Source organism: Equus caballus, chromosome X (assembly GCF_041296265.1).
Source record: "Equus caballus isolate H_3958 breed thoroughbred chromosome X, TB-T2T, whole genome shotgun sequence".
Classification (NCBI taxonomy): domain Eukaryota; kingdom Metazoa; phylum Chordata; class Mammalia; order Perissodactyla; family Equidae; genus Equus; species Equus caballus.
In genome coordinates this window covers 69942807-70014895 of record NC_091715.1, presented here as the reverse complement: position 1 = coordinate 70014895, position 72089 = coordinate 69942807, and the positions used below count along the sequence as shown (strand labels likewise).

Here is a 72089-nt window from a genome sequence, read left to right as displayed (position 1 = left end):
AAAGCACAAGCAATAAAAGCAAAAAAATAGCTAACTTTAGACCTCAAGTTTAAAAAATTTGTACACCAAAGGACACTATCAAGAAAGTGTAAAAAACATCTACAGAATGGGGAAAAAATCTGCAAATCATATATAGCAGTCTACTATCCAGACTATATAAAGAATTCTCTCAACTCAAGAACAAAAAGACAAACACTCAAATTTAAAAAATGGGAAAAGGACTTGAATAGACATTTCTGCAAAGAAAATATACAAATGGCCAACAAGTACATAAAAAGATGCCCCAAATCAATAGTCATTAGGGAAATGCAAATCTAAACCACAATAACATACCACTTCAAACACATTAGGATGGTTGTAGTTTCTTAAAAAACCAAAACCAGGAAATAACAAGCATTGACAAGGAAGTATGGTAATTCTATCTTTAACTTATGGAGAAATTGCCCAAGTACTGTTTATATCCCAACAGCAATGTATGAGGGTTCCAATTTCTCTACTTCCTTGCCAATACTTATTTCCTGGTTTTGGTTTTTTTAAAAATTAAATTCTCCCCTCAATTTAGAAGTTGTTTTAAATGGCCACTGCTGCTGTAATCCAGATAACACACACTTAAAAATTCACCGTTTTTAATTGACTTTTCTTTTTAAAATTACTCTTCAAGATTTATAAAAAAAATAACCCATGCCAGAAGAAGTTCATATGTCACAAAAGTTTAAGAAATGCCTGCAGGGGCTGGCCCGGTGGCACAGCAGTTAAGTGTACACGTTTCACTTTGGCGGCCCGGGGTTTGCCAGTTCCGATCCGGGGTGGGGACATGGCACTGCTTGGCAAGCCATGCTATGGTAGGCGTCCCACATATAAAGTAGAGGAAGATGGGCACGGATGTTAGCTCAGGGCCAGTCTTCCTCAGCAAAAAGAGTAGGATTGGCAGCAGATGTTACCTCAGGGCTAATCTTCCTCAGGAAAGAAAAAAAAAAAGAAATGCCTGCAAAAAATAACCACTGTTTAAAATAATAGTTACCTCTGGGGATGAGGGAAGAGAGAGATGCAATCAGGGATGGGTACACAAGAACTTCAACTGTAACAGTAATGTTTTACTTTTTTTGATTGGCTGGTGAGAACAGAGGTTCATTGTATTATTCTTTATATGTTTGTATATGTCTTAAGTATTTCATAACATATATAGAAAGCCCCACAAAAAACACAAAGAAAGTTAATCTTATATTCTTTCATCAACCCATCACCACCAAAAAATAGAAACCTACTACAGTATTCTGCAACTTACTTTTCTGATATAACAATCCATTATAGCATTCTCTAGATCAAAAAGAGGTAAATGTTTTCACAGGTGCAAAATATTTCATAATATGAATGTCCCACAATTTATTCACACATTCTCCTATTGATGGATATACAGGTTGTTTCCAGTTACCTGTCCCAAAAACAAAACTGGAAAAGCATCTTTGTACATGTATCCTTACATACTGATACTTTTTATTTCTGTAGGATGGATTCTAAAAAGTCATACTATTAGGTTCCAGTATTTAGTCAAGTGATATCTGTATTTTCTATTTCCCTAAATCTTGCCAGATTACTTTTTCAAAAGGTTGTAGCAATTCACACTCTCCAGCAACTTATGAGTGAAATATGGGCACTTCTTAACTGAAATTTCTTTTAACCACAGAAGCATTTAACAATAAATTAGATGTAATTTTTTAACTGTCTTCTCCATATAATAAACATGTTATGCTTAACATAAATTTGTTTTCACGAAGAGATTTAAACATGGGAAATCTAGCTCTTTCCTTACTAAATAAGTAATCAAGCTGAGAATTCACAAAATAAAGTAGCAATTAGCCCAACGATCACCTGTATACACACATAAAAAACACACACCTCTACCTCTGAGATGCTTCCAGAACAAATGTTAAGCATTATATGCCCAAAAGTCCTCATCTGGGGTATAAAGGGCACAGAAAAAAATTTTAATCTAGCCCATAATAAATATGCTACAAACTGATTAGACTGTCAAAACTACAAAGTTTGCAAGCGAAAGGCAGCAGGAAGGAAATAAGGAAGAGCAGCCCCAACAGGTTAGGCTGGTCCTGAAAGTGCTCTGGGGAGATGGGCTCCTTTCGTTTTGGAACGACACGGTGTCAATAAAAACCCATTTAAACAAGGAAAACGACCCAGAATCCCTCCTAGGAGCCAGTTTCCGCCAACCACCTAGCCTCATCGCTGGTAAGGTGATTAAGGACAGAGAAATTATTCTCCGATATTTTGCAGAGAGGCGAGAGAGAAAAATGAAATACAGGCCGGCCCCTCCCCCCACGCAGGCTGGCCACGCGATCCCGAAGCGCGTAGCCTGCTAACGGCCACTTTTCTAGCCGATGTGAGGCGCAGCACTCACCACAACACAAAAATGGGCCAGTCTCTGGACTTCCCTTCGTAGATTTGTGCTTTGGCCGCGTTTCCACCCCTGGTTCGCCTGGAGTACTTGCCTCCGGCGCAAACGCCGCCATCTTAGGCCTTAGATGCGCCCTAGGGGATAGGGCGATGAAAGCCTGGTGGGCGTCACAGCTAAATCGGCCCAGCGCCCAGCCTCCGTGCAGAACTCAAATGGCTCCGCCGGCAACGTGACCCAGCTGCCTGCCGCCCCTCCCCCAGTTTGCCTGACTGGTTGCATTTCCCCTCACAGCCTTTGTTATCTCTGTTGAAATTCCCTCGTTTTTCCTCCTTTTCTTTCCCTTGATTTGTTTTTTCTTTTTCCATCCCAAATTTGTTTTACCTTTGCTCCGATTCCTTTTTTCTTTCCGTATTTCTAGATAGCTGTCGTTCTCCTCAACTTTCATTTACCTCACAAGTGTGCCGCATTTTATAATAGACAAACCTATCTTTATGTGATTTTACCAAATTCTGACATTATAAGGTAAGCTGAGGACTGACTTTCCCTGTTTTATAGATAAGGAAACTAAGACCCAGAGACATGAACCAATGTCCCAAAAGCTACAACAGCTAGTAAGTGTTAGAGTGGACAAGAACTTAAATATTTTCACCTCGGTGACCACCCCCTCCCCCACTCCTCCCCCACCCCGCCCCCACCCCCTCCCCTATAGAACACGATCTACTTAAACCAATTAATTGAAAAGATGGGAAAATTGAAGACAAAGATGGGAAGGGTTTGGGCCTAAATTCATACAGTGAATCAATGACAAAACTGCATTTCAAAACAGGCTGCCTCCTTGTTTAATTCTGTAACAGAAAGCATCTTCATAAAGGGGTTAGGATGGTATTCTCCAGCCTAAAAGTCTTTCTCTTCTTTTAGACTCAGCTCAAGTCCTGACTCCTATAGGAAGCCTCTATGTTTATCAAAACGTATGTCTTTTTTAGTCCTTCTCCATGCGGGAAAATACACTAGCTGGATGCCAGCCCCCAAAACGTTTTTTAAAAAAAATGAAGCTGAAAGTTGTTTGTGAATCGTGTGGAAGGTTAGTGGGGGAAGGTTTCTGCTCCAAAGTAAGGAAAAGACAATTCAGAGGTCCTAATCCGTTTCCAAAGGTATAGTTTCTCTCGACAGTCTAATTTTGTCTCTAGCTTTCTACAAGAACTCAACATAGAACACCTCTTACTGTATTCATTTGCATCATTACTTTTTCTTTCTTTGATAGTCACCCTCAAATAGAGGGTGATGGTAGAGAATTGTGTAAACATCTGGGCCTTGATGAATGGCCGTTCCTGGGTAAAGCACTGCATGCAGCCAATCTGTGTTGTCAGTAATGAGTGCTGTGAGGTGAAGAGGCCTTAGTTGAAGCTTAAGGTGTGTCATTTCCTGGGGTTTAGGCATGTTTGAGCACATCTTGGAAAGTGATAGGGCAGACACCAGAAGTCAATTGCAAAAGGAACTGCTGAACTCTTGAGAAAAGACCCATCCTAGGGGAGGAAGGAGTCAGACAGACAACCTAGAGTAAATGAGAAATCACTTCTGACTATTTCAGGGGATCTGTGACTTCAATCATCTTTTCCCATCCCAACTCTTGGTTGTACTACAAAATGTATTTATTTTGAACTAGGTACACAACATCTCTCTGCAGTGACTTAATCGTAAGTAGAAAGGTGGAGAAAAGTGAGTGAAACCTATTGCAGTTTTGATCTGATGATTCTAAAGACTTTTTCTGTCAGGAACAAATGACTATTTGCATTTTAAAGAAATACATCTAAATAAAATTAGCAAGAAGCATTAGTAAAACAATAGGCTTGTGAAGCAGCTAATCAATTTTAGGGGGAAAAAAAGCCTTGAGGCACTGGTTTTATTTAGTGGTGTTTCAAATTGAAAGTTGCTGGACCCAGAGACCTAGGGGCAGAAAAGCTCCATTAATTCACAGCCAAGGTGAAAACTTTATACCTCTGCCTTCACCCACTTACGTTTCCCTTGGTGTATCTGCCTTAATTCCAACCACCCCTCCCCCAAAAATGCTTCCAGAAAACACCAGAAACAGAGTCTGATGGCCAGGCTACAATATTTGCTCTTCAAGGCTGATCCTCTTGGCTTCCTGGACTACTGTTCCAGTCAGTACCTATTCCATTTTCTATGAGAGCCCAGTTTTCCTCTTTCATAAGTAGTTGTTCCAAAAGTAAGAAAACTATCTTTTGCAAGGATATAAAATCCAAATAGGCAAAAGAAGAGTTGGGATTTCACCATCATCTAGCATATTTAGCAGGCTCTTGCTTACAAAGGGCTCTCAGCTGCAGAATTTACAAAGATAATTGCACAGGCGATGACCCTTGGGACAATAGTTTCTGTTACTTGTGAATTCATAATCTAAGACAAATAAATGAGTAATGGGCCTATAAATGACAGTCAAAATAATAGATGTATAAAGAGGTAAACTAGAACACGTTCATTTGAAACATGAGTTGGGAGAAAGTACAATTTCATGTGGCAAGTGGGAGAGCAGACGTAACATGGAAGTTATTCATTAAGAACTTACACGTAAAGAATAGGGCTACAGAAGCAGGTGATAGAGGTACAAATATGAGTGCAATGCAGTATTGGTCCTGAAGGAGATTAGATTCAAGTTGGGGAAGGGAAAATAAGAGGAATTCTAGAAGAATTATAGGCAGTATCTTTGTATCAGGCACTGTAATAGGTACAAGGTGGGACTAAAAGTGAGGTTTGGGTGTAGGAGAATATGGAGATGAATCTACCATGATTCTTAGCCTCAGGGAATTTACACACTAGTGGGCAAAAATAAAACAGGAAGGTTGGGTAATATTTTTTATTACGGGACTCAAGGAAATGAAGAATGTATTTAAATATACATTTCAACACCTAAAATGATTTATAAACTCATACATTTTGCAAGGCACTATACTAAGTGATGTAGGGAATGGGACGAACAACAACAACAAAAAGATATCTATGGATGTACTGCCAACCAGTGATGGCAATGTATTAGAATGAAGGATATATCATAAAAAATGTAAAATCAAACTGCTTACACTATGGATAAAGTTGACCTGTCCTCTCCTTTTTGATTATGGTATAATTCATATACCATAATATTCAGCATTTCAAAGAGTATGATTCAGTGGTTGTTGGTATATTCACAGATTTGCGTAATCCTCATCACTATCTAATTTCAGAATATTTTCATCACTCTGAAAAGAAACTCCATACCCATTGTCACTCATTTCCTCCTCCCCCAAATAAGTCTCTGGCAAATACCAATTTATTTCGTCTGTATAGATTTACCCCTTTTGAATCTTCCATATAAATTAAGTCACACAATAGGTGGCCTTTTGTGACTGGCTTCTTTTACTTAGCATACTATTTTCAAGGTTCACATGTGTTATAGCATGTACCAATACTTCATTCCTTTTTATGATTAAATAATATTCCATTGTATTGATATACAATGTATTGTTTATCCAATATGCATGTTTGAGCTGTTTCCACTTTTTGGCTATTATGAATAATGCTGCTATGAACATTCATGTAGAAGTTTTTGTGTGGACATATACTTTCATTTCTCTTGGTAGTATACCCAGGAGTGGAACTACTGGGTAATATGGTTATCCTATGTTGAACTCTTTGAAGAATTGCCAAACTGTTTTCTAAGGTACTGCACCATTGTACATTCCCACCAGTAGTGTATCAGGGTTCCAGTTGCTCCACATCCTTGCCAACATTTGTCATTTTAATTATAGCCAGCCTAGTAGGTGTGAAGAAGCATCACATTGTGATTTTCATTTACATTTCTCTGATGGCTAATAATGTAGAGCATCTTTTTCTGTGCTTATTAGCCATTTGTATATCTGCTTTGGAGAAATATCTATTCAAATCCTTTGCCCATTTTTCGATCAGGTTATTGGTATTTTATTGTTGAGTTGTAAGAATTTTATATATGTTCTGGATACATGTCCATTATCAGATATATAGTTTACAAATATTTTCTCCTATTCTATGAATTTTTTTCAATTTCTTCCTGTGTCCTTTAAAGCACATAAGTTTTTAATTTTGATTAAGTATAATTTATCTGTTTTTTTTCTTTTGTTCCTTGGGCTTTTGATATCATATCTAAGAAACCATTGTCTAAGCTAAGGGCATGAAGATTTCACCTAAGTTTTCCTCTAAGAGTTTTATAGTTTTAGCACCTACACTTAGATCTTTGATCTAGTTTGAGTTGATTTTTGTATATTGTGGGAAAAAAGGATCTAACTTCTTTCTTTTGCATGTGAATATTCAGTTGTCTTAGCATCATATGTTTAAGACTAGTCTTTCTTTGTCGAAGGTTAGTTGACCATAAATGTGAGAGTTTATTTCTGAACTCTCAATTCTGTTCCATTGATTTATATGTCTAATCTTATGCCAGTACCACAAGTCTTAATTACTGTAACTTTGAAGTAAGTTTTGGAATTAAGAAGTGTGAGTGCTGTTTTATTCCTTTTCTCTGGATTGTTTTAGCTATTCTGGTCCCTTGTAGTTCCATGTGAACTTTAGGATCAGCTTGACAATTTTTGAAATAATCAAGCTGGGATTTTGATAGGAATTGTGTTAAATGTTCAGAAAATTTGGGAGCGTATTGACATCTCAATATTAAGTCTTCCAATCCATGAACACGGAATGGGTGTTTCCCCATATACTTAGTTCTTAAAGTTTTTTCAATGATGTTTTGTACTTTTCTATGTACAAGTTTTTTACTTTTTTGTTAAATTTATTCCTGAGTGTTTTTGATGCTATTTTACATGGAATTATTTTCTTAATTTCATTTTCAGATTTTTCATTGCAAGTGTATAAAAATACAACTGGTTCTTGTATATTGGTTTTGTATTGTACAACCTTATTAAAATTGTTTATTAGTTGTAGTTCCAGTAATTTTTTATGGATTCCTTAGGATTTTCTGTATACAGGATTATGTCATTTGAAAGTAAATGTAGTTTTACTTCTTTCTTCATCTGGGTGCCTCATTTCTTTTTCTTGCCTAATTGCCCTGAACAGAACCTCCACTACAAGGCTGAATAGAAGTGGCGAAAGCAAACATCCTTGGCTTGTTCTTGATCTCAGGATGAAAGTATTTTCAGAGGTGCTTCATTAGCTTCCTATCGCCACTATAAAAAATTACTGCAGGGGGCCAGCCAGGTGGTGCAGCGGTTAAGTTCGCACCTTCCGCTTCTCAGCGGCCCCGGGTTCGCCGGTTCAGATCCCAGGTGCAGACATGGCACCGCTTGGCAAAAGCCATGCTGTGGTAGGCATCCCACGTATAAAAAAAACTAGAGGAAGATGGGCACGGATGTTAGCTCAGGGCCTGTCTTCCTCTGCAAAAAGAGGAGGATTGGCAGTAGTTAGCTCAGGGCTAATCTTCCTCAAAAAAAAAAAAAAAACAAAATTACTGCAAAGTTAGTGACTGAGAATGACACAAATTTATTCTCTTAACACTTCTGGAGGTCATATATCTGAAAACAGTTTCACTTAGTTAAAATCAAGGTGTCAACGGGCCTGTGCTCCTTCTGGAGGCTCTAGGGGAGAATCTGTTTCCTTGCATTTTCTTGCTTCTAGAGGCTGCATGCATCCCTTGGCTTATGAGCCCCTTCCTCCATCTTCAGATCCAGCAGTGTAACATCATCTCTAACCTCTCACTTCTGCTTCCTGCCTCTCATCTTCTCTTTGACTCTCATCCCCTGCCTCCTCCGTATAAGGAACCTTGTGATTACATTGGGCCCAACTGAATAATCCAGCATAATCTACCCCATCTCAAGATCTTAATCATATCTGCAAAGTCTCTTTTGCCATGTGAGGTAACATGTTCACAGGTTGTGAAGATTAGGACAGGTGCCATTATTCAGCCTACCAAAGATGCCTTTTGTCAGTTTGAGTAAGTTCCCTTCTATTCCTAGTTTGTTGAGCTTTTTTTTTTTTTTTCATGAAAGGGTTTGGATTTTGTTAAACGTTTTTTTTCCTACATCTATTGAGATGATCATGTGGTTTTTGTGCTTTATGCCATTATTAGGGTGATTGATTTTCATATGTTCAACCAACCTAGCATTCCTGCAATAAATCCCACGTGGTCATGACATACAATCCTTTTCATATGTTTCCAGGTTTAGTTTGGTAGTATTTTGTTGAGGATTTTTGTGTCTATATTCATAAGAGCTATTGCTCTATAGTTTTCATTTCTCACAATGTCTTTGTCTGGTTTTGGTATCAGGGTAATTCTGGTCTCAGAGAATGAGTTGGAAATTGTTCCCTCCTCTTCTATTTTTTGGAAGAGTTTATGAAGGACTGTTACTTCTTCTTCAAACATTTGGTAGAACTGACTAGTGAAGCCATCCAGGGCTGGGCTTCTCTTTATGGATTTTTCCTTGATTACTAGTTCTATCTCATCACTTTTAAAGGTCTGTTCAGATTTTCTAATTTTTTTTTGAGTCAGTTGTTGATAGTTTGTGTTGTTTTAATTTTGCATGATACTTAAAACTATTTCAGATGAAATTTCTACAGGATTTAAGTCATCAGAATATTTATGAGCCAGGTCATTAGCTGCTTTTTGTAAATCAGAGTTATTCATAGAAAATAACTTTTCTCTGGCTAAAAATGAAATTGTGAGAGCACTTCATTTAATTTTTCATATCTCTACTTCAAATGTGAAATTAAGACATCTATAATTTTCTTAATTTCTATCTGATATGCATTTTCTCCATAATAATTGATGCTCTCATCTGGTGATTTGTATACTTCCAATTTATTTACTTTTCTTTTTCATTTATTTTCAAATCTGGGAAGAATATTCATATCTCATGATAAAGTTTTACATTCATAAAACATACTTTCAGGGGCGGGCCCCATGGCGCAATGGTTAAGTGTGCACGTTCCACTTCAGCGGCCCGGGGTTCGCCTGTTTGGATCCTGGGTGTGGACATGGCCCCGCTTGGCAAGCCATGCTGTGGTAGGCGTCCCACATATAAAGTAGAGGAAGATGGGCATGGATGTTATCTCAGGGCCAGTCTTCCTCAGCACAAAGAGTAGGATTGGCAGCAGATGTTAGCTCAGGGTTAATCTTCCTCAGAAAAAACAAAAAAACAAAACAACATACTTTCATAGTTGGTTTCTTTCATTACCATTAAAAATACATAGAGGGGCCGGCCCAGTGGTTAAGTTCGTGAGCTCTGCTTTGGTGGCCCAGGGTTTCACCAGTTTGGATCCTCGGCATGGACATGGCACTACTCATCAACGCACATTGAGGCGGCATCCCACATGCCACAACTAGAAGGACCCACAACTACAAATACACAACTATGTACCGGGCAGCTTTGGGGAGAAAAAAGAAAAATAAAATCTTAAAAAAAAATGTACTTAAAAAATTACATAGAAACATGCATATGGAAACGTTTCATTTTGCATCAGACTTTAATATGGCTCAGCACAGCACTGCTGGGTTCCGTCTTTATTTAAAATTTCAATATTTTGTTCATCATGTATTTTTTGCATTAATTTTAATTTAATAATTTATATTGCATTTACCACTTCATGCCTACTAGAATAGCTGTAATCCAAAAGACAAACAAGCGTTGGCAAGAATGTGGAGAAATTGGAACCCTCATATATTACTGGTGGGAATGTAAAATGAGAGATAATTTGATAGTTCCTCAAAAAGTTAAACCTAGAGTTACCATATGACCCAACAGTTCTACTTCTAAGTCTATGCCCAAGAGAATTGAAAATGTGTGTCCACACAAAAACTTGTTCCTAACAGCATTATTGACAATATCTCAGAAGTGAAACAACTCAAATGTTCATCAACTGATGAATGGATAAACAAAATGTAGTATATCCATACAACGGATGAACCTTTAAAACGTTATGCTAAATTAAAGAAGCCAATCACAAAAGAGCACATATTATATAATTTAAAGTACATGAAATGTCTGGAATAGACAAATCTATAGAGACAGAAAATAGATTTGTGGTTGCCTGGAACTAGGAGGAGAGGGATTAGGGGTTGAGGGGAATAGGGACTGGCTCCCAATGGGTACAAGGTTTCTTTTTGGGGTGATGAAAATGTTCTAAAAGTAGATTATGGTGATGGTTTCACAACTTTGTAAACATACTAAAAACCATTGTATCATGCACTTTAAATGAGTGAGCTTTGTGGTATGTAAATTATATCTCAATAAAGCTATAAAAAAGTTAGAAAATCATTACATTAAAATATTATTTATCTTAATTATTGAGTTTTTTGATGCTCTCATAAATTTTGCATCCAAGGCAAGTGCCATACCTCACCCTAATCCTGACTCTGAAAAGGTTTCTTACATAAAATCATGCATTCCCCACAAGCTACTGATCCCTAAAATTCCAACTATTAGAGATTATCCCTTTAGCCTAAGGTTTTCACTCCTATTCCCCAAGAGGAAGAGGGGCAGAGAATATCTCAGTAAGTATTGTCTACCATTGACATCTTATAATTGAAATTATTGGTTCTTTTCCCCAGAGCATTTTTAATGGGAAACTATAAGATACTAGGGCTCTGAAACAGAGGGCACCAGAAATCAGAGAAGTGAAGAGAAAAAAGATTGAAGGCCACAGAAGCAAACTCTGCCTTTTTAATATGAATTTCTTATGATCAATTTACCTAATATTTATTGAATATCTACTCTATGTCAAGCTCTGTACTAGGTGCAGGGGTAATGCCATGAAAAGGACAGACATGTCCCATGCCTTCAATGACTTCACAGTCTGGTAGATAAGATAGACCGGTAACAACCTGATTTTGTATAGTGCCAAGTACTATAATAAAGGCATGAGATAGTGCACAGAGGAGGGAAAGTATTGGGGTTTGCACAGTGCTTTATAGTTTACAAAGCACCTTCTCACACATGATCTCACTGGATCTTCACAACAACCCTTTGAGTTTTGCAGAGTAGAGTTTGGTGTTCTCATTTTACACATGAGAAAACTGAGGTTAAACTAAGCAGTAGTCAGGACTAGAATCCAGGTTTCATGATCTTTTCACTACATCCTGCAACCTCTCACACACAGAGGCCTGTCTATTCTCCTTGGCTCATGGTGCTGGAGCTATAAGAGGTGTGACTGGATGAGTTTCATTTTCTTTCCTGCCTCACACCCCTCAAAATCTACCCTCCTGTATATCTCCAAAAATGCAGCCAACACTTGAAAAGGATGAGGGAGGCAGGAGTGAGGAAGTCCTTAGCCAAATGACATATACACATCGTACTGGGATATACTAGAGTTCCTCTTCATGAGTTCTTTGCCAGCCTCTTGCTTTTTGCCAAGTACAATAATAAATGGCATTATTGATTACCTCTAAACAAAAACCTCCGTCTATTCGAACGTGAACTAAAGCTGTCTGTTATATTCCATGTAATTTCAGATTTATATTCTGATTTATTTTCATTTATCTCATAAAAATGTTTAGAAAGAGCTTTGTGCCACCCCGATGCCTCTTGTGGCTTCTTTAGTAAGCTTTTTAAGTTATCTTTTACAGTTCTTAAAACTAGGCCCTTCTGTGTAAAGGTGGCTATTTTATTTTAGTAAAACTATTTTTTATTCATAAATGACATGATTGTGTACATAAAATATCCAAGGCATCTACAAACTGCTGAAAGTAACAAGTGAATTTAGCAAGGCCGTGTGATATGAAGTCAATCTAAAAATATCAATTGTATTTCTTTTCTTTTTAAATTTAATCTAATTTAATTTTTTTATTGTGGTAACATTCGTTTATAACATTTTGTAAATTTCAAGTGTACATAATTATATTTTGATTTTTGTGTAAAGAACATCGTGTTCACCACCCAAAGACTAATTACCATGTGTCACCATACACATGTGCCCTTTCACTCCTTTCACCCTCCTCCCTCCTCCCTTCCCCTTTGGCGCACCAATCCAATCTCTATATTTGTGTGTTTGTTTGTTGTTGTTGTTATAAACTATTTGTTTTTGATATGCCAGAGTGCTACACTTTGGCTCAAATAGACTATGCAAATTGAATTAGGTTGGAAAGCTTTGACTAAAGAGTGAAAATCAAAATTCTAAATTCAGTCATAATAACCTCACTTGGATCTCAGGCTTCATGGTCAGACCACCTTCACACTTTGAACTTAGATCCCATGCATACCCTCAAGACTGAGGTCTTAAAACTCATTTTCAGGTTCACTCTCTTCACCTTTACACTCTTCTACTTAAAACAAACACAAAACAAACAAGAATTGCTCTTCTTTGGTGACCAGACAAAAAGATATTGGGCTTCTGTTGAGGTAGATAGGATTTGGTCTAGATAAAAAGCACTCCCAACTTGGCCTTAGACTAGGGAATCTCCAGGTGGAATGGCTTAAGGATGGCCCTAATATTCTAAGACTGTAAATGCCTGAATGATCAAATAACTAAAGCTTTAGAGATTAACTGATTTAGATTAACTGGTAGGGCTGAGGAAACTGAGAGGCAAAAGAAACTATAAAAAAAAGTTTCTGCGAGTTTATAACAGAAATAACTAATACTTATGTAGTGTGCCAGGTATTAGTGTAAGGGCTTTACATATATCTGCTCTTTTATTTGTGCAGCAACCCTATGAGACTGGTATTATTATCTCATTTTGTAGATGGAAAACAGGAAGCACTGAGAGGTTAAGCAGCTTGTCCAAAGTCCACAACTGGCGAGTGTCAGAGCTAGGATTTAAACACAGGCAACTAGGATCTAGATCCATGATATGCTATGCTATATACAGCCTTGCTACAAAACTGATTCCTCCTCTCCTTTTCATCCTCCCAAATACCAGCTCTCAGGTGCCTGTATATCTGCAGATATAGATAGATAGATAGATAGATAGATAGATAGATAGATAGATAGATATACATATAGATAGATATCTTCGGGTTAAAGCTTTATATTCTATTAAAATGATTGCAGTCTGTTTTTAGAACACATGGGTGTTGTTCCAAAAACTTGCTTTTAAGTTCTTGGGAACTCAGAATGAATTTTCCCAGGGAAACAACATTATACGTGGTAGTTAAGTTCTCAGGCCAGACTGTAGAAATCCATTTAACTTTTGTAAAACTGAACTATAGAAATAACAGGACTGATCTGAGCCTTGAGTTTTAGAAAGAAGAAGGTCCTGTTGTTCATAGCATGGAGCAGAGGAGGAAAGAAAGTTACCTTCCCTTTCTTGAGCAGAGAGCCAGCTCATCAGCAAAATATTCAAATAGGTAACTTTGTTTTTTGTAGCCCCTTGCTTTATAGAGCCCCTCTATAAAGACTCTTGAGTGCCCGAGACTCTTGAGTGCCCAAACCCTCAGGCTCATCCTAGGAGATCACATTTGTACTAGTTTCTATTGCTGCATAACAAAATACAAACCTAGTGGCTTAAAATGACAGCCATTTATTAGCTCACGGTTCCCTGAGTTAGGAGTTTGGTACAGCTTAGCTGGCTCCTCTGCTCAGGTTTAACAAGATTAAAATGAAGGTATTGCCCGGGGCTACAGTTTTCCTCTGGGCCTTGGAGTCTTCTTCCAAACTCACTCAGGTTATTCACAAAATTCATTGCCTTGCAAATGCAGGACTGAGGTTCCCATTTTCTTGCAAGCTGTCAACCAGGGGCTACTCCCAGCTCCAAGAGTTTGCTGACATTCCTTTCCACCTATCTTTCTCCGTTTTCAAACCAACAACAAAAAACTTCTTATATATCAAATCCTACTAGGACTTAAAGTCTCTGACTTCCTGTTCTGCCACTAGTTGGAGAAAACTTTCTACCTTTAAAAAACTTGTAGATTAGATGAGGCCCACCCAGATCATCTCTCTATTTTATGGTCAAGTGATTTAGGACTTCAATTTCATCTGCAAAATCCATTCATGGCAGTACCTAGATTAGCGTTTGATTGAATTCGTGGGAGAAGGTTATATACCAGGGACCCAGGAATCTTAGGAGGTCATCTTAGAATCCTGCCTACCATACCACAGAAGTCTGCTAGGCCTTACAGAGTGACCTACCCTCTCTACCAGAACCCAAACTCCCAGCCCAGAGATTCTAATAATATTCACGTGCCAGGGGGAAAAGTTAGCTAATTATTAGCCTGTAGGCAATGGGCCTTCATTTGGCACAGCAAAAGTAAATAAAGGTCTGATAGCTGCCTTAACCCTCCCAGAGGTGTTTGTATACAGAGAAAGAAGGTGCTTATTAATCAAAATGTGTTTCCATATCGTTTATTTTCAGACAGTATAACACATTTATGAGAATAATTCAGGCCTTTTGGTGAAAGATATTTTGGGGCAGAGGGCCACCATATAGTCAGGCAAGACCTATTTGGGAGCTTACTCCTGAACCCTCTTCATGTCCTCTAAATTGTTCTTATTTGTCACAGCTTTGTCCGTTTCTCCTACAGGTTTTCTGCAAATTCATTTTAATTTCTTCTCAATGCCTCAAGTGCCAGTGGCATCAGGGGCCTTGGAGGAGAGGGATGCAGATAAGGGAAAGGAAGGGCAGAGATGGCAGTAGGTGCTTGCATGGAAGTGTCACTTGTAAATCAAGTGTTTGTAAGTTAGAGACTGTATAAAATGTGATTTCAGAGGTTGCAGGAAGGTTCCTTGCCCTACAAATGATTTGTCATAGCAGTTCACAAATGCCTAAGGAGAACAAGTCATAAGACTTCTCTTATCACTGTTAGTGAGGGCCTTAAGAGCAAAGCTTGAATTCCACAAGGACACTTTTCATTCCCTGAAGAGGACCTAATTTCATACAAAGGCAAGGGATCTCTCCTTCTCTCTCTCTCTCTCTCTCTTTCTTTCTCTCTCTCTCTCTCAGTTCAACTCAAGTTTTCTGTTGTTTTTCACTTACCCTGAATTTTCAAGTGGCTAGGAGGGCCCATTTCTGTCTCACATATCTGATTTAACATAGGGCCGCAAGCAAAATCAGGAATTCAGTTCATAAACCAACTGCCAACTCCTCCTTCATATTTCTGGCCTTTTCATTTACACTGCTAAGCACTCTGGAGTTATAAAGATATATGATACCATTCTCAGCTTGAGGCAGCTAGGAGTCCAGTACAGGAGCTAGAACATATAGAAGAAGCAATGCAATTGAGGCTGTAAATATCCAATAGCTGCTGTTGCTTGCTGAATAAAGTCTGAACTCTTTAGTCTAGAAGTCAATCCATCTCTGAGTGCCCATGTCTGCCCCAGCCTCGTCTCTCGCTACTTTCTCTCTATTTCACCTCAAATCAGTCTATACAGTATCCCATAACACCCATTTTCTGTATCTTTACTTTTACCTGGGCTGTCTTTGCCCTCTCCTTCTTTTTACCATTCTAAATTTTACCCATCCTTCAAGATCTTAGTCTTGAAATCTTTTGTCACCTCAATCTTTCCTTTCTCTGAACTATAGCATTGACTATCAATACCACTCATTTCACCCTTGGAATACAACTGCTTTATGTGGAACCTGTTTTTTATTCACTTTAGTCTTTTCTCCCTGTAAGGGAAGAAGACATTTCCTCTACCCACTGTGGGTTCTTCTGGCCAAAGAATGAATTAAATTCACATGAGACAGAATAACAGGAGAAAATTAAACAAAGCTTTATAACATGTATACATGGGAGAGGCTCAGGCAAACTGAGTGACTTGCCAAAATGGCTGAAGCCACCAACTTAAATATCATCCTCAGCTAAAGACAAAGGAGGATGTTGGGGTTGGGGGGAGTCAGTTACAGGAGATTACTAGACAAGTGCAGTAAACAAGGGTCAGGTTATTATGCAGATTTAAGTCCTTGCCTTCTGCATTGATAAGAGTTTCTAGAGATAAGGTCATCCCCCCTTCTTCCTGTACAGAGAGGGAAACACCTTTGCAGATGGAGATTTCCTTTACAATGTAAATGTTTCTTAGCAAAGGGTAAGTAAACTCTGCTTTTCAGAGTTTCTTTCCTGTCTGCAGTTTTTAAAAGTATCCAGCCCAAAATAATCCTCATGCCAAAGAGACATATTTGGGGTGGCCAATTCCAGTCCTCCACAGTCCCACCTTAGAAACCTTTAAGTTTCACAGTCCTTTGAAACTTTAAGAAGTTTCATAGTCCAGAAGCTGAGTCGCAGATTGTTTCATCTCACTGAACACATTTCTTAGTCCTGGTAATAGATCAGTCCAGTGAAATCCATTTTAGAAGGCAGTGATACAGGTGTGCTCCCAACATTAGGCCTATATTTTGGAAGCAAGCAATCAGGTATTTAATAAGTATTTCTATGGAAATAAAAAGGAAAGCAAGGTTAATGGTTGGAGCAAATTATAAACTAGTTCCTGAATCCAGGGGGCAGCCAGTCAAGAAGATTTCTAGATGTCAGAGTCAGAGCATCTTTTGCAGCTTGAAATGTCTCTGATGATGTCATCGGGCATTCAGGTATCTTTCTGAGTGGCTTGCAGCTTACACAGCAACAGACAGGAATGTCTCTTAAGTTTCTGTCAAGTTGTTCAGCTTTAGTTTGCAAGGCTTCAGAAAAAAAGCCAGGTTCAATTCTCAATGATTCAGAATGAAAATGAGGGAAAAAATTGAAAAGCTTAGTTTGGAGATTTGTAACCAGATATTTCAGGAGAAGAATTCAGGATCCAGTCCAGTTCACATGTAGAAAGAAAAACCTCAAAGACAATTAACAGAACTAGGATCTAATATTCACAAATGTGTATTATAATTTTTTACTGAAACATAATTTTTCTCTCTAAAATCACCCTCATTTTTTCCAAAGATAGCCAAATTAAGACTAATTGGCTTGCAAAATAAGTTTAGTTTCAAGAAACTTGGCCTAATTATTTACATAAGTGCAGCAAGAATAGCAATTGATCATACAGGCTCTTTTTTTTTTTTTTAAAGATTTTATTTTTTCCTTTTTCTCCCCAAAGGCCCCCGGACATAGTTGTATATTCTTCATTGTGGGTCCTTCTAGTTGTGGCATGTGGGACACTGCCTCAGCATGGCTCGACGAGCAGTGCCATGTCCACGCCCAGGATTCGAACCAACGAAACACTGGGCCGCCTGCAGCGGAGTGTGTGAACTTAACCGCTCGGCCACGGAGCCAGCCCCCATATAGACTCTTAAATCTGCTTTGCTAGAATTTTTTATGAGGAACCTCAGATTGACCTCTCGAGGACAGAAAAGCCAAGACAGGGACTTGCCATCAGATTTTGCCTGCAGTACCTACAGATTTGGGTGAATTTCTCTCTTCTCTTGAGATTCCCCAAAATATTTCAAGGTTCCTTGCACCTGCCAGAAAAGTGAGCTTCCTTACTTACCAGGTAAGACTGCTGGAATCTCTCTCTGTAAACAAGGTACCAGGCCCATATTTCCAAGTGGCTTTATTTCCAGAAAGTCAACCTTATTCCTCAAAGGCAGTATTGTCATATCCAAGCCTGTATGTTTCTCAAATATGACATTCCAGTCAAAGCTTTGGTAAGATAACCAATGTGTCCAATTGTGTCCTGTTATAAGGAGACCAAATTCTTATTGAACTTATGCAAATAACCATATTGCCACGAAATAACCATACTCACTCACTGAGTTTCAAAATTTTGGAGGGATCAGGTAGGGAGAAAAAGATAAATGTTTCAGTTTTGCTCACAAAGGTATAATTTCACTAAATTGCTATAAGTCATAGTTAGCATAAGAGAAAAGAGAAAAAGATTTTCTTAAATCTGAGAAAACAAAGCAAAACATCAAAAAATCAACAATATTTCAAATAAAAGTCATTAAAGTTATAATCACCCTCATCAGTTCATTCAGTCCTGTATAATCAATTCTTGATCTTAATCTTCTGCTAGCAGTTTTATGAGGTCATCAGTTTTTCCATTAGATTTCTGTAATGTCTTACCCAGTTCAGTTTTATGACCTAAAAGTTTATCAGAAACCTGTATTCCAGAGTGTCAGAGTCCTTTCCATGAATCTCTCTGAAGATGAGACATGTTTGCAAAAGCAGAAAGCATTAGAGTAAAACAACAACTGTTTGTAAACAACAAAAGACTCAAAAATGGAAATTGACAAAGAAATTTGGTTAATTTTGTGACATACAACACTTTAAGCAGAATTATGCCTGATAACCAGAACAGATCAGAATTTTAGGAATGTTATATAATTTTCAAAACATTTATATCAATAACATTCACCCACATAATACCACCTAAGAAAGATTATCATCACTTATCTGACAATGCTTCCAATGTAATTTAACAGACCAAATATGCCTAATTAGTTTAGAATCTTCCACCTTATAGGAAGAGAGAGCAAATTTCTCTGTGAAGTCCCAGGGGCCCTCTGAAAATCCCCAGAGAAATCCTCTTCCTTCATCCAGGTCAAAACAAAGCCTTTATTCAGGACTTGAATATTTTTGAGGGAGAAGCTTGTCAAAAATATCAAAAGGTTTTAAACACTTGTTCAAATAGGAAACAACACTCACTGTGAAACAATGGTCAGGTATATACTCAAAATGACAACAGAAATAGTCAAGGGCAAAACAGTTAAAACAGTCAAAATCTTAAGAGATTTCTTTCTTTCTGAACATAAGATATTATTTTAACAAAACAGAGGTTCTTTAGGTAGACTTAGAGCTGGCCAAAAGTTCAAGAAAATTATCCTTTTCAGAGAGAAAAACAAATTTTAATTTTAGCACCCACTCATTTTTTTAACATTAAAACTCATTTACTTAATTCGATTTACTTTAATCTTAGCCAACTTTACCAGCATAAAACTCCTTTCAGAATTTCTCCTTCATAAACTTATCCAAATTTCTTTTTACATTCAGAATTTGTCCCATGCTTTCTTTTATTCCCTTCTAGTACTTTAGGACAAATTTATCTTTCTTAACCCAACAAAAATACTTCCATCCCTTATACCTTCTTTACTGAAAACATACATTTTAATTTCCTTGAATACAGAGCTGTTTTCCTTATTAATTTCCAGTAGCTTTAATTACATATATTAATTAGAAATTTTAACCCTTAACAGACCCTAGTAAACACTGAAAACTAAGCAATTATGAACTGTCTTTTATATCAGCATTCTAAACATTTTTCATAATTTCTCGAAACACGCCACTCCACAATAAAACACCAGGCATGCTTTCTAAAAGACCCAAACGCTTTTAGCCTCTTTGCAATAAGAAGTCAAAAGTAGATAAACTTACATTTAATAATTAATATCTAATATCTTATTTGGAAATGATCTAGATACTCAATGAATTTTATCATTTAAATAAACCTAGTAAAACTTCAAAGTTTCAAGTTACCAAAGAGATTTTGGAGTTTATTTTAAATATACATGTCATAAGACGTAATTATTTTAAAAGTTTACCCAATACTTATCTTTTTCATGTCTGTTTAGTTTACTTGTTCCTAATACTTATTTAGATTGCCTATAAAACTTCATGAGACATTAGATAAAATTAGCTATCATTTAAAGTTATTATGCTGAGAAATTTCTAACAGACAACGTGAGCTTATTTGACTAGTAAACCCAGGCTGCATATCTGCATCATATTCAAATACCAACTACTCTTGAGGACATGCCTTTTCAATCAAACCAACAACTTAAACTTTCGTTAACCAAAGATTAATCTATATCATCTTAACTTAAAAGACATTGGGTTAATTACTATTACATTTAGAATTTATGTAAGCGCTTACTTTAAGTCAATTAAATAGAGCTGTTAGTTTTGGCCATACCATCCGGAAGTAAAAATCATACATATATAACATACATATAGACACGCAGACACAGAGTTTCCACAGCTATTGTTTTAAAAATCACTGCCATGAATCAAATACAATAAAACAAAGCTCCCTAGTAATGAACCCAAATTTTGTTTTGAGTCTTTTTACCAATATCTGTGGAGAAGACACTCAAGATGCTAGCTCTTTTTTTTCTTTTTTGTTTTTCGGCAAGGGCACGCTTATGGCCTCCCCACCCCCCACCTTTTTTTTTCTTCAGTCCTGGGAATTAACTTCATCACAACAGCACAGAGACACAGCTCAAGTTTTTTTTCAGATGGAGTTCCTGGGGCATAAACCACTCAATTGAAAGCATTTCCAACTAGTTAAAATGCACCTGGGGTGGGGGTGGGGTGAGTCTCTGGGGATGCTTGAGGCATTCCCCATGGCAGTAAAGCTGGTGTCCAGCTGACAGCAGGGAAAGAAAGGGTGCAGAGCTTGACTGCAGGCATTAACATACTTAAGATTTAGTTAAGTCCCACTCCCGGGCACTTAGTCCCTAAGCCAGCACAATGCGAGGCAGGGAAGCAGGAGGCAAAGGCCTGGAGCTGCCTGGGAGCTGAGGCTCCCTGTGTCCGGGGTTGAGAGTTAAGTACAGAAGGTCCAGGTTCTACTCAGGTCCAGCCTGAACTTAACCTCGACTTGGTGAAAAGAGAGGTGACAAACAAGACAGACAAAGCAGGGGAAAGAAGGGATCAGGCCTCACCCTCATGGCTTCTTCCTGAGGGTTATCAAGATAAGGGTCACACAACAGTTCCCATGCTGGGGCACACAACACCGGCAGGACAGTGCACAGAATAAATCACAGGTCTCCTATCCTCATAACTGACTCAGTAGGCACCTAAAATACTCAGAGTTAACTGTCAAGAGAGGGCATCCCACTTGGTCGCCAGGGTGATCAGGCCCGGAAACCAGAGTGGAGGCTCCCAGAGGTGGAGCCTTTGACACTTTAAAGATTTCCTTGTTTGTCTATTGTAAAGCTCAAAAGGAGCCCAAAATGGCCACTGTAACTTTAAGAGAGACGAAAGAAAAGGGTCCATTACCTTGAAAATCTCCCCTGAACCTAGGGCAGCATCCTACCCGTTGTGCCTGTGGGGTTCCTATAGCAGGGGGCGATGGGGGCGTCCCTCTGCATTGCATCCCTTGTATACCTTCCCTATTATGCCTGGCAGTAATAAGTGCTGGGTGAATTGTCCCAAAGATAAAAGAATAGGGAAAAACAGTGAAGAATTTTCCATCGGTCTGGGGGACATTCTACCCAATTGCATCCTGGAGCCGTTCTCCCAAGAAGGGGTTCCCATACTCAACCAAAGGTTAGAGTTTGGTACTTCCCTTGAACCAGAGTGCCGATTGGGACTTTCTCGTGTTCGGAATGTGGTCAGGAGCCATAGGGAGGGATACCAATGCGGCCTTAGGAAAAGAAACCTGTTATGGGAATCTTGGAGATTGGCGACCATCCTAATGACTTAAGTGGTCGATCTGCGCCCATGTAAAATTTATATATTAGAGATAGGATTAGGAAGGAACAGATTAATTCATTTTTCATCACCGTCAGGCTTAAGGTACTGATTCTCTTCAGGCTGAATGCCACAATTTGCCCCATAGAGTAGCCATAGGCAGCAAACGTGGATTCATACAGCTGTCCGAGAAGGTTCCCGATGCAGAAGTGAATTTAGATCCATCCTTGAAAAAGAGAAAGGCACAAGGAAGACTAGAACTTCAGCTTGCAAGCTGGTGAAGCAAGTGGGCTCAGCGAGCCAAGGAGTCAAAAGAAAGACTTCTTGGACTCTCAAGGTCTAGTAGTGGTGCTCCTTCATTCAGAGAACAGCGTGGGGACAGGGCCCATGGGCAGGAAATGTATTCCTCCCCTACATCTCCATCTGGATCAAAAGAGGCTTAAGATTCTAAATTTTTAAATCTCTGTATTTCCCATAACATAGCCTGGCTTAGTGCTCAGTTAAGCCTTGGTTAATCTACTGATCAAGGTCTGGAAAGGGAGTGAGAATGGTGGGAAAAGACTTTGTAAAGGACACTAAGGCATCTTAGAAAAGAATATATCTACTGCTCATGAAATACTCACTCTAGGTAGCTATTTTAGATAGAAGAACCACAGCAGGCCCCAATTTTTCTCTCAGAAGAATAAGCCTATCTCTATAGTAAATCTGGCTAGGTTGTCCTGAGGAGGCTATACCACCAACTTGAGGCCATGTCTTCTCTTGACCTCTCACTTCCATCCCCCAGTAAAGACAAAACCTAGATCTAAAAAAACTCATTTCTAGAAAGAGAATAATTTTAATAGAAATTTAAAACTTGTTCTGCTATCATAATAACTTGTAGAAATGGGTCCAACCTGATGCTTGGAATGAAAAAGAGAGGACAGGGTCCCCAGGTCTTCCCCTTACCCTCTATTTCTCCTGCCTCTAACAAAATCTTAAGTTCCCTGAGTACAGAGACCTTATCTTATTTAAAACTTTAATTTTCAGAGCAAGGCCTAGCACAGTGCCCTGCAAATACATATTCACACCCAGCAAAGGCTTATTGAAAGGAAAGGTTAAACATGGACACTTAAAAGTTACAGATACATAAATATCCAGTATTGGGAGTAGGACAGAGTGGATGTTTTGGCTAATCAGTCAACCATAAACAATTATTGAGTGCCTCATGCAAGACTCTGTGGTTGCTGCTTTAAAGAATACAAAGATGAGTAACATATGATCCTTGCCCTCCAAAAATTCAGACTCATTGCAAAGACAAGACATACTCACAAATGAAATACTTTCAGAAAAATATCAGCTTAGTGCAGAAGAAAGAATAAGACTAAAAACCAGGAGTAGAGCTGGGGCCCTATTGGCTATTCCCTTATTTGTGATCTTAGGCAAATAATTTTTCTGAACGTGTTTCCTCCTCCTTGCTCCACCTAACTCATAGGGTTATGTAGTAGTTTAGATAAGTGAGAGAATTTACACATGTAAAAAAGTGTGAAATGCCAAACTCAAGTACCACACAGTTAGAATACCATATTATTATTGTGTTAAACAGTGTGGTTCAGACTATAGATGTGCCCTTTGGTTGCCACCATCACCACAACAAGAAACTCAGGCAAGAATTCCTGGAGGAAAGAGGGCAGTTCCCCTTTTCCCCTCTTATTTACCATTTTCTCCTTTTTTTTTAAATTTAATTTTTATTGAGTTAAGGATAGGTTACAATCGTGTGAAATTTCAGTTGTACATTATTGTTTTTCAGTCATGTTGTAGGTGCACCCCTTCACACTTTGTGCCCACCCCCCACCCCACCTTTCCCCTGGTAGCCACTAATCTCTTCTCTTTGTCTACATTTTTAAATTCCTCATATGAGTGGAGTCATACAGAGATTGTCCTTCTCTATCTGCCTTATTTCACTTAACGTAATTCCCTCAAGGTCCATCCATGTTGTTGCAAATAGGACGATTTTGTTCTTTTTTACAGCTTAGTATTCCATTGTATATATATGCCACATCTTCTTTATCCAATCATCTGTTGATGGGCACTTAGGTTGCTTCCACGTCTTGGCTATTGTGAATAATGCTGCAATGAACATTGGGGTGCATAGGACTTTTGGAATTGCTGACTTCAAGCTCTTTGGATAGATACCCAGTAGTGGGATAGCTGGATCGTATGGTAGTTCTATTTTTAATTTTTTGAGGAATCTCCATACTGTTTTCCATAGTGGCTGCACCAGTTATTTACCATTTTTTTAAAACCACTTTATGGATGTATGATTGACACACAAAAAGCTGTTCATATTTAATGTATACAACTTGATGAGTTTGAAGGTGAGTATACATCTGTGAAGCCATAACCACAGTCTGTGCCATAAACATATCTGTCACCTCCAAAACTTTACTCCTGCTGTTATTTTTTTGTGGTAGGAACACCTAACATAAGATCTACCCTCTTAGCAAATACAATACAGTATTGTTAACTGTGGGCACTGAGCTGCACAGTAGATCTCCAGGACTTATTCGCCTTGCATAACTGAAACTTTGTACCCTTTGACTAACACCTCCCCATCTCCCCCTCCCTCTAACCTCTGGCAACTACCATTCTACTCTCTGCTTCTATGAGTATGACTATTTTATATTCCTGATATAAGTGGTAACGTGTATTTGTCCTTCTGTGTCTGGCTTTCACTTACTATGATATCCTCCAGGCTCATAAGAAGGGACAATTCTTAGTAAGAAAATTGCTCCCTGTCTCCTCCATTCTCTTTCCTGGTGGCCTCTCTCCACACACACATGTATTTATATCCAGACAAAATCAATTTTTACTCAAAGTCAAGGGTAGTCTTTAAAAGTTGTGAAAGGCAGTCGCAAAAATATACCTTGAGGTATGTGGATGGGAATTCCCAATGTCTTCTTCCTACTATTTCCCATTTGGAGATAAAGAGATCTGAATTTGGCCTGGTCTTTGCCCTCAAATAACCTTAGTTGGCCAATCAAATATCTTCCAGAGGCCAGAGGAGTAACATAAATGAGTTAAGTCACCAGACAAATGACAGTAGGGAGTTGCAGAGACTGTGAGACACTAGAAAATGCATGCTCCATATGATGATATTTTTATTTGAAAATTGAGGCAACAGTGAACCTGAACACTAAACCTCAAAAGACCTGTCCACTTACCCCAAAGATCACCCTAAAAAGGCACTTGTTTGCTCTTTCATCTCTTTCTTGGCCGACTGGCACCCACACAGCCTAATCCCTTTCCAACTCTCTACATATTTTCCACTTAAAGAAAGTGGAGCCTGGCAGGGGCAGTGAGGACCATATAGGATAGGGAAACTGGAAACCTGGATTTTAGCCCCAGCTCTGACCCTGACTTCCCACATGCCTATTCCCAAGTACCCCATCCTAAATATCCTGCCCAGCAAGTGACAGTATGTCTTTGAGCCTCAGTTTCCTTAACTATAAAATAAAAGACTTTAATTTTGATCCCTAAATGCCCTTCAACTGAGACATTCTGTATTTAAGCTCGAGATGAGGAAGATGGAGTACTGATAATTCATTTTTTGTTACTGATGCCAGCATTCTCTCCTGTCCTTCATCCTGGGAAGAGCCCAACTTAACTTTGGATTGTCTCAGAGTCAGAGGAGTCAGATTTCACTGGACAAAAAGTTTTTTCCTCTCAACTTTGCCATCACTTGGAGAAGAGGGCTAACTGCTCAGGAGAAGACCAATCAATACCTCCTGGAGCCCCGGCCACTGCAAGCAGAGGAGACGAATTGGATACAGGAGGTGAAAGCAAAGAAGTGACACTTGAGGAAAGAAGTGGTGGTGGCAGCTGCAAAGATCTCTAAGAGATCTTTGGCTTTTGGCCCCCTTTGCTCTGCAGCCATGTGGCCCATATCCACCTCTGCCATGTCTTAGTTTTCTACCAACTTTCACCTGGTGCCTGTTCCAGAGTATTTCATCCTGGATAGCGCCCCCAGCAGGAGCATCAAGATGGTGGTGCTCGGGGGAAGCTGGGTAGGGATCGCTTTGTGAGTATGTGTGTTTGAGGTAGGAGGACAGAGGGCTGTGGAATCTGTGGTCACCTCTCCTCACCACACATTGAACAACTGAGAGGTCTGGCTGATGTGAGGAGGCTGTGAGGGGGAAGGCAAAGGAATTTCACTGGAAGGATTGCCACCAGTCGGGCTGAAGGAAGTGAAGTCCCAGAGCCTGTGGATAGGGCTATTTGTGCAGGAAACATAGCGAGGTAGGGGTTTGGGGCTGAAGGGGAGAGTTAGGTAGTTGAGCCTGGTCCAGGGGGCAGTAGCTGTGGGACAAAGAGTAGTAGCCCCTCCTCTCCAAACTCACTTAACAGATGGCTCAGCTGCCTGGGGGAAGGAGAGCTGCAACTCAGTGGTGCTCTCCAGCCCCAGGAATGCTCTCCGCATGGAGGGGAGATGTGTTGCTTTCTTGAATGCTTCTGTTAGTCTCCCTCTCCTGGGGCTTGGCTAAGAACTTTTAGGAAAATCATCATTCTCCAAGACTTGCCTGTCTTAGGAAGGAATAAAGTTCTACCCAAGATCAAACAAGTCAATCTTTCAACCCAAGAAACTGTCCCCACTCCAAGGGCTCCTGCAGAGAGAAGTCAAGAGGAAGGTAGGGTAGCATAAGGTGTTGTCTTTACCTTGTTGTGCAGCTCTGATGGTCAGCTTCCTCACTCACCATTTCACTGGAGAATATGAAGCCAATACTGGTGAGTGTATCTCCTGAGGCTCTTCTCACTACTACCCTCCTCAAAAAATAGGGAAAAGATGCCTGTGGAGAAACAAAAACTTCCTCTAGTTCCTCCTCCACCTCTCCCCACTCCCCATCCTGGAATTCCTCCAATTTATCACCATTCTTTCTCTCCAGCCTTTGTCTCTTTCCTTCAGATGAGGGCAAAGCATCAAAAGAGGTGAGGCATTCAAACCTGAACCTTCTAAGAGAGGGTCAATCTCCCCAGATCTCCATGGGTCTCCCTCTCCCAGAAAATCTATCCAATGATGTGAATTTAGAGGAGAAAATCTCCTGAGGGAGTAAGCATGAGGTTAAGCAAAAGTATACTTTTTCAGTCAGAATGGGCTGTCTAGGAAAGACACAGTATGTATATATATATACATATATTTACATATTTTTACCCTCTGTGTGTGTCTCTATCTGCTATGTGTGAATATGTATCTAATGTGTATATGTGCATGTATTTAAATTATATTGTATGTGGTTATGAGAGAAGAATTTTAAACTAAGTTGCACATAGTATTGCTTTCCTGGCACTCTAGGAGTTATGCCAATCATTTTTCCAGGAAGAGATTAAATGACTAAAAGAATTATTTTTCTCAGATTTTCTAGGTTGGTACCATGGCAAGCTGACAGAAGATGTGCTAGCATTGCCAAGAGACAAGAGACGTACTGTGCTGGAAGCCCCAAGGGCAGCGAGTGGTAGGCTCACTGCAGCCAAGCTCAACCAACCCTCTCCCTTATGAAAGCTTTCTCCTGTGGACCTTGTCACGGTCACACAAAGCCCTGTAAGCAAATGTTCATAACACCTTTATTCATAATAGCCAAAAATTGTAAACAATTCAGATGTATTTCAGCAGGTGAATGGCTAAACAAACTATGATACATCCATACCACGGAATGCTACTCAACAATGAAAAAAGAATGAACTATGGATACATATGATAACTTGAATGAATTTCCACTGAATTATGCTGAGTGAAAAAAGCCAATCCCAAAAAGTTAAATACTATATGATTCCATTTATATAACATTCTTCAAATGGCAAAATTATAGAAATGGAGAACAGATTAGTGGTTGCCAGGCCTCAGAGTGTGTGTGTGTGTGTGTGTGTGTGCGTGAGCGGGGCGGTGGGACAGGGAGGTAGCTGTGGATAGAAAAGGCCAACAGGATCCATCCTTCAGGTGATGGGAATGTTTTGTATTTTGACTATGTCAATGTCAGTTTCTGGCTGCAGTATTTTACCATAGTTTTGCAAGATGTTACCACCGGGTAAAACTGGGTAGATAGTACATGGTCTCTCACTGTATTATTTCTCACAACTGCATGTTGATTCATCTACAATGATCTCAAAATTAAAAACTTGATATGAAACAGTCAATTAATGCATTTCCACTCAATTCTAACGACAGCTACTCTTGCAGCTAAGGACAGGTTTAATGAATGATGCAAAAGAGCAGGGAAAAGGTGAAGCAGGAAATAAGTTGCCAAGGAGAGGTGCACAAGGCTTGAACAATGTGTACCTGTCTTTGAGGCTTGTAAATAGTTTTGGTTTTGAAAATGGAAAAAGACTTCTACATGACAGAGTATAAGTTTGTCATGTTTCTAGGGCATTTATGCTTAAAGCCACTTGGTTAATTAGCAAATGCTCTTTTGGAGTACAACAAGATTTAAGTGGAGCTGCACTGGAAGAGTTCTGTAGGTTTGCCTACTAGGTCTAGACCTGAGCTAGCTTTCAGGGACCTGGAATATCCTGTGAACAGGAGGCCAAGCTACAGACATGTTTATTTAAAGACGGGATTTGAAATGGACAGGGAACTCCGAAATCTGGGATCCTAGGAAGTGGGAGAGGGGAGCCCCAGTAGGTAGAGACAGAAACCCATAGAGAGGGTCAAGTTCCCTACTCACTACCTTTGTGATATAGCATATTCTTCTGATGCACTTTTCCTTATATATAAGTTTTTAAGGCCACTAAAGCCAAGTATTTCAGGATTTGATGAACATATCTGAGATCCTTAAATCCTGAAGTAACTACATGAAAACTGGAGTGAGAAGTCAATATTCATAGTTCCAACATTGCCTCAGCCCTCAATGCTCCTCACAGCTGTATATCTCCTGTCTACTTCTTCCTCTCAATTCTGTATGGTAAAAAGAATGCTAACACAGGTAGCTTTTGAGTGGGCCTGATTTTCAAGCATTGATAAGATGCTTACTTTGGTGCCCACCTTCTATCTCTCTTAGTACCTTGTTCTTCCTTTCAGTGCCCTAGAATCCTAAAACTACACTAATATACAATCGCTCGACTCTACCTGTACACAGACACAAATACACATGCAGACAGACAGACAGAAAGACAGAGAGACACACACGCCAATGCAGGTGTCTAGGATTTTAAAAATATAATGCATCCCTATTTTATTTTATTTATTTATTTTTCTGAGGAAGATTAGCCTTGTGCTAACATCTGCCAATCCTCCTCTTTTCACTGAGGAAGACTGGCCTTGAGCTAACATCCGTGCCCATCTTCGTCTACTTTATATGCGGGACGCCTACCACAGCATGGCTTGCCAAGTGGTGCCATGTCTACACCCGGGATCTGAACTGGCCAACCCTGGGCCGCCAAAGCGGAACGTGCTCACTTAACTGCTGCGCCACAGTGTCAGCCCCTAGACTATTTTGAATTTGACTGTATACTTACTCTACCAATGAGTTTTATACTTTCATATGTTTTCATGTTGTTAGCATCCTTTCATTTCAGCTTGAACTCCTTTTGGTATTTCTTGTAGGACAGGTCTAATGGTGATGTACTTTGGGGGCAGTCTTTATCTCTCCTAATTTACTAAGGACAGATTTGCTGGGTAAAGTATTCTTAGCTGGCAGGGTTTGCTTTCAGCGCTTCGAATAGATCATTCGACTTGCTCCTGGCCTGCAAGGTTTCCGCTGAGAAATCGGCTGATAGCCTTATGGGAGTTCCCTTGTATTAGATGAGTTTTTTTTCTCTTGCTGCTTTCAAAATTCTCCCTTTATCTTTGATTTTGACAATTTTATTTTAATGCGTGTCAGTGAAGTCCTCTTTGGATTGAATCTGTACGGGGAATTATGAGTTTCATGTACCTGGATATCCATATCTGTCCCCAGATTTGGGAAGTTTTCAGCCATTATTTCTTTCAATAAGCTTTCTACTCTTGTCTGTCTCTTCTTCTTCTGGGACTCCCATAATGTGAATATTGTTTTTTTTGACAGTGTCCCAAAAGTCATGAAGGCTTTCTTCACTCTTTTTCATTCTTTTTTATTTATTTTCCTCTGGATACTTTCAAATGATCTTTCTTTGAGTTCACAGATTCTTTCTCCTGCTTGATCAAGTCTACCATTTATGTTCCCTGTTGCATTTTCATTTCATTTATTGTATTTTTCAACTCCAGAATTTCTGTTTAGTTCTTTTCATTATTTCTATTGTATGTTAAACTTTTCATTTTGTTCATATATTGTCCTGATTTCTTTGAGTATCTGTGTTTGCTCTCTTGTAGCTCACTCAGTTTCCTTAAAACAATTATTTTGAATTCTTTGTCCAGCAATTCATAGATTTTCATTTCTTTGGGGTCAGTTACCAAAAAATTATTGTATTTCTTTGGTGGTGTCATGTTTCCATGACTTTTTGTATTTCTTATGGTCTTGCTTTGATGCCTGTGCATTTTATGGAGGAGTCACTTCTTCTAGTCTTCTAGACTTTACAGACTGGTTTTGTTGGGAAAGACTTTCACCAGCTGGTAGATGTCAGGCTGGACGGAATGTCATGGATCTGGTTCCAGGAAAGGCCCAGAGCCACAGTCCCCATGCAATTCTGTCATCTGAGGACACTTTCAGCAAAAATTGCAGGTGCCTTCAATGGCCAGGGCTGCAGGTGTCCATAGGCATGGTGAGTGCTGTTGGGGGTCTTTGGTGGTGAAGTCTGCTGGGGACCTCCTGATCTCTTGTTCTCCCATGGGGAATGTCATGTCCTGGAGAATTCCTCTTGGTGCTAGGTCCAGCTTGTGGATGCCCTTGTGGTAGTGGTACCAATGTCTAATGTGCAGGTGTCCAGGGAGCAGCCTTGGAGCAGGAGTCTGGAGTGCAGGCACTCATGGAGTGATAGTGGCTCTGGGGTCCAGGGTGCTGTCTTGCTTGCAGAAGAGATGGCCCTGGTGCCTGAGACATGGATACATTCTAAGTGGCCATGGATCTGGGGTCTGGAGCACAGATGCTTGCGGAGAGACAGAAGTTCTGGGTTCAGGGCACTAGCTAGCCCACACTGGTGGTACTCTGGTGCCTGAGATATGGGTACCCATGGGGCAGCTGCATAGCTGGGATAGTAGCCATGGAACCAGAGTCCAAAGTGCAAGTGCACACAGAGCAGCCATGGCTTGGGGTCTGGAGAATACATGGAACTGGGGGGTGGCAGACCTGGTCCCAGGGCAGCACAACAGCAGCTCCTTGTGGGAGGTGTGCACCAGCATCTCTCTTTCTGGGGAGTCTATTGTGGTGATGATTGTTGGTTACCTCAGTGGTGAAAGATGCTGGTGTCTCTGCAGAGCAGGCTGCTAGGGTCTGCACTGATGAATACTATAGGGTCCTCCACTGTAAAAGTTTCAAGGAGTCCACAGCTCTCACAGGGGCTGTTGAAGTCCTCAGAGGCCAACGCGGCCAGAGTCCTCTGCAGAGCAGGCGACAGAAGATCATGATGGCACTTGCCATGTGACTGATTCTGATAGTCCCCACCCTTCTTTCTTCCTAGCTGTCTCCAGAGATCTCAGCTAAGTTTATCTCCCCAGCAATCCTTTCTGTGTGGTTATTCTCCACTTTTTGCTCCTGTGTGTCGGTGTAGGTTCCTTATTGGACTTCTGAGTCCTCTCAGGGCTATTTTCCCTCATGGACGGCTGGCTAATTGTTGTTGTCTATGGGAAGATGAAGGCTAGTATCTCCTACTTCACCATCTTGCTGACTTCACCTCTGCATCTCCTATTTTAAAACCCACAAGTTTCACTTTGAACCCAAGTTTCCTCTAGCTTATTTGATAATTTGCAGTGGGTATGGTTGATCTTCATACTTGGACAACAGGCTGTGTCATTGCTCTACCTTGCTATCTGTTCCCTGACAAAGACATAAAATAGCACTACACTATTTTTGCTGTAGGGACTTGAGGAACAGGACCTGAAAAAATACCATTGCTTGAAATAAGGAAAAGAACTGCTTAAGAACCTTTGAATTTTGCATAAGAAAAATCTTCATGGAGATAAAAGGAAACGACCTTATACTCACACTGAACTTACTTGGAAGATAACGGTGCCTAGGAATTTTTGTGGGGAGAGAGGAAGGCTTCATTTGGCAGGGAGGAAGCATTTTTCACAGGAAAACCATTTTTGAAGCAACTTTATGTAACACTTGTTTTCTTTTACACTGAGTCGGCATATAGAGCATACAGTACTTTAAATCTCAAAGGGTCAAGGGTTAAATTAGGATGGTTGTTTCACATGTTACAAAATTTATCAGTGTGGGAAAATCAGATATTAACTCTGGTTTGGGCCTCTACAAAAGCATTCTTAGACAAAGTAAGATAGAGTTAGGCTTTAAAAAGATGTATTTGGCAGCTCTGAATTTAAGCTCCTACTTTACTTTTATTCTTCCTGATTTAGGATCTATAATAGGGCTTCATGTGGCAGTTTGGTGTGGTTGGCACCCATGAGATAGGACAAGATTTTTAGAGATAATGTAAAGTAGTGCTTATATCATGGACTCTGGCATTAAGACCAGGTTCAAATGCCAGCCCTTCCCATTTCTAGCTTGTGGGACCCTGGGAAAGTCACCTCATACCCCTGAGATTGATTTCTGCATTTATATGATGAAGATGACTTATAATGCCTTTTGTAAGGATCAAAGGAAATAATATATTTAAAGATTTTGGCATGGAATAAGTGCCCAATATAAGGTGGTAGTCATTATCATTGCAGAGAAAAAAGGCAACACAATCAAACAGCTTGAAGTGATTCTGATGCTGCTGGTTTGATGGACTCACCACTCTTTGAAAAACACTGACCTAAGAGAGCTCATTAGATTGGTAGATATCAACCAGAAAAACAGCTCTATGTGAAACAGTCAAATATCCCAATTTGAATAGGATTAATCTGAGAGGTGATGAGAAAGAAATCGTGTATGGCTCTGAGTGGCAAGTATGGCTACTTTTTTTTCCCCCTGGTTGCCTAGGGTACTTAGAATTGGGACCAGGTCAATTTCTGGTGGATTATCTCATTCAAGGTTAAGCTTGTTGGTTGAATTCCTTTCTCAGAGGTGAGCTACAGTCTCTTCTTCTCTCATCCTATTTGAAAGAGTAAACTTGGATGTGCTGCGGAATCACCTGGGGCTATACTTATGTTCTTATTTTTTTGACTTCAAACATCAATAATTTATTATTTCTCTTGATTCTGCAGGTTGGCGGAACTCAGCTGGCTAGTTCTGATTTATGTGGCACTGTCTGGAGTCACTTATGTAGCTTCTTTCAACTGGGAGCTTGACGAGGGATGGAAAATCCGAGATAGCTTTAGTCACTAGTTTGGTACTTCAGCTGAGGTGGCTGGAATGGCTGGAAGCTGCTGCGCTTCTCACTCTATCAGGGTAGTTAGACATTTCACATGGTGGCTCAGGGCTCCAATTTCTCCATGACCTCCCCTAGTGTTTCCCCAACATTTTCTTTTTAAAAATTGTGATAAAATATACATAATGTAAAATTTACCATTTTAACCATTTTAAAGTGTCCAATTCAGTGACATTTAGTACATTTGAATGTTGTGCAACTATCTCCACTGTCTAGTTCCAGAACATTTTCATGAATTCAACACAAAACCTCTCTCATTGAGGAGCTACTCCCCATTCCCTCCTCCCTCCAGCCCCTGGTAACCACTGATCTCCCTTCAGACTCTATGCGTTTGCTTTGTCTGGATATTTCATATAAATAGAATGATGCAATATGTGGCCATTTTGTGTGTGGCTTCTTTGTATTAGCATAATGTGTCTGAAGATCGTCTACCTTGTAGCATGTCTTAGTATTTTATTTTTTTATTATTGAATAATATTTCATTGTATGTATATACCTCCTTTTGTTTATCTATTCATCAGTTGGTGGGCATTCAGGTTGTTACCACCTTTTGGCCATTATGAATAATATTCTTAATTTACTTTTCAAATTGTTCATTGCTATAGTATAAAAATACAACTGATTTTGTATCCTGCACTATTGCTGAATTCATTTATTAGCACAGATAGCATGTTTCTGAACTCTTTAAGAAAGCTTTTACATATGTAAGCTCATATCATCTATGAAGAGAAATAGTTTTACATCTACTTTTCCAATTTGGATACCTTTTATATCTTTTTCTTGCCTAATTGCTCTGGTTAGAACTTCCAGAACAATGTCGAATAGCAGTGGTAAAAGCTGGCATCCTTGTCTTGTTCTTGATCTTAGGGGGACAGCATTCAGAATTTCACCTGATTCAGTGTAATATTAGCCGTGGCTTTTTTTTTTTTTAAATAAATGCCCTTTATCATGTTGAGGCAGTTCCCTTCTATTCTTGGTTTGCTGACTGTTTCTATGATGATAAAGTGTTGGATTTTATCAAATGCTTTTTCTGCACCAATTAAGATGATCATATTGTTTCTTTCATTCTATCAATGTGGTGTATTACATTGATTGATATTAATATTTTGAAACACCCTTGCATTCCTGGGATAAATTCCAATTGGTCATGGTGTATAATCCTTTTAATATGCTGCTGGATTCAGTTTTATAGTATTTTGTGGAGAACTTTTGCATCTATGTACATAAGGAATATTGGTCTGTAGCTTTCTTTTCCTTTGTGGTATCTTTGGCTGGCTTTGGTGTTACAGAATAAGTTAGGAGGTGTTGCCTTCTCTGTTATTTTTTGAAAGAGTTTGAGAACAATTGGTATTAATTCTTCTTCGAATTTTTGGTAGATTTCACTAGCGAAGCTACCTGGCCCTGGATTTTTCTCTGTTGGGAAGTTTTACATTACTGATTTAATTTCCTTAATTGGTATAGGTTTATTCAGGTTTTCTATTTAACAGTCTTTTTTCATTAAACACTCCTATGGTTGCTCTAAGTTGTTTTTTATAAGATTCCGGCATTCTGAAAAAGTTGATTCTGACAGTTTTCCCCAGCTGAACAGTTGCTTCAGTGGATGGATGAATCCTTGGAACTCCCTCTTCCGTTCTCAGTGATGTCACCTACCTCCCGTATTTCATTTTGAATAGGAAAATTTTCAGTCATGCAACAAAGATGAAAGAATAATACTGTGAAGACCCACCACATAAGTTCTGCCATTAAAATGCTATTATACTTGTTTTCAATCATATAACTATTTATCTATGAATCCCTATATTAACCCATTAACTTATCTTATGCTTTGATGCATTTCAAAATAAATTGCAGACTTCCATATATCCTCTGACACTTCCACGTGTATATCATTAACAGAATTCAATATTCCTTTGTAGTATTTTAAACTTTGATGTAAACAACATATACAATGAAATGCACAATTATTAAGTATACACTGACTGATCTTTGACATGTTTAACTCCATGTTCTTTTTTGATAAACATGAAAACCTCTCCCAACATCCTGACATACCTTTGAAAGACAGCATAAGTGGTGTGTGTGTGTGTGCCGTGGGGCAGGATTAGAGAAATGCCCCAAATACTCTGATGAAGTTCGTAGGATCTTGAGCTAGTTAGAAGATCCTTACAGGGCATGTGGCCCAACTTTTCTATCTGATGATTCTTTCCAAAGTAACCCCACAAAATCCAGCATTGGCTTGCATACCTTCAGGGATTGGCATTTCACAAGATCTGGAGGTATTCTGTTCCATCTTTGGAGCTCAGATTATTCAGACATCCTTATTTATATAGAGCTACACACAACAAGGCTTATCTCTTTCTCCCACTGCAGACAGTCCTTATGAGTTGTAAAGAGTCCTTCCCCAGGTTTCTCTTCTCCATATGTCCTAGTTCATTTAAATGCTTTTCACTACCTTAATGGGCCCCACCAGCCTGCTAATTGCACTCTGACTGCTTTATCAAAGTCCTCTTTAAATGGCACTGCATTGAAGGCAAGGACAAACTCTCACTAAGGAGGACTGTTCGAATTACAGGAAGTTAACTACTTTTCTTTCACTCTTTCTTCTGATACTGCACTTGTACGAATAAGACGTTTTCCCCTTCAACTCAGGCTTTATTTCGGCTTGGTATAAGACCTTGGCTCCTTTCCAGCAATCTGGCTCAGCGTTTCTTCGATAACTTCATGCTGCCATCTGGTGGCGAAATCAGGTAACTTCTACCTTTTTTTGAACCAGTCAAGCAGGGGAGAGGAAGTATAAGTTAGTTAACAAAGTGACTAGCCTGGAAGTAAAATAATCGGAATCTTCTAAAAAGAGGACTTGATTCCTTCCTCCATATAATTCCTGTTGTATGCCACGCGTTTGGGAGCCCAAAGTAGAAGATGTGGACACAGCAAAGGTATAGCCACAGAAAATACGCCTGAAACATCTCCATTTTTGTCCAGCTCTGACTAGCTAATTGACTTTGAGTAAGTCACTTTTTCTTCTAGTGTTCCAGTTTCCACATCTGTAATCCCAACAGGTTTACAAAATGAAGCGAAGCAGCAGTGAAGGCAAAGCCAGGCTGTGAAGAGAAGAAAGTGAAGGGGAGGACTGAGGGCTTGGTGGGGGAGGGGTGGAGTAGTGCCTGAGGGTGATGAATAGCAGAAGAGCGCATGGATGCTCCAGGGCATGCAGGACCCTAGGCAAATTCTTTTCGAGACTCCCTTCCTATCTAAGTAATCCGATTAAAATACATTATAAAATTCATGGGCCCATGTGAGGTGTAGTAATTTAGTAATGAAGATTTAGAATGAGTAGAGAATATATATTTATTTATTGAACAAACATATACTTCTTTATTGAACAGTTCATGTGAAAATTCTTCATAATGCCCATGTACCATCTCTTCTTTTGCAGGTCTAGAAACCATTTCTTCATGCTCTTTATTGTCAAATGCACCACACCTGGCTATTTTCATCTCTCTCATTATGAGAAAAGGTAGCAACACTGTTACTACTTCCAATGCAATAGCTCTTTGGAAACCTGTTTGTATTGAAATAATATAAATTTCTTGCCTCTGCAATTCTTTCAGCCGAAGTGTCAGCAGTGAGCCCTGGTAGTTTAGAGCCTGAAAATGTCCTGCGTCCGATGTGAGTGAGAGTCACCCAAAATCGGCATCTTATCACCATTTTGGCGGCCTAATCTCACCCGATTGATTCCATGCAAGAAGTTACTATGATAGCCAATGGTAGTAATCTGCTAGCCTGCCACCTCCTGAAGCCACGGCCTGACCGAAGAATCCCGGAACAACCAGTTTATGACTTGTCTTTTTACCTTTGAAGGTGCTTTTTTGAAACAAAAGTTTTTAATTTCAGAAAGTCAGATTTATTGACCTTTTGTACTCAATGTTCTTTGAGTTTTGTTTAAGAAAATCTTCCGTAACTCGAGGTCTAAAAAGTATAGAACATTTCCACGATTGTAAAAATTCTGTTGGACGGGCCTAGTTACCCTAATAATTGGTAGTCTGTGCTAAAGACACAACATTAGGTTAAATTTTATCGCGGGATTAGATTCCTGGTGATACTATTAGTTCATGGCCTATAGAGAAAGAGTTTAAGACTGGTCCAGGTGGCCCGATAGTCTTGCTGCTGGTGGTAGTTGGCTTGCTTTTTAGGTCCTGCTGGTTAGTTCAGGCTGAGACCCCAGGGTTAAGGGAATACTACTTATATAACCTTTTTTTTTTTCCCGATGTCTGAGTGATATCAAAACGTTTGTAGCCACTGCCTTTTACAGGTATGGTTGTTATTTTTCAAATATACGATGATCATTACCATAATTTTAAACTCCACACAGATTCCACAATTCTCACTAGAGAGATCTGACACGCAAGGCAGTCTTGTCAACAGTTATTTCACTAAAGTGCAACCAAAGTTATCCAAGTCCAAGGACCTCTACTCTGGGATCCTCATGCTGCCACTAGCTTTTAAACCAAAAGCGAAAAACTCACAATTCCTCAATCTCAATTTACATACAATGGAAGACTCCTTTCCCCCTATTTTTTTCACTAGAAACTTGTGAAAGCTTAAGTTAGGGTAGAAACATTTTAAAGTCATTCAGAATTTTATATATATACAAATTAATCCCACTTCCTCCCCCAAATCTGGAGAGTATAGCAGGTCTTGTTTGTAGGCTTTTGCTTCATAGTTTAATTTTGGGGTGTTCAGGAAGACTCCCGTGGAAAATTATCTTCCAGGCTGAAATTCTATTATTATATTCACTTTGCGTTAAGCATCGTCTTTTCAAGGGTACCACTTTTACAATGCAATATCTCTCATTTGGAATGACAAGTCAGATTAGAGCGTGTCCTTTAAGGGAGACCATTTTGCATACTTTATTATTTATTTGGAGACTGGATGGCATGCTTACCTGATAGTATTTGGGTTAATAGTTATACTTTCCAGTTCAGCTAGCGGGACGGCAATGTACCCTTTGACTTTCTAGGAGTTGTTGTGTGATAGTTTGTGTTGTCTCCCTCAGGTTCTCTATCGTCCCTCTGATAAACGATATAGGACAGTTTATGAGACAAAGTGCTTCTCACTGACATAGCCAGATTTCTGGGGGCAGCTTTAGCTTTTTCCTACTATTGAGCTTTTTCCTACTATTACTGCCAGTGGGTGAACTTCACTACTGTGCTCTTATGATTGGTTCGATGTTGGGGTCATCGGATTCACGGAGAAAGTAGAAAAATACTAAAGATTAAGGATTCGCAGTTTAAAACTTACAAACAGGTCAAAAACAGTACTCGATTATTTCGGGGCCAAATTGGCATTCTGTGAAATGCCTTCCTTTCCTTCCTCTCTTTTGCTTATCAATTAACTTATAAGCACTTCTAATCGCCTGCGATCAGGGGCCATACAAAGACTTCGTGTTGGAGTAGAAAATTTACTGTCTCAGAATCATAGCGTGCGACCTCATGTACGTCGTGTAACCTTTCTGACAACCTATAAAACAAAGGACTAGACCTTCACTATCGCCTTAGGTTATGGAAGGGGAAGTCCCTTGAAGAGGGTTCTAACCTTAATGTATTGCTCCTTCCTAGCTTCTTTGGTTCAAAAGTTTGGTAGGGAAGTTAGACATTCTAGCTGAATGAGGTATTTGGATACTTTATCAACATATCAAAGCTGTACTACTTCAGTCTTCCTATTTCAACACTAAACTAACATCTTTTCATTTGTTATGCTTTTTATGGAGGATTTTAGCATTAGTTACCTAATTTTATTCACTGAACGTCCCTATTTTGTTGAAAACCCATTGAAAACCCATTGAAGTTGTATCTCTTGGACTAAAAATGAATACTATTTCTAGTCTAGTGTTCTTGCTAATATGTTGCTGTTTTCTTCAAATACCCCTTTTTCTTGTTCCTAAGTAAATTTGGGGCCGGCTAAACCACAAAGATATATGGCTTTCAATCTTCTAGGCCACGCCTCTTCTACTTCCTCCACCCCCCAGTCCCCTCCCCCTCACTTCTTAAAGCGCTGCAATTTGCTGCTGCCGCCATATTTTTTCTTTTCCTAGGGTGGAAACTTGCTAACACTTGATCTCTTTGCCCGTGTGGTTCTTTCTGGAACATTTTCCAGCCCCCAACCACCCATTATGGCATATTTCTTTAGAAAAATTCACCAAAATTCCATAAAATATTTTTAAAGTTATAAACTTTCTCCTAGTATTTTCTTGACACCTCCTCCCTCTTTTTCAGGTATTTAAGATATTTTTAGGCAAATTTTCATTTTAAAGGAATTTTCTTTGGAAATGACTTTTGGTTGACAACTCTGTTTTTTGTGGTTTAGTTTTCTGTTTTCTTCCCTTTTCTGTATTTTGCCCATCGGGGCTGCGGATACCTGATCTTCTTATTATTTTTTTGCCCAACGGGGCTGTGGATACCTGCCTTTTAATTTTTTTTTTTTTTAATTTGCCCATCGGGGCCACGGATACCTGCGTTTATTTTTTTTTTCCCCCTCAGCCCATCGGGGCCTCGGATACCTGCTTTTTTCCTTAAATTTATTTTTTGGCCCATCGGGGCCTCGGATACCTGCTTCTATTTTTTTTTTTCCTTGCCCATCGGGGCCTCGGATACCTGCTCTCATTTTTTTTTTCCTTGCCCATCGGGGCCACGGATACCTGCTTAGATTTTTTTTTTTCATTGCCCATCGGGGGTTTTTATGGATAGAAAATTGTTGGTTTTTGTGGTTCGTTGTACTATCTGGAATGTCTACAAATTTTTGCTGCTAATCGTTTGGTGGTGTGTGAGTGGACCTACGGCTTTGGCTGGGAGATGACTTTGCAGTTAGGCTAGGAGCTTGGTCAGGCTGGGGAGGAAAGATGGCGGCCACTTTAGATTTGCCGCCCAGCTCTGCTGACGGTTAGTTGCTTGTGCTAAGAATAAACGAGTGAGAAAAGATGGATAGCGGGACAGGCAGAGGCAGTTGTATGCGCTGCATCAGCTAAATGTTTACAATGAGCTTATTGGAGGCTCGTTAGGAGCTTTGTATGAATTAGGGTATCGTGAGGTGGAGAAACAGGATGGTCCTGTGTTATGTTAAAAGAGGCTAATCGAAAATGGGAGGGAGGAAACTTAGGCACAGGGTTCAAAATGGCGATTTTGACTTTGCGGCATTGCTCAGCATGGCTGCCTGCTTTGTTAGTGTCCAAAATGGCGGACACAGTTTTGCCGCAGTGTTCAAGTGGCGGGAAGGCCACATCATGGTGGTGTCTTTGTTCTAGTGCGCAGCATGGCGGTGGAAATATTCTGTTACATGGCAAAAGATGGCGGCTGAAGTACTTGCCGCAGTATAAAATATGGCGGGCTTTTGTGTTTGCCGTGTGCATTTCCTGACAGGTTTTGCCGCAGGGACAATATGGCAGACCTTGTCATGTGGATATCATGGCAGTTCGTCACGTGGACGTCATGGCGGGGGGTTTTTGCCCGGTACATTCTTGGCGGGCTTTGCACCAGGTGGGCCTGCCGCATTGTTAAAGATGGCGGGGTTTGCCGCGTTTGCCGGGTTTGCCGCGTTTGCTGCGTTTGCCGCGAAAAGTGGGAGAAAGGTGGGGTGGACAGTGTTGGATTGCCGCACGACCCACCCAATCAGAAGGGGTGGTAGAATTGGGAACAACCAATTAGTAGAGGATGGAATTAGACTATGAGTTAGTGTAGCACTGCACTGTGGTCTTTATTCAGCCAGTCAGGTGGAGGAAGCAGAGAGGCCACGTCTCTACGTCGGCTCCCAGTGGGTGGTAACCAAGGTCTTTCCAAGGACATCTGGCCTTTCCACCTCCCTCCCCTCTCACTTGCTCCCTCCCCTCCGGCATTGACTCTTGCAGTGCTGGATAGCTGGCTGTGCGGGCTGAACCTCACCCCATTCCTCTGCGTTGCTGCTGTGGCCTCAGGCTAGTCTACTCCCCCCTGGCTTCTGCTCTTCCGCACTGTGGCCAGGGGCAGTGCTCCATGCCTGCCAAGTATGAATATGGCGGTGAGTCGTGGCCAAGACCAGAATGGATCGCAGATGATCGTTGGCCAACAGGTGGCAGAAGAGGAATCCCTGTCTTCCTCAAGAGGAACACCTACCCCGTGGCTAATGCTGGGGTCGGATTTTGATTTCTATTTCTTGGATGTCAGTCATATATAGTTTGATTATGTGGTTTGCTAGTGTTCGATTTAAGCCTTAAGTGACTATATGGAAATGTATTTAGGGGCTTTATTTGTAGAATTCGTTTCAATTACACTTAATGAGTTTTCACTTTTGGGTCCCTTAAAATTCCTTAAAGTTTCCAATTTCTTTTTTATAAATTGTTTAAACTTTTTTTTTTGGCTTTAGATATTCAAAGTAAAATGATTTGGCACTTAAAACATTTTTACTAACTTTTTTACTTTGAAATTGACTGAATAAACTACTTCCCTTCGGATTTTTGAAGAGTCTTATAGCACAGAAATAGTTAATTGAAAATTTAACTGTGAGACCCTATGTAAATAGGAATATTTGAAGGTCCCCTCTGGTCCAGGCCTTGCTTTGTTCCCATCCTTCATGCTGCACTAATTGATGACATACCTATCAAGCAGAAAACTTTAATTGTTGTGGACTCGTTTCCTCTATTGAAACTTATTATATTGGAATATTAATGCCCACAGTTTCAGTTTTCTATGGTTCCCTGCCTACACGGCCCGCAGCCCTTACAACGTCCCTACCCCAGCCCTCCCCCCAGCCCCAGCCCCAGCCCCTGCCCCTGCCCCTGCCCCAGCCCCAGCCCCAGCCCCAGCCCCAGCCCCTGCCCCGGCCCAGCCCCAGCCCCAGCCCCTGCCCCGGCCCCAGGCCCAGCTCCAGCCCCAGCCCCAGCCCCAACCCCAACCCCAGCCCCAGCTCCCAGCTCCCCCAGCCCTGCTTCTATCTAAAGCAATTTGCATTGGTTCAGTGCTAAAAATAAGTTGGCCATTGCTCATCCATTAGACTAGGTTACCCTATCTGCCTCTAGCCTTGCTGGTCTTCAGTGCTGACTACCTGAGTCATCATTTTCAATTAATGTACACAATCCCGTTTGTCCACTGTCCCATGATAGAACAGACTCTGTGCACCATTTGTGTTAATGTTAGGAAATGTTAATTAATCCAGAGTTTCATATCAGACAGTTATTGTCCATAATTCTAGTTACTCAACATCTCAATCTACTGCCCTTAAGGAAGGAGAAAACATTCCTTTGTCATTGCTGCAGTAATCACAGTCACAATTTTCTGGGCAGTGCTCATATACTGTGCTGACCACCTAAACTCTTTGTACTGAGTGGAATTCTCATTGTTGATAATTCTGCCCATTGGATTAGATCCCAGTCCAAAACCCTTTTACATTCAGCAGGGGGCACAGGAAACCCAAGCCCTGTTCAACAGTAAACGGGCTCAGTCCCACTTGTCATAACCTTGTCCATTAAACAAAGGCACCCTACTTTTTTGCCTAGCTTCTGGGGAGTCCTGCTGTTCTTGGACAATTAAAGTACCAAATTGTTATTGTACATTGTCTTGCTCATTAATCAACAACCCTCCATCCTCTTTGAATTGCTACTAGGCAGTACTGGCTACCTGAGACCATGTTCCTTGAATTATTGAGTAGAACCCTAGTTGTCCGTATCCCTGTTCCTTATACAAGTAACAGCTTCTTTGCACTATAGTAGAGGTGCTCACCCTTAAAGCTCTTTACTTTGGAATATTAATGGATACAATCATTATTGTTCATGGACCTGCCTAACAGATAAGACCCACCCATGCTCTCTCCATTGCTCCTGGGTAGTACTTAGCACCTTGCATAGTATGTAAAATCCTCATTGCTCATGGTCCCACCCATTAGTCTAGGATATTCCTTACCTCTGTGCCATTACTTCGGAGGTGTTCTGATTACCCAAGTTCCCTTCTCTTAAAGTTGATGTGCATAATTGCATATATTCATGGTCCTGTGTATTAAAAAAATGGGATCTCACTCCATCCCACCCTCTGTGGGATACTGCTAACAAGTGCATAATATTAAAAAACTCAGCTCTTGGACAGTTAATTTGCACAGTTGCAGTTGTCTAAAGTCTTGTCTATTTGAAAGAGCCACTGTATCCCATTTGTATGCTATAATGTGGGCCGATCACTCAAGGACCCTTCTCTTTAATTGAAAATGTCCATAATTGCATTTGTCCATGTCCTGGGAAGAAGCCATACCCACTCCCTTTTGTACTCCATCCAGGGGCCTTTACTACTCAAGAACTCTGCACTAGGACAGTTTATACACATAATCCTAATTGATTAAAACTGAGCCTTTTGTATCAGGAACCCTGCACAATCTTTACTTTACATCTGAAAGGTGCAAATCACCTAAGGACCTTGTCCTGAAATTGTTCATGTGCAAAATTGATATCCCCAATATCTCTTGTTAAAACAGGGTCCCATCCCCACCTAACTCCTTTTGCATTACTGTAGAGGGCACTTAGGACAGTTAATGTGCTCCTTTACAGCTGTGGTCCCTTCTGTTAGTCTAGGATCCCATCCCCTTCACTTTGCATTATTGCAGAGGGTACCTGAGACTATTAATGTACTTAATTGCAGGTAAAGTCCTTTCCCTTAGTCCAAGATCCCATCCACTACTACTCACTTTGCATTACCATAGGATACAAGGGACTGCTAATGGGCTTAAATGCAGTTACAGTCCCTTATGTTAGCCTAGGATCTCATCCCCACCTAACTCCATTTGCATTACTGCAGAGGGTACTTGGGACTGTTAATGTGCTTCATTTGCAGTTACAGTCCCTTTTGTTAGTCTAGGATCCCATCCTCACCTACTCCCTTTGCATTACCACAGAGAGTACATGGGACTGTTAAGTGCTTAAATTCAGATATTGTCCTTTATGGTAGTGCATGGTTTCATCTTTTTCCAACTCCCTTGGCATTACCAGAGAGTACTGGGGACTGTTAGAGCTTAAGTGCAGATACTATCCCTCATGTTAGTGTAGGGTTCCACCCACTCCAACTCCCTTTGCGTTACAGCAGAGGCTATGTAGGACCTTTAAGGTGCTTAATTGCAGATGTGGTCCATTCCGTTTGTCTAGGATCCCATCTCCTCCTATCCCTTTGCATTACTGCAGAGGACACTTGGGACTGTTAATGGGCTGATTGCATCTGTGGTCCTTTCTGTTAGTCTAGGATCCCGTGCCCTCCAACTCCCTTCGTATTACACAGGAAATACTTGGGACTGTTAATGGGCTTAATTGCACCTACAGTCCCTTTTGTTAGTAGGATCCTATGCCTTCCAACACCCTTTGCATACAGAGAGGATATCTGGGACTGTTAATGAGCATAATAGCAGCTACAGTCTGTTCTGTTCATCTAGGATCCCGTGGCCTCCAACTCCTTTTTGCCTTACAGGGTGGTACTTGGGACAGAAAGACAGAAACATGCTTAATTGCGTCTGTAGTCCCCTCTGTTAGTCTAGGATTCCATGCCCTCTAACTCCCTTTGCATTACACATGGGGTTCTTGGGACTGTTAATATGCTCAACTGCAGCTACAGTCCCTTCTGTTTGTCTAGGATCTCATGCTCTCTAACTCCTCTTGTATTACTAGGTGGTATTTGGGACAGAAAGGTGCTTAATTGCATCTGTGGTCCCTTCAGTAGTCTGGGATCCCATGCCCTCCAACTCCCTTTATGTTACGGGGTACTTGGGACTGTAAATGTGCTTAATTGCACCCACACCCTTGTGTTAGACTAGGATCTTATGTCCTTCAATTGCCTTATATAGCAGGAGGTACCTGGGACTCTTAATGTGCTCAATTGCAGCTATAGTCTCGCTGTTAGTCTAACAACCCATGTCCTCCAACTCCCTTGCCTTACTGGCTGGTATTTGACACAAAGGTGCTTCACTGCATCTGTGGTCCCTTTTGTTTGTTTGGAATCCCATGCCTTCCAAACCCTTGGCATTACATGCGGGGTACTTGGGACTGTTAGTATGCTCAATTGCACCTGCAGTCCTTTCTGTTTGTCTAGGATCCCATGCCCAGCAAATCCTTTTGCATTACGCAGGGCGTCCTTGGGAGTCTTAAAGTGCTCAGCTGTAGCTACAGCCCCTTCTGTGCTTCTAGTATCTGATGTCCTCCAACTCCCTTTGTATTACACAGGGGACATTTGGGACAGAAAGGTGCTTGCTTAATTGCCTCTGTAGTCCCTTCTGTTAGTCTGGAATCCCATCCCCTCCAACTCCCTTTGCATTACACAAAGGAATACTAGGGACTCATTCCCAAATACCCTGTGGTGCCCTTCAACTCCCTTTGCATTACACAAGAGGTACTTGGGACTGCAAATGTGCTTAACTGCAGCTACAACCTTTTGTTAGTCTTGGATCCCATGCCCTCCCACTCCTTTTGCATTACACAGAGGATACTTAGGACTGTTAAATTGCTCAATTGTAGCTACAGTCCCTTCTGTGCTTCTAGTTTCTGATGCCCTCCAACTCCCTTTGCGTTACACGGGATATTTGGGACAGAAAGGTGCTTAATTGCATCTGTGGTCCCTTCTGCTAGTCTGGGATCTCATTCTCTCCCACTCCCTTAGCATTACACACGGGAGACTCGGGACTGTTAATGTGCTGTACTGCAGTTACAGTCCCTTTTATTGGTCTAGAATCCTGTGCCCTCCAACTCCTTTGGCATTACTGGTTGGTTTTTGTGACAGAAGGTGCTTAATTGCATCTGTGGTCCCTTCTGTTAGTATGAGAGCCCATGCCCTTGAACTCCCTTTACATACACCTGAGGTACTTGGGAATGTAAATAGCCTAATTGCAGCTACAGTCTTTGCTATTTGTCTAGGATCCCATGCCCTCCAACTCCTTTTGCATTACGTAAGGGATACTTGGGGTTGTTAAAGTGCTCAACTGTAGCTACAGTCCTTTCTGTGCTTCTAGTGTCCAATGCCCTCCACTCCCTTTGCATTACATAGGGGATATTTGGGACAGAAAGGTGCTTAATTGCATCTGTGGTCCCTTCTATTAGTCTGGGATCCCATGCCCTCCACCTCCCTTGACATTACACGCGAGGTACTTGGGACTGTAAATGTGCTAAAATGCAGCCACTCCCTTCTGTTAGTCTAGGATCTCTCATCCTCCAACTCCCTTTGCATACAGCAGAGGGTACCTGGGACTCTTAATGTGCTCAATGGCAGCTACAGTCCCTTCTGTTAGTCTCAGATCCCATGCCCTCCAACTCCCTTTGCATTACACACGGTGTTCTAGGGACTGTTAATGGCCTAATTACAGCTGCAGTCCCTTCTACTTGTCTAGGATCCCATACCCTCTAACTCCTTTTGTGTTACACATGGGGTACTTGGGACTGTTAGTAGACTCAATTGCACCTACAATCCTTTCTGTTTGTGTAGGATCCCATGCCCTCCAACTACTTTTGCATTAGACAGGGGGTACTTGGGACTCTTAAAGTGCGCAATTGTAGCCTCAGTCCCTTCTGTGTTTCTAGTGTCTGATGCCCTCCAGCTCCCTTTGCATTACACAGGGGATATTTGGGACATAAAGGTGTTTAACTGCATCTGTGGTCCCTATGTTATTCTGGGGTCTTATGCTTTCCAATTCCCTTAGCGTTACACACAGGATACTTGGGACTCTTAATGTGCTCCATTGCAGCTGCAGTCCCTTCTATTAGTCTAGAATCCTGTGCCCTCCAACATTTTTGCATTACCAGGTGGTATTTGGGACAGAAAGGTGCTTAATTGCATCTGTGGTCCCTTCAGTAGTCTGGGATCCCATGCCCTCCAACTCCCTTTACATTACACAAGAGGTACTTGGGACTGTAAATGTGCTAATTGCAGCTACACCCATCCTTTGGTCTAGGATCTCTCATCCTCCAACTCCCTTTGCATACAGCAGAGGGTACCTGGGACTCTTAATGTGCTCAATGGCAGCTACAGTTTCTTCTGTTAGTCTCAGATCCCATGCCCTCCAACTCCCTTTGCATTACGCAAGGGATATTTGGGACAGAAAGGTGCTTGCTTAATTGCATCTGTGGTCCCAAAACAACATATTGGCCTGAGATCCCATGCCCTCCAACTCCCCTTGCATTCCGCATAGGTTATTTGGGACTGTTAATGGTCTTAATGGCAGCCACAGTCCCTTCTGTTAGTCTGGGATCCCATGCCTCCAACTCCCTTTGCATTTCCCTGTGGTATTTGGGTCACAAAGGTGCTTAACTGCCTCTAGGATCCCCTTCTGTTATTCTGGGGTCCCATGCCCTCCAACTTACTTTACATTACACAAGAGGTACTTGGGACTGTAAATGTGCTAATTGCAGCCACACCCATCCTCTGGTCTAGGATCTCTGGTCCTCCAACTCCCTTTGCATACAGCAGAGGGTACCTGGGACTCCTAATGTGCTCAATGGCAGCTACAGTCCCTTCTGTTAGTCTCAGATCCCATGCCCTCCAACTCCCTTTGCATTACACACCGTGTACTAGGGACTGTTAATTGTCTTAATGGCAGCCACAGTCCCTTCTGTTTGTGTAGGATCCCATGCCCTCCAACTCCTTTTGCATTACGCAGGGGGTCCTTGGGAGTCTTAAAGTGCTCCATTGTAGCTGCAGTCCCTTCTGTGCTTCTAGTGTCCGATGCCCTCCAACTCCCTTTGTATTACACAGGGGATATTTGGGACAGAAAGGTGCTTGCTTAATTGCATCTGTGGTCCCAACAACATATTGGCCTGGGATCCCATGCCCTCCAACTCCACTTGCATTCCGCATAGGTTATTTGGGACTGTTAATGGTCTTAATGGCAGCCACAGTCCCTTCTGTTAGTCTAGGATCCCATGCCCTCCAACTCCCTTTGCATTTCCCTGTGGTATTTGGGTCACAAAGGTGCTTAACTGCCTCTGGGATGCCTTTCTGCTAGTCTGGGGTCCCATGCCCTCCAAATTACTTTACATTACACAAGAGGTACTTGGGACTGTAAATGTGCTAATTGCAGCCACACCCATCCTCTGGTCTAGGATCTCTGGTCCTCCAACTCCCTTTGCATACAGCAGAGGGTACCTGGGACTCCTAATGTGCTCAATGGCAGCTACAGTCCCTTCTGTTAGTCTCAGATCCCATGCCCTCCAACTCCCTTTGCATTACACACCGTGTACTAGGGACTGTTAATTGTCTTAATGGCAGCCACAGTCCCTTCTGTTTGTGTAGGATCCCATGCCCTCCAACTCCTTTTGCATTACGCAGGGGGTCCTTGGGAGTCTTAAAGTGCTCCATTGTAGCTGCAGTCCCTTCTGTGCTTCTAGTGTCCGATGCCCTCCAACTCCCTTTGTATTACACAGGGGATATTTGGGACAGAAAGGTGCTTGCTTAATTGCATCGGTGGTCCCAAAACAACATATTAGCCTGGGATCCCATGCCCTCCAACTCCCTTTACACTACACATGAGGTACTTGGGAGTGTTAACATGGTTAATTGCAGCCAGCATCCCTTCTGTGTGTGTAGTTTCCTATGCTCTCCTATGCTGTTTGGATTACAGCAGCATGTACTTGGTACTGTTAAACTGCTTAATTGGAGGTGTAGTCACTATCGTGGGTTTAGGATTCCCATGACCTTCAGTCACTTTACATTACCTGGGCAGTTTCTTGGATTGTTATGGTGCTTAAGTGCAGCTGCAGATCCCTTCTGTTACTCGAGGATTCTATCCACTCCCTCTACATTACTTGGGAGGGTTTTGGGTCTTTTAAATAGCTCAATTGCAGCTCCGGTCCCTTCTGCTAGTCTGGGATCCCATGCCCTCCAATTCCCTTCTCATTATCACAGATGGTACTTGGGCCTATTAATGGGCTGAATTGCAGCTGTGGTACTTTCTGTTGGTCTGGGATCCTACACGCTCCAACTCCCTTTGTGTTATAGGTGAGCGTGCCTGGGATTATTAACCGGCTAGACTGCAGCTGTTGTCTCTTTTGTTTAGGACCTCACACCCTTCTACTCAGCATTACAGCAGAGGGTATTGGAACTGTTAAATGTTCAATTGTAGCTGTGGTCCCTTCTGTTTTCTAGGATCCCATGTCCTCCACCTACCTTTACATCGCCTGGGAATATATTTGGGATGGTTAAAGTGCTCAATTGCAGCTGTGGTCCCTTCTGCGTATCTAGTTTCCCATGACCTCCTACTGCCTTTACATTACCTGGGAGTGCATCTGGGACTGCTAAAGTGCTTAGCTGCAGTATAGTCCCTTCTGTTAGTCTAGTTTCCCATCCCCTCCCATTCTTTGCATTACAGCAGAGGATACTTGGGACTGTTAAAGTGCTTAATTGCAGCTGTGGTCCCTTTTGTACTCCAGGATCCCATGACCTCCCACTTCCTTTATGTTACTAGGTGGGCATTTGGGACTGTTATGGTGCTTAATTGCATTTGTAGTCCTCCTGTTAGTCTAGGATCCCATTCCTTCCTACGCACTTTGCATTACCACAGAGGGTACTTGGGACTGTTAAGGTTCATCCCATCCTCTCACTCCCTGTTAGTATTACAGCAGAGGGTGCTGAACACCAAAGCTCTTCTTTTGCCCTGTTAATGTGCATAATTGCATTTGTCCCTCTTCCTCTGCAGTAAAGACCTCACTCATTTCCCTTGTATTCAGCAGCGGATGCCCTTTCCTCAAGACCTTTGTACTAGGATAAAGTGAACCATGGTAATTGATTGACCAAAACTATGCCTTTCATTTAAGACCTCTGTACTCTCTGTTTTACAAGAAGGTGTACCTACTACCTCAGTTACTTTTTTGGGGGACTATTTATGTGCAAAATTCCAATGTTCATGGGCCCCCCTGTTAAACTAATATCCCACCCTATTACATTATAGCAGGGGATGCTAGGGACCCAAAGTCCTTCTCTTGGGACTCTTAATGTGCCTGTGCCCTCCTGATAAGCTAATATCCTGACTTGTTAGTATTATAGCAGGAGGTACTGACCACCTGAAGTCTTTCTTTTGGACAGTCAACGTGCAGAGTTGCACTAGGATCCCATCCCCATCACACCTCCTTTGCATCAGGGGTGCTGACCAATCGTGGCTGCTTCTCCTGTACAGTTAATTGTGCATAATTACTGTAATCCCTGCTCCCTTATGTAAGAATAGGATCCCATTTCCTTGCCCCATTTACATTACTGCAGGGTCTTCTGACTAGCCAAGATTCATTTTCTTGGACTGTTACTATGCATACTTATATTTGCTCCTATGCTTGTATACCAGGTAAGGACTCTCCCCATTCTATTTATATTCTAGCAGGAGCTGCCTACTACTAAAGACCTTACACCCTGCTGCAGTTAATGTGCACAATCTTAGTTGTCTTGTACACACTCTCAGTTGTCTACAACTGTGCCTTTTAGATCAGGACACCTGCACTTATTGAAGCAGAGGTTACTGACTACCTTAAAGCCCTTCTCTTGGGAACGTGGATATGTGTAATTACAGTCATCCATGGTCCTTTGAGTTAACTTGGGTCCTTGAGTTTTCACACCCTCTTTGCTTTACTGCATGAGATACTGTGCACTTAAGGCCCCTTTCTCAAACTGTGAATGTGCATAATGATATTTACATTAGGATCCTTCCCCTTCACACTCCCTTTGAAGTACTGCAGGAATTCTGACCTAAGGTCCCATTTCTTGGCCTGTTAATATTCACTATTATATTTGTCTGGGTTCCTGTGCACTAGACAAGGGCAGCTCCTCTCCCCACTTTCCTTTTTTTCCAGCAAGGAGTGCCCTCTCCACAACACTATTACATTTGGACAATCAAGGTGCACAATTTTAATTGACCACACCTATGGACCTTAGATATTAATATGCATAATTGCACATGGCTCATCCCATTTGAATAAGATCTTACTTTCTCAGACCCCTTTTACAGTACAGCAGAGGTACTGACCCCTAAGGCCTTTTTTCTTGGCCTGTTAACATATGTGTGATTATGTTTGTCTGGATTCCTGTACACTAGACAAGCCTCCCCCCACCCCCCATCCCTGTCTTCCTTTCCCTTTCAGCAGGGGGTGCCTCCTCCATTATACCATAACTTTTGGACAGTCAAGGTGCACAATTGTAATTGACCACAACCGTGCACCTTAGACATTAATGTGCATGACTGCACATGGCTCAGCTCATTTGAATAAGAGCCTACGCTTTCAGACCTTTTGTTGTACAGCAGAGGTACTGATCACTAAGGCCTCTTTTAATGGTTTGTTATTGTGCATAATTGGATTAATACATGTTCCTGTACAGTAGATAAGGACACCCCTCTCCCCATTCCCTTTGCCTTTTAGCAGGGCCTGAGCACTACTTTAAGATCCTTATATTAACATGGTACATGGTTTTAATTTACCACACCGTGTCTGTTGGACGTTAATGTACATAATTGCAACTTAGTTCATCCTACTCTGTTGCCCTTCATTTGCAGTATACCAGGGTCATTGACCCCTCAATCCCCTTTCTCGATCTGTTAATGTGCATAATTGCATTTGTCTGGGTTCTTGTGCACTAGACAAGGACATGTCCCCCCACCTCCTATGCCTTCCAGCAGGTGGTGCCCACTGCTAAGATCTTTACATTTGAATAGTTACTGTGCAGAATTGTAGTTTTCCACAACCCTATCACTTCCAGGACTATTGTACCTCGTTTGTTCTACTGCAGGGGATACTGTTTTTCCCCAAGGCTCCTTCTAGTGGACAATTAATATACATAATTGAAATTGTCTATTGTCTTCAGGAGACTAAGGTCAAACCCCTTCAGTTTCCCTTTGTAGTACAGCTGATTGTGCTGAGTAACCAAGGCCCTCTTCTTTTGGACTGATAATACGTGCAATTGCATTTTTTCCTATTCTTTGCACTAGATACGGACCCCACCTACTTCCTTAGCATTTTCAGCAGGCAGTGCCCACTACTTAAGACTCTTTCACTTGGAAAGTTCATGTGCACAAGTGCAATTTTCCAAGCATGTCTTATTCCAGACCCCCGGACCCTCTTTGCTTTAGAGCAAGGAGATGCTATTCACTTAATGCCCTTTCTTTTGGACTTTAATGTGCATAATTGCAATTGTCCATCTCTTCTGCTGGACTAAGATTGCATCCCTCCATACCCCCTTTGCAGCAGGGGCATGTTAACCATGGATAAGTTCTTCTCTTGAGATTATTAGTGTTCATAATTGTACTTGTCTGTGGACCTGTGCAGTAGAAAGGATGCTCTATGTCCCTAGCGTTGCCTTTAGATTGCTGCTGAGGAGTGCTAACTATCATGACCTCAGCTCTTGGACACTTAATATGCGCCCAATAACAATTATCAAAAGTACTGGTCATTAGATATGACCCCTGAATCCTCTTTGTATACATCAGGGGTACTGACTAAGGCCCATTTCTTGGACTGTTAATGTGAATTTTTGCAATTATCTGTGCCTCCTTCCATTAGAGTAGGAAATCATTCCCTTACACCCCCTTTGCATTAATGCAGGGGCTGCTGACCACACAAAACTTCTGGGACTGTTAATGGGCACAATGGCAATTAGCAATGGAATTTCCCTTCCTGGCCTTGTTAGACAAGCACTCCCAGCTCCAATTTCCTGTGGCATAATAGGGTATAAACATTGCAGTGCGCCATGAACCAGTCCGTCAAACAGCGACCCATACTCCCACTCCTTTTGCATTGCTCTAGTGTATAAAATTCCAAATAGTCATGGTCTTAACTGTTATCTTCCCTTCTCCCACCCCTTGCCTGCCCTTGGACCCTCCTTATGGACTATTAATGCTCACAATTTTAGCTGTCCATGTATCCAGCCATTAAATAAGACCTTACTCCCTCACCCTGTCCCCCCTTCACCCCTTGCCCCTTTTTACATTGTTGCTGGGGAATGTTACCTGGGCTAGGCCCTTTCTCTTGGACTTAAAACGTTAACAATCCCAGATGTCATTGGTTTACCCACTTTGTACTGCTGTAATGCCTCAGTTACACTTTCCTTGATCCTGCCCATAAGACATGGACCCCTCTACTTCCTTCTTTGCATTGCTTATGAGTAGTGCTGACTACCCAAAGCCCCTTCGGTGTTATTAATTAACACAGTACTGATTGTCCCATTTTTCAGTCCATCAGCCCAAGATCTCCCTATGACTTTGATGTTGTATGTTTGTGCAGTGTTGACTACCAAAAGCAGGCCTGAACTAGGTGGATGGGCCTTCACTCCTTTTCCTGCATTTGTTAATGATCCCAATTCCAATTATTGTCACATTCTGGGGAGAGGAACCTTCCCTGCCCACCTCTGTTACTGACTTACTGGGCAAAAGGCTCAAGGCAAGTCAGGCCCAAGGAGCTGGATTGCCGCCCTTTAGTTTGGATTTTCAATATACATAAGTATTACTTGAAAATTTTCTCCCCAGGAAGGAAGGTTAGCACTCTCTGCATTCTTCCTTCCAGAGCAGATTGCGCAGCTAAGAATCTCTCCTCTTGTATATTGCTATTGTACAGTGCCAATTGCCAGGATACAACCAAAAAGTTGCTGTTAATTTTTTATTTTTTAAGAAAGACATCTGGTTTACAAGGTGGAATTGATAACCTGGTCATTAAATTTTTGAAGTCTAAAAACCCATTTATACTATGTACCTGATGACCAGTGTCTCTCATTTTAGTAAGGGTGGTGGGTGTGTGGATGGACCACTGTGACTCTTGCTATTTTGGTGTTACCAAAGGAGTTCTAGAGTGGAACTCTTAAGACCAGTATCTTTGGGCTCTACCACCATTTAAAAACCATTCCTTGTTTGGGCTTTACCACCATTCACTCTTAGAAAAACTACCTAAACGTTCTAGTCCTTAAATTTCTTCATGTGGAGCACCAACCATCCCCTACTTATTTCAAGAAGATTGCCGTAAAAAGATGAAATGAGAGAACGTATGCTGAGGTGCTTTTGAAAACCACAGGTCACGTTATAATCTATTATATAAAATGCACCTTGCTTAATTCTGCTCATTTAAAGTAGCCTGAAGCACCACACTGAAGTGAGGACTTAGAAATGATGGGACTAGTTTCCCTGTTTTATATTAAAAGAAAAATAAGCCAATATCTAATTATTCTTCTGGATACAAATTTCAACAGTCAGATAGCTGCCTGGTAAAAATGAATACTATCCCAGCCTCTAGTGTACAGGGTGTTTGGTGGCAGACAAGTATTTAATATGGAACTGCTGAAGCAAATAACTAGTCATCACAACAGCAGTTCTTTGTAATCACTGAAAAAGAATACTATTCCTCCATCGGCCCAGCTCAGGGTACAGTTGGCACTTCTAGCTCCTTGGACAGCTGTAAGAAGAGTCTCTGGCTCTTTAGAATTCTGTAAGTACTACTTTGTAGCTACTAAGTAATCTTTTCCCTGTTCTATTTTCTGTCTCTCAGATGTTACCCATAGAAAAGTCAGAGGGGCCTATAAGTCTCCTTTCCTGTTCCCACCTCATCTGCAATTTATATATATGTGTATTTCACCATATGAGTTAACCAACAGAATTACAGAATTAATATTGTGTACCTGGCCCTATACTAGGTCACACTGAAGTGAGGGGTGGAAATGATATAGTCCTATATAATCTCATCCCTGAGATGGCTGTATTGTTGAGGAGCTAATATAAGCACACTTTAAATAACTAGGAAATGATAAGCAAGTGCTGTCTTAATGTGTATTATAAGTTACAGAGTTTTAAGAAGAGAGCCCATTTGGGTTTGAAATTGATTGGATAAAGTTAAAGGAGGTGGGTTTACTTTTTCTCTTTGGTTCAGGATATGATTAATATTGCAGCCATCTGGGTAGTCCAGTTGGTTTATTTTAACGTCATTTGGTTTTACCTCTTTTGGCGGCATAGCAAGGGATAAAGCATAGCCATTGTGTTTGGCTATATGCTAAGGCTAGCAAATTGTCAATTGTTAAATCTCATTATAAACTTGAGCTTTTTGAAGTTCAAGTATTGGGGGTATAAATATGATTAGTTTGTTCTTTGTACCTTTTTGTTCTGTCTCTGCCGAAGAACAGATGAGAGTAGTGATGCCTTTTTAGTTTGAGATATTTGTGGAACCTATTTGGCAAGAGGGCAATGGAGAAGTCTAAGTTTTATAAGAAAACCCATTACCTTGCTTACTTTGATGAAGTTGAAATACCTTCTTCCCCTTTGTCTTTTTCAACAAGTACCTTGGTAAGCTAAAAAGCTTAGACTCTCCAATGTAAAACAAACACAAAGGTCCAGCTGAAAAAATGTTAACATCAAATTTGAAACATTTTTTGTGCACATCCCTGCATCTTAGCAGGAGCAAGAGGAACCATATTAATGAGCTGGGCTTTTCTCTTACTGCCCATTTTAGTTAAATCCATAATTCCTCACAGTTTGTTCCTCCTTCCCCCCATTGCCTAAAGACATTATTTGCCTGACTAACTGGGGTAATAAACAAATGGTCCTGAGCCTTCTTGGAAACATGGTCTATGCCATTGTTTCTCAAACTGAAGTAATCTGTCAGGATGAAACATCTTTTAAAGGAAAAAAATTTTTTGAGATCCTAAAGAATATATGTTTTGAGGAATAATGACTTAAGAAAGTTATTTGAAATGTAAACATGATTTCTAATTTCAAGATATGTTTGTCAAAGATATACAGTGTTTTATATATAATATATGTAGGACTTGGGGATCCATAAGAATATATCCACAAACCCCCAGGGTTCTTATCACCCCAATTTGAGAAACACTGGTCTACGCTTTATGAAATCTTTTATCGCTACTAATCAAATTATCGTTCAGTACTAACATACAACTATAACTGTTTACTGGAATTTGTTTTAAAGGGATGAATTCTCAGCCGGTTCTGTACCCCCACTTGAGGAAGGATGGACCAATTTTAGGTGGACTGAAGCCTGCGCTAGACAGCATCCAAAGGTGAATCTTGGAGTTGTATTTCAATTCATTGCTTGAAATAAAATCTCTAGCAGTTGTAAAAAGGGATGCTTTGGAAACGTGGGCATCTTCAAAATTGGGATAATCCTTGTGTCAATAAATAGTTATTGGGCCAGGCACTGGAGTCGATAGCAAAACCAAAGACATGATTCCTGTCAAGGAATTTGCTATATGATGGAAGATGCAGAAATGAACGAATCATTATGGTGTTGGGCAATACCATCAAAACGTTGGGACATTCTGTGGGGCATAGAGGAAGAAGAGTAAGGGAAACGTTCTTACTGAGCAAAGTGATGGCAAGGTGTGCCTAGGCAGCACCTTGGTCACTTGGCTCAGGGGATGTGTAAGCCAAGGGCTTACAGGCAGTACTCCAATATTCCTTGCTTTTTGCAAGTGCATTTTAAAGAAGCCCATGTTCTTTTAGATGGAGTGAATCACTATTCTTTTTCATGGGTTTGTGGGCAGAAGGAGATACTGGCAAAATTATGAAAAAGTTCTGAATTGGGAGTAGGAACACCTAGCCTTTGGACCTGGCTCTAACCTTGGATCAAATCACCATGAATCACAACTTCAGTGTCTAGGGACTGCTGATGAATTAAGACAAGGACTTGAATTGAATACCTCAACCCCTGAAAATGACATTTTGTCATTTGGAAAATTTTCAATGGATCAAAAAGGAAAGCAGTTAAAATTCTTTGGGCATTTCTCTAAATGGTTATTGTGATTTCTAACTTTCCTCCTTATAGAACCTTAATATATAGATTGGAGGAAATTTTCTGACCCTGGTTTTGTGTATTTTTTCCCATACCCTTCTTCAGCTTTTCTACCTATCTTTCTGTAACCTATATACACATTTCTCTAACCACCTCCCTAAATTATAGAAGATCATAAGACCTAGAGCTGTTATGATTAAGCATTCATAATTTCTTTTCAGGGTTTCTGAGCCCTGGATATCAAATGTATACCTGAATAGGAGTTTGTGACTTGAAGTAAAGAATTAAAAGTTCAGGGCTGGCTCCGTGGCCGAGTGGTTAAGTTAGCGCGCTCCGCTGCGGTGGCCCAGGGTTCGGATCCTGGGCGCGGACATGGCACTGCTTGTCAGGCCACGTTGAGGCAGCGTCCCACATCCCACAACTAGAAGGACCTGCAACTAAGATATACAACTATGTACTGGGGGGTTTGGGGAGATAAAGCAGAAAAAAAAAAAAAGATTGGCAACAGTTGTTAGCTCAGGTGCCAATCTTTAAAAAAAAAAAAAGAATTAAAAGTTCATCTGTGGTGGCTGCTAAATTATTCTTATTTGTGAAAGTGTCCTGGGAAAGTTTTCGCCAGCTCAAAGAGAAGCCAACTGATTATCTGAAGTGAGCTGTTTCCCCAAACTTTATAATCTTGGATGGCAAAGAGCACTGACGTGTATGGTTAAACAGAGCTAATACCTTCCTCTGCCTCTAGTCTTAGAAACTGGATTGGAAAAAAACTTGATTTTCCCACTACCATATTTTTAGTTACAGACAAGTAACATTTAACAGTGGTTTCCTTCAAAATCTAACTCAAGTTGGATCTCAAGTATTTGTTTAAGACTTAACTGACCTGCTGAATTTAACAAGTTAAACGTCAGTGGCCATGCACAGTTATATATTGTTGTATAGGTGCCATTGAGTTAACTATGTTAATGGTGTTTCAGGAAGGAGTGGAGTAAATATGTATAAATATGTATGAACTGCCATGTTGAACCAGAAGCCTGTATTTGGGATGAAGAATCTAATCTTAGGTTAAACAAGGATGGGGAAGGATGTTGCCAAGAGATTTTGAAGCCTGTTCTGCTCATATTGAGAACATCACAGAACTCCAGTTTGGTTTTACTGGACATGTTATCTAGAGAATAGAGTTGAATAAGTGATCTTTCACATACTACTGTTAGAGTTTGTTTGATACTGGCATAAAGGTCCTTATGGTAATTTCTGATCAAGCCATACTTGGTGCTTTCCACACCATACCATACCATATATAGTGTTTTCAAGATTGCAAACCTGGCTTAGACCTGCTTCAGTGAGCTCCTATCCTACAGTAAAGGCAGCTAGCCAATTATTAAAAATGGTCAAGGCACTCGTACCTCCAGGCAGTAGTAGCAATTGCTCTGCTACCTTGTATCTTGAAGTATTTTCAGCAAGAGGATGACCTTTAGGCCACAAATTTAGTCAGCTTTTAATAAGGTGGGTATTGGTTTCACCCATATTTTCATTTAGTTCTTTTCTACACTAGCTTAATCATTCTGTGATAGTGCCAGTGCTCGCCTTACAGGACGTTAGGGAGATCAAACAGGCTAGAGAGAAGAGACAGGAGACACCTATATCTGATGCTTCAGGTTAATACTTCCTAGTTTTTTTCTTGTTGAGGTTTTCTCAACAATTATATATCCCGCTGAACCCTGTCTTTCTTCTTCAGGACATTCAAGCATGTGAGACCTGAGGACTGCAGGCAGCTCTAAGAAGCTCCACATTCATCAGATCTTTCCTTCGGAGAATCTGGATAAGCTCCAACTGGTCTTAAGAGGATGGCTTGCAGGCCACCTGGAGAAAAAGGTAGTTTGGGGTGCTCGTTCTTGTGGGAATTCTGTCTTTGGCTTTAAGGGCTTTTAACTTCCTGCAGCTCTCCTTTTTAAAACAGAACATGAGCTAGTTCTTATCAATTCCTACACAGGTTTTTTTTTGGCATATACACATACATTTTAACTTTCAAGAATGAGTTTCATCTATTATTTCATTTATCCCTAAGAGCTAGGTTACAGTGAAGTCTGTAAGGGCAAGCATCTTGATCCCCATTTCATAAATGAAGAATGAGAGATGCAAAACAATAAATTACTTTCTTTCATATCTCATAGCTACTTAGCAGGAGATAGAGAATGAACCTATGCCTTCTGTTTAGTAGGCCTTGAAATTATTTCCACCTTCCTTTGGGAGACTGGTGGTAAGTGCTGAGTAGTACCAACTTATTTGTGTCATAGCCTTGTTTTGGCAGGCTTAATTCCACTGTCACTGTCATTCTCTTGTTTTAAGAAGTTGAGGGTTTGTTAATTTGAAAAACTATGAAATTGCTAAAAGGTAGAATAACAGAGACCCAAGGGCCTGTGTAACTAGATCCCTAGCTTTCTGTACCTTGTTTTTCCTTTTGCATAGATTTGCTTAGCTGTTGTGATAACTGGGGTTTTATATGCCTGTAATAAATCTTGACTTCTCTGAATATCCTGGGACTCTCATGGTGTCCCATTTATATAAGCTGTTTAAGAAATGTACCATGTAGGTTGAGTAGAAAACAATTCTGTTTACCTTGGCAGTGCTCCAGCATCTTACTACTTAACGTACAAATTAAAAGAGGAGAATGATATAAAACTAGGCAAGAGAGAGGCACTTTGAGTTAGATTGATCAGTTCTTAAAACTGAGCAATGTGAAGAAGAGTTCTTACAGGACTCAGAGGGTCAGACCACATCGTAGCTTTTCTAAGTAACTTGATGACTCTCTTCGTTGAGAAAGTGTTAGCTTCTCCTTCTGTTTTCTCTTGATTTCTCACCTTCACTATATTTCATGATCAGAACACTCAGACATTAATAATCTGCACTCTAGAGGATTGCTCATCAGTGGACACTGGAAAATAAAGCACAGTGTGGGAATTTTGGTAATTATTCAGCTCTTAATTGCTCTTGGAGATGAGGGGAAATAATAGAAGGAAAGGAGCTGGAATGAATAGAAAAATTTGCATGTTGCTAGGCTTGTAGCTAGAATATGGAGTTCTACACAGTTCCAAATCTCCACCCCTCAATCCATCTGAAGAAAAGGGTAGACATAGTTTAATTTAACCACTAGTTGCTCATTGGGATAGACTTTCCCACTGTATTGCATTTCAGTAATTTAGTTTTCTTTATCTCTTCTCTAGGTCTTCCTCAGAAGAATAGGCTTGTTGCTTTATGGTGTTAGTGACCCATTCCCTTTGACGATCCCTAGGTGGAGATGGGGCATGAGGATCCTCCAGGGGAAAGGCTCACTACCACTGGGCAACAAGCCTAGGCCAGGAGGTTCTATCAAGATTCTTTCCTGGGCCCAGGTAGGAAGATGAAGTCTCAAGACAGCTACCACACATCAGAGGTGGGTAAGCTGTCCCTAAAAGCATAATAAGTGGTCTTTAATTTTTTTTATGTGAGTCACCACCACAGCATGGCCACTGACCAGTGGTGTAGTTCCATACCTGGGAACTGAACCTGGGCCACTGAAGTGGAGCACACTGAACTTAACCACTGGGCTATGGGGCTGGCCCCAGTAGTCTTTAAGTTTGATCATGTTTTCCAGTATACATTTCACTTAGCTTTCAACTGAGATTGTTTTCATCATTATCAACTGTGTCTGCCAGCTCCTAACTAACCGGGGAAGGAACTGGGTATGAGATGGGTGAAAATGATGATGTGAAGAGAGTAGCAGGCTGCATGAGTTAGGATTTTAGGGTGGCACTATACTATTTGGTGGAGGGTTACAGCTAAATTGTTCTTTCTTTTAGGAGAACATGGACAACAACTGCCACATCTGTGACATTAATCGTGGCAGATCATCATTCTGGACCCTCTGGTCCACAAAGTCTGCCTTGAGGCCCTGTTGGAGAACTTTGCCAGTCATTTACATACTTCAAGATGCCTTGGGACGTCTGCGGGATAAAACACAAAACAAGTTGTTTAAGAAGATAAATAAGAATTGTATCTTTGTATGCTGTGCTTGCTGATTGACGGAAGCTTCACAGCTACAAATGGGAACCTGACCAGAAATGGTACAAAGTTATCTACCGTCAGGGAGGATCTAAAGAACCAGGACCCTGGATACTCTAGGTCAGTGATGAGAGAGGCTGATTAAGGGGATGTAGGTTGGGAGATGGATGTAACCATTCTGTGTAGTAAGTCCTGATCATACCGGCTTTGTACAGATTAGTATTCATGTAAAGAAATAAGGCTAGATTGATGGTGCTGTTTCCAGTGGGTCACCAAGTGTTAGTAGGCAAGACATTTTCCTATTTATGCCCTAGTTTCCTATTCTGTTGAGTGAGGACGTTGTATTAGTTTTATCTCTAAGGACCTAAAAGCTTCAACTTTGTACATTTCTAAGCTCTGTAGAGAGTGTTTCTACAGCTCATTAATTTGAACCTTCCCCTAAGTCTAGCACGGTACTCAGTTAATACTTTTTTATGGCATTTATATGGTTTCCCTCTTGTTTTTTGTAGCTCCTGATTGTTCCCTTCGTATCTGCCGCATCATCCTTCCCAAAAGCAGTGCATAGAGTGAGAAATTTGAATACACCAAAAGATCAACGTGCCTGACACTCTAGCATTTTAACATAGCAGAATGAAGTAAGTTGTTGATGTTGTAATCCCGTGAGGATCACTTTAGAGCTAATAGGTGTTTGTTGGGGGTTTGTGTGGGATGGGCTATGGTGATCTAACATGGAGGGTGGGGCAAACATGAGATGGGAGGATGATCACTAATCAGTATTATCAACTGAGTTCACTGAAGGAACTCAAAGATATTACGGTCTACATACCAGTTGTGTCACAGAGTAATTTAGTTTCAACTAACCTGTCCTTTATCTTCACTGCCTAGATCCTTTGCCACTCTTAAAGGCCTAAACATATGGAAACCAAGATAAAAAAGAATTTTTGTTTGTTGCTGAGAGAGTGGCCCTTTCTCACCCTCTATTGTGAGAGAATCTATCTGCAGTTAAGATTTAGCGTTAAAGGAAACCCAGTCCCTGAAGCTGCCATTGTAATTGTGAAGGGTGTGAAAATCAAGTCAGTTTTCTAAAGGGATGGGGAAAGGTGAAGCTATATAATGAGGAGATTGATCAGATGCTCTCTAAGGGCTTTTTATTATAATATTCACTCATCTGTGGCATCTCTTTTGGCTCTCTGGAAATCCTTGTAAACAGTTGTAGCAGAATGTTAAGAGGCACATGTTCTGTGTTTAAATCCTCTGCTACTCATTAGGTGGATGGCCTTTGGCAATTTAGAGTCTCTGTTTAGACTTGTCTGTTTGTGAAGGTTAAATGAAATCATGTATGTACATTGCTTAGTATAGTGCCTGACATATGGTAAGTAAAAGGTAACCCAAAAAGTTTTATTAGTTCGTGTGACACAATGCAAACGACCACTAAGACTATCAAGTGGCAGGTAGAATTAGCATGTTTTGGTTCTGTGTAAGAAATTCCTAAGGTAAAAGTTTGTAAGTGGAAGAACATCTATGTTGGTGATTGTTATTGTTATAATTATTATTATTGTCAGTAATATAAGTAGTATTTGTAGTAATGATGGCTTATTGTAATTACTAATGCACTTTTTGGTTTTCTTTTGTTGTCTTCTCTTTGTGATGTGCCTGTTGTGCCCCTCGCTGTATCTTGTTTCTTCTACCTCCTACCCTCTTCCTCTGAATGTCTGCCTTTGCTTATCTCTTTCACTCAAAAGTGTGTATTTCTTTGCTTGTCTGTTTCTTCCTTGAACGTCTTTGGTCTTTCTTCTCTATCTAAAGTGTGTCTTACCCATTTCTATAATTCTCTTGTTAGTTTCTTCTCTGTGTATCTTTGTCTCATTGTTTCTTTTGTTGCTGAGTGGTCTGTGCCTTGTCTTAGATCTCTCTCTCTCTCTTTTCATTTTGTTACTGATTCCCTGTGCTCTCCTAGATCTGGCTCTTCTTTCACTGTTCTTCCCTTTGTGTCTCTGAGTCACATGCTGTGTGCTTTTTGCTCATTACTTGTTATGTCTACCTCTCTTCTTTTTCTCCTTGTGAATTCTGATTGTTTGTCACTTTCTCCCTTTCTTGTTGGTTTGACATTTCACTTTTTTCTGATTCTGGCCTCCTTTCTGCTGTTTCTACTCCTTATCTTGCATTTCTCTTTTCTACATATCCTTTCTGCCTCTCTTGGGCCATTTTCTCTCTTTTTTTCCTGCTTTGTGTGCTTCAGTATCTCTGCTCTTTGTGATTTTCCATTTCAGCATTCATCTCTCTGTTCTTTTGTTTCTTCTCTGCTTTTTCCCTTCTACTCACCTTTGAATATTTCAGTCTCCTCATGAGTCTGTGTCTCCCCTTCTTTGGTTTCATACAATCCTCTCGCCTTGCATGTTTATTGTGGCTGTGTATGTGTGCGTGTTTGTGTGTGCTTGTGACAAAGGGGCTTCCTAACCCCTTCCCAGTAGGTGCAGAGTGTCAGCTATCAAAATAAGTACTGCAGCACTGTTCCTTCTGCCACGCTGCCCTGTGAGACGATCCAAGACCAATAGAAGGCCCAAGGGTCAAAACTGAAGGAAAGCTGAAGACCTAAGATGGACAGAAAGGGAAGGCCCATAATGGGTAGAAGGCCCAACATAGAAGACAGATGGTTTGAGACTTGAGTCCTAAAGACTAAAATGGAAAACCCATGTCCCACGATAGATGGAATCATCAGGCCTGAGACCGTCAGAAGCCCTGAGAGCCATGATGTGCAGAAGGCGGCCCTTATTGTATAGAAGACCTGGCTGAGTTGGATGGAAGGCTCAAGTCCTGAGTTAGACAGAAGGCTGAAGACCCAGAATATGAGCGCCTGAAGGCCTGAGACCTAAGATACAATGCCTAAGACCTGCGATCAAAAGGCCTTAGCTTGACCACCTAAGACCCAAAGATAGAAGGCCCCAGACAGACTAAAGACCCAAGACGCAAGCCTCTCCAGAGGGACAGAAGGCCCCAGAGAGACATATATATCTCAAGACTAAATCAAGCAGGAAGCTGGAGGCCCATGATCTAAAACCCAGGAAGAATAGAAGCCCCAAGACCAGAGGAATTTCAATGATGAGAACCTGAGGCTCACCTCTTTTCTATTGCTATTCTTCCTATTCTTGGACATTTTCAGTTCTCTCTTTCCAGTTCTCATATCTCCATTTAAGCCCACTTCTTTTGAGATATCATTTTTGATGTTCCTGTTGCCTTAAGGAAACATATCTTTAGATCGGCAGTATTATGCCCGGGCCAATCTTAAGCCAATTTTTAGTCACAGTTTTGAGCCATTTATTAATTTTTTGGTATTTTTTTAAACTTCCATTTCTCTTCATCTCCACTCCACTTGAAAGAGACATATAGATGACACTGTATTTCAGTCTTCCCTTTTCCTCAGAAGCTCTAGGCTGACGAGAAGAGGAAAATATCAGGCTGTTGGGGGAAAAAACAGTGCCAGGCTATCTAGAGAAAATGTGAAGAGATGCTCCAGGCTAATGAGAAGAATTAGACAAGAAATACACAGATGTCCCAGCCTGCTAAGAAGCACCAACCAGCAACACCTTACTTCTTTGAGCTTGGGTGAGCAGGATTCCTGGGGTTTGGGATTCCTAGTGATGGTTACAAAAAAAGATAATTGGGCCTGGGACAGAGTGAGGCCCCAAGGAGACAGCCTGAACTCCCTGCTCGTAGTAGTGGCCTAATAATTTGGTAGACTTTGCCAACCCTGCCCCTGGGTTTAATACCCACCTCTAGGCTTAAAGGTGAGAGAACTTGGGAATATTTAGCAAGTTTAATCATTTCCTTGATTTTTTTCCCCCTTACCATGAGGGAAAAAATTTAAATGATTGAGAATATATATGAAAGCACCAAAAGACACAGAAAAAAGCAAGGCGTTCTCATTAATAGTGTATTGACGGCCATGCACAGCTAACATTTGAAAGTGTACTGTCAATTGTGAAGCGTTATGCAAAGCAGGGCTCATCACACCCTTTTTGTAAAGGGTAAATGTGAGATGGTAAACATTTTAGTTCTTTGTGGGCCATATAGTCTCTGTTGCATCTTTTTACAACCTTTAAAGAGACAAAATTATTCTTAGCTTGCGAACCAAGTGGATTTGGTCTGTGAGCCATAGTTTATCACCATGGATGTAAATGCCAGGGACTGTATACTGAATAATATTAATTTCTTTCTGTTCACCTGTCCCTGTGCTAGGCACTAAGGATGCAGTGATTATTTATGATCACATCCAGGTGACCCGAAGAAAAATATGTGAATGTGCCTTGTAAACTACAAAGCATTTAAAAACTTACAAATTTCAGAGTTGATGAATGAATATTGATTACGTAGTATATACATTCTACTGTGCTATGCACTGTGGATACAAAGATTTTAAAAAGTGTAAATAAAGTGCTTTATCAAAAGTATGTAATACTATGCAGATATTAGGAATGAAGTGTTTGATAAGTGAGTAATTCATATATTTGTGGCCATTGTGTTTCTGCTGCTGTGGCGATTTTGAGTAAAAATACAGTATTCTAGGTGGCAGAAAAGAAAACACCTAGAAACTGCTTTTAAACTATAAAATATACTGCAGACACAGGGGATTAAGCTATTGTGATCACTTGTAATGTGCCAGATACTATGCTAGGCACTACAGATGTCAAAAGAAAAAAAAATGTGTTCCCATTATAGAATTAAAAATTTCAGATAAGAAGTATGTATTAAAGTGCTTGGTAAGCTAAAGCGCTATATAAATACCAGTGGGCTACATGTTTATGAATGAATGAGTAAATATTAATTGCCTTTTATGTGCCAACTATTGTTTTGGGTACTGTGAAATCCAGGATAATGCTCCCAAGTTAGAAGAAGGAAGTTTTGTCCTATATTATTTAGATGTAAGGAATTAGATATTGTTTATTTTAATTAATCAAGACTTTACTGGTGATGTCAAATTAAATTATTACCAGTATATTTTCCTATGTTACAGGAAAATGTAATGAATGAGATTATACTTTCTAAACTATGAAGTGCTATATAAATGTAAGACATTAGATGTTTTCTCTGTGAATAAAACTTTGTGAGATTGGCATTGTCGCCACAAAATTGTCATTGTGTGGTTGACCCATTATGAGAAAGGTAATATAGTTATACAAACTGAGGGTTTAAATATTTGTTAAATGAATGAATTAATATCACTTGCCTAGTATGTGTAGTCATTGTTACAGGCACTAAAGATATACATAAATTTATAATTTTATTGTGCCTACAGCTGAGAATAAAGTATGTTAGCATTTTGTGAACTCAAAAGCACCATACAAAGGTAACTTGATTTTCTCTTTTGGTGCAGAGTATGTGGTTTATAAAATTTTATCATAGTTATCATTATACTATGAAAAAAAGTCTGAAAAAATTTGAGGAAGTATTGTTAACTATTCAACACTCTGATTATAATATGTAAAGGATTAAATAGCTGATGAATGCAAGGCTGGATAATAACTGTCTATTATGTGCCAATCTCCTTGCTAGGCATCAGAGTGTGAAGATAAACCATCTTTATTGTGTCCTGGGTAGCAGACAATAATGTATAAAATCAATTTATAAGTCTTAAACTACCATACATATATAAGCAATATCTGCTGAATGAGCATTAATTATTTACTCTCTCATCCCCAGAGATAGCAACTGGGGATGCAAAAATTTATTAGCATTATTATAGAACTTGCAGCAACAGAAATCTATGTGTAACTTTACAAAACTTACAATTTTATACAGATAAAAGGAATTAACTGTTGGCTTAATGAATGATTACTAATTACTTTCTCAGAACTGCACATAACCTAGAATATAAAAATGATTTTATCCTTATGGGGTGCTCACGGGAGGAAATGAGGTAATAGATGTGAGACCCAGACTAAAAGTTACTTAACCACTGCTAAGCTTATTCAATGATGAAACCATGGGAGAAACAGAATTGTGCAAGGCAGTATGCTAAATGCTGAGCTAGGTGGAAAGATGAAATCCAGGTCAGAAGGCTACTTGCTCCTTGGCCTGAGTGAATAGATGGGATTTCTTTTAAAAAAAGCAACATGTTGTGGTTCTCCATCAGTTTTTTAAATGCTGAATGCTGAAGATGGAGGTGAATTAGATCCACCTTGGCCTGGCTTAGAGATGTTAAAGGCATAAAAATAAATGGCTCTGGTTTGCTTTTAGATTAATTTAACAGAGCATCTTTTATGTGGAATACATCATTCTAGGTCCTGAGCATAAGAGAAGTGAAATGGGCCTAGTCTAAAGAGCATTAGATCACAGACCATAGCTGAAGATATGAAAACATGTTTGATTTTTGAGTAAATATTTGAATGCATGTTCTCTGGAAGGTACTATGCTATATGAATTAGTTGAATAGGTTTGGTCCAGAAAAGCCATGGATTTGCCTTGGAAATTAAGAAATAGGATAAAAAAAGGCATGGTTCTTTCATTATAAAATGAAGACGTTTTTCCTAGTTCTAGAAAGTCCTAACATCACTTGTTTATTGACCCAGTTTGAAGTTAGGAGACTGATAAAAGGGCTCAAGTTTTATCCTTTAATTCATTAGTTTAACGTTTTCCTTTTATTATAGTTAAATGGTTTAAGATGAGAATTAAGATGAAACAACTGGTTTTAAAAGTATTTGCTCATTGGCTTGGCTTAGAGTCAAGAAGCCACTTGAGCAATAAAAAAGATTCTAGATATTCCGTATTTTGTAAAAATGTATTCACTCTGAATAAAGTACTCTTCTTAAGTGCTGAGGAGAATGAAGAGATTTAAAAGACCTAGACGAAAATGCACTTTAAGCTCACTAGCTTATCGTGGAAACACAAGAAGAAATTTAATAAGAGACTACAGTTCTTCATTAGTTGAAAAAACTTAATCATTGAGGAGCAGTGATATTAAGACACTGAGAAGGAATGATTAAATAGATTACCTTCTCTTTGGCATGTTTCGTAGAGTGGGAATAAGAGAGAACTTTTTCTTTATTCATTCTTAGAAACATTGAAGAAGGTGATGCTAAATGAAATAGATGTGGTACAAAAGGCGCTTAATCTGTCTTGGAGATGCAATTAAAACAAAGAACAAATGGAATGAAATTCTCCACTAAGCAGAAGTGTCTGTTTCCAGGCATTGTGTTAATTCCTAGACAGAAAACAAAAAAGATCTTGACTGAAAGACACTTGCTTTTTAATTGGCTTGGAGACTAGAATATAAGAGAGGGGTTACTGTTCATTCATTTTTTAATTTATTCATTCATTCTACAAGTATATTTGAGTGCCTATTGTGCATAAAGTTCTTTGCTAGGTTCTCAGTTGGCCCCAGAGACATGAAAAAATGAATACTTCCCCAGAGAACTTTTAAAACTTTGCCTTTGGTCTGGTTTCTGGTTAGGGGCATAGCTTAGTCCCAGAATAACATCGTGGGGCTTAATTCCTACTCCATATTTCTTCTACCACTCTGGCCACTACAATAAGCAGGGTTTTCTACTGAGCTTGCTCCTTAAGTTGCAGGAACCCTCCTTATAATAGACACTTCATTCTTCCTAGCCCATCCCTCATGAAAAATAGCTGTGACCAGTGCTGGTCAGAAGGAGGGATAACAAATAATTTCCAAACCCCAGTGTCATTGGTACCAGCCTTGGGAAACCACTCATACTCGAGCCACAAGTGGTTTTGAAACAAATTTACCAGTTTTGTCTATTTTTAATTCTTTACGTTTACATTCTGAAAAGTATACACTACCTAAATAGATCTCTTTGAAGAACAGTCTTCAGATAGTACATGGCAACACTGGTGATGGAGACATGATTTCTCTTTTGCAACAGCTTCTTAACTTACACCTTAGAAATCTCCTCACCATCAAAACCTGCTCAAGAAAGGACTTGTTAGGGTAGGATAATGTCAGTGAATGAAAACACCTTAACAATTTTACTATGCTTACGTTTTAAGAATAATAAAAGTTAGAACTAATTGGCAAAAATTGGAGGAAAAAAATACCAAAAAAACCCCGCTAAATCTAGGCCTAACTGGGCTTTGACCTTTTCTATTTTTAAATCACTCACAGAGGGTGGGATAGGAGGCAGAGTGAAAGAAAAGGTCAAAGCTATTTCTAAGGGCAGCCTGCCTTGGTTCTGGATTGGTCTTAAGAGCATTACTACCTCCAGATGTAACTTGGGGATTGCTTTTTCTGGTTTAATGCAATTCCAGTAACTGGTCACTGTTGAGATAAGGACAGATTCCTTTGTCCTCACTCATTTTTGTAAGTTTTGGGGAAACAATTTTTGGCTGAATAGTTATCAACTAAGCCTTGGGTTAGATAATTATGGGATTTATTAATTAAATCAGTGTGACCTCTCTATCATAAGGTTGTCTTAAAGCTGAAGTCAAAATTCACTGCAAAGAAAGAGGACTTTATGGTTCACTGTAATTGATACATACTTTAAAAGCATCTAAACTTTAGTTTACATGGCAAACCAATAATAACATCCATAAGTGCAGAAGGAAATTGATGAATGGCAACAGAATATTGGTGGAGGGAGCAATATTGAGGAGGATTTGGGTGTGATGTTTCTAGATTTTGCTTTGTACATTTTTATTTATGCATGAGAAACATGCAAAATATTAATACTGTTTGGCTTTTGATACATGGCATCAGCTGGACTCAGTAATGCCCCTTTCTCAGGTGGGGTGGGGGGTGCATTATTGGGAAGTGGAAAGGAGAAAGTAACTAAAAGCCTTCCTTTCGCAGTTTCTGGCATCCTAAGACTACCACTACTGATAAAACAAGAATAAGAGAACATGCTATCATCATCTGATTTTTGTGGCATAAATGAAGTTGTGAACCAATCTGCTTTTAAAGGAAATGACTTCGTCTCTACCCTTCGACCTCAAAGGGAACCTATGCCAAAATGCTCTGATAAATGGAAGACACACTGACTTATGAACTGATGTGAAATTCAGAATCTCTGGGCCTTGACGTTTTGTAACGATTGAAAAATCTTGCTCAAGATGAGTGAACACCCAAAAGCAACTGAGACAAATTGGGGGGTGTGTTGTCTAATGTCAAATAAAATGTACTGTTTTGAAAACTTTGTATTTTGATATAAGTTTTACTTCACTGTCCCTTCCTAATCATAACAGTTACCTAAAAAAAAAAATTTCTTTTTCGCTACCTTAATCACCCAGCTTGGGTAAATGATTTGAGATCTCATTTCTTTCTAGCTTCAGTTGCTTTGGTTAGAGATTACCGAGAAGCACAAACCCAATAAATACATGTGAGAAGCAAAAAAACTATTGAGGAACAGGGGTGGGATAGAAGTAGGGCATAAAAAAACTATTAAGTTGTGAGAAGTAGGATATATTCAGGAAGGAAATCACTGTAATTAAAGAAGTTAACAGGTCCAATCCGTGAATAGATGAAGTGATCTTTAGTGTTCCTAGAATTTTGCATGATTAAATAACCAGATGTTAGATTGGTGACTTCATAGGCATGTGACCTAGTGCAGTGTTTATAGGCAGGAGTTTCTACTCCTTTGCTTGCAATTAGGGTGGCAAGTACTATCTTTGGCAGAAAGCCTTAAGCTGCTCTGTGCTAAGTATTCAGTACATGTGCTTTTAATATTGATGCCAGTAAATGTGCTTGTAATATTCATGCCTGAAGAACTCTTGCTTTATGTGTTTCAGTCAAATCTTCTTATAAATGAGTAGGGTGTGAGGTGATAAAATTGACCCATATCCTGGTGTGTTACTTCTGAAGAGGAGTGGGTCTGGGTAGACTTTGCTTATTTCTTTTTCCCTTCAAGGCTAGTTGTGTGGGACAGGGGAAAGTAGGTGGGAAAACCCAGTGGAGAGGTTAGAAAGTTCCTCATCAAGTTATCCTTGGGTGTAATCCGTGGCTCTGACTCGGTTGGCAGCTCTGATAACCAGGGCCTGACTTCACCAGTCCCCTTGTCATATTTGCTGTGCTTATGCTTAGGTTTGTGGTACCCTTGGTCCTCAACATTCTGATTCTGTGGTGTAATCCTTTAGTAGAGAGGAAATGAAAAGCACCATGTCTTCTGGTTAGTGAAGAAAGGTCAGACATGGCAGTTTTAAAGGGACAGCAGGAGTATTTATAAAATGTCAAACCATTTGACAGTATATTCCCCGCTTTTGTTCTTTTTATGGGGTAAGGATGGGGTGACCACTGTGCGCCCCTAGTTATGTTTGTTTTGTTCCAGGCCAAGCCATACCCACAGATTAATTTGTGCCTCTTGTCAAGTTACTCTTCTTCCCTTGATCATGAGACGTTTTCCTCCTTTATGTTTCTTTGGAAAAGGCAGTGTTACTGGGACTAGGAGACTTAAGCAATCTTCTATCATTTGCATTTGAAAGTTGTATAGTTTAAATTGGGTCTAAAATTGAGCCAGCCATTCTATTTACTGTGAGCGAATGAGCAGGAAAACTTCTAGTTATAGATGCAACTTCTAAAAAAGATGAAGGGGGCCAGGAAAACCAATTGAAGAACCAATTGAAGTTCCTAGGAATTATACAAAATGACGGACCACCAAGACAGTTACATGGTTGCTAGGCAACCATAAGACTAGGTCTCACACCTTTGACCTCAGCCATATTGCTTCCCTGGGCTTGGTAAAGGTGACCTTTTGAGGGGTTCTTACTGCCAGTTGTCCCTGGTTTTGCCACAGTCTTTCTCCCAGCACCAGCATTCCTAATGTTCCATTTACCCACTCGGGTTTCTTTTGCATGTGTACTCTGTTTCAAAATCGTGACTCTTCTCTAGAGTGGTAGAATGAATGCATGCCCTCATGATTTGAATGCACAAGGAAAGATAGGGGGAAAAGGGAACATAAAGTAGGGTGAGAAAAATAGAGATTTGAGCAGCCTTGCAGGTGGGTAACTAAGATAGAACCTGTCACTTTTGGGGGAATGCGGTGAGGAAGCAGTATTTGTGGGTAGGATGAAAAAACTTTTGTTTCTCTGGAAGAAAAGTACGTGGAGTGGAAGAGGAACGTAACAGGTAAGATGAGCTGTGAGGACCTCACTTTTGTAATTTACAAGAAACGATTAGATATATCCCCCAGGCCTAGAATAAACTTCCACCCCTTTTCCTTTCAGAATTGTTTTAACAGTCAGTCCTTCTGAAAATATCCCAGGA

The 72089-nt window shown here is 40.4% G+C and overlaps 2 long non-coding RNA genes across 3 annotated transcripts; both read left to right on the top strand.

The window, feature by feature from the left end:
• Positions 1 to 27086: 27086 nt before the first annotated feature.
• Positions 27087 to 36969, top strand: LOC138921868 (uncharacterized). Its single transcript, XR_011434816.1, has 4 exons — positions 27087 to 27271; positions 35758 to 35855; positions 36545 to 36625; positions 36720 to 36969. It is a non-coding gene; the product is annotated as an uncharacterized lncRNA (long non-coding RNA).
• A 2180-nt stretch (positions 36970 to 39149) lies between these two features.
• On the top strand, positions 39150 to 70023 carry LOC102150010 (uncharacterized). Of its 2 annotated transcripts, none has more exons than XR_002805540.2 (8): positions 39150 to 41270; positions 56024 to 56114; positions 58578 to 58714; positions 60064 to 60272; positions 60679 to 61000; positions 61390 to 61515; positions 62623 to 64483; positions 69684 to 70023. It is a non-coding gene; the product is annotated as an uncharacterized lncRNA (long non-coding RNA). The 2 variants fall into 2 exon arrangements; XR_001377927.3 differs by lacking the exon at positions 39150 to 41270 and adding an exon at positions 45766 to 54532.
• Positions 70024 to 72089: the final 2066 nt, after the last annotated feature.